At 42.7% G+C, this 72,089-nt stretch overlaps 2 protein-coding genes and 1 long non-coding RNA gene across 5 annotated transcripts; 2 read left to right on the forward strand and 1 right to left on the reverse strand.

Annotated features, from left to right (window-relative positions):
• The first annotated feature begins 28,288 nt into the window (after window positions 1–28,288).
• olig4 (oligodendrocyte transcription factor 4) lies at window positions 28,289–29,823 on the forward strand. The gene is given in 2 exon segments (XM_010879280.3): window positions 28,289–29,212; window positions 29,215–29,823. Coding segments are annotated over 2 exon segments (762 nt in total). The 5' UTR covers window positions 28,289–28,692; the 3' UTR covers window positions 29,457–29,823.
• A 4,368-nt stretch (window positions 29,824–34,191) lies between these two features.
• LOC109616666 lies at window positions 34,192–35,036 on the reverse strand. The gene is made up of 3 exons (XR_002197904.1): window positions 34,956–35,036; window positions 34,311–34,417; window positions 34,192–34,223 (listed from the first exon to the last, which is right to left on the reverse strand). It is a non-coding gene; the product is annotated as an uncharacterized LOC109616666 (long non-coding RNA).
• A 3,589-nt stretch (window positions 35,037–38,625) lies between these two features.
• bsdc1 (BSD domain containing 1) lies at window positions 38,626–47,100 on the forward strand. 3 transcript variants are annotated; one of them, XM_010879265.4, is made up of 11 exons: window positions 38,626–38,710; window positions 39,354–39,408; window positions 39,574–39,690; window positions 39,768–39,935; window positions 42,410–42,464; window positions 43,428–43,543; window positions 43,668–43,736; window positions 44,476–44,560; window positions 44,658–45,119; window positions 45,266–45,369; window positions 45,457–47,100. In XM_010879265.4, exons 1-11 carry the CDS (start codon window positions 38,700–38,702, stop codon window positions 45,484–45,486), a joined length of 1,272 nt encoding a protein of 423 aa, XP_010877567.1. In that variant the 5' UTR covers window positions 38,626–38,699; the 3' UTR covers window positions 45,487–47,100. The 3 variants fall into 3 exon arrangements, with proteins under 3 accessions (XP_010877567.1, XP_010877566.1, XP_010877568.1); XM_010879264.4 differs by lacking the exon at window positions 38,626–38,710 and adding an exon at window positions 38,864–38,898; XM_010879266.4 differs by lacking the exon at window positions 38,626–38,710 and adding an exon at window positions 39,000–39,022.
• The last annotated feature ends 24,989 nt before the right edge of the window (window positions 47,101–72,089 follow it).

Here is a 72,089-nt window from a genome sequence, read left to right on the forward strand (position 1 = left end):
TGTTCCACTTTGAACATGTTCCGCATTACAATTCCATGAGGAGCTGGCAAGAGATCAGAAATAGGGTGTCACCCACGCTAAGGAATTACTGTATGGTAAGGAAAATGGTGTCTAGCCATACGGGTGGATGAATGTGTTGGCTTAATGTTTGATAGGGATGTGAGGGCACACACAGGCCCACTACAGATGGCTCATTAGGCCGGTGTCTGATAGACCCCCTCTCTGCGCTCCCTCATCACACCTCACATCTTCAGTCTCTCCATCACACTGTCATCCCCCTTTCATCAGTATAAACCTATACCAGCTGCTCAAGACCACACCAGTCCGCCAGAAGAGTTCACAAGACGTCACGCTGCCTGTCTCTGTGTGTGTGTGTGCATGCATGAGTGTGTGTGTGTGTGGGAGAGTGAGAGAAAAGAGCATGAGAGATAGAAAATGTGTGCATTACATTTGCTTGCCTCAACCCGGGACAAACTTCCTACTCTAAATGACAACTGTTTATGCCAAACAATAAAAGTCTACATGGTGTGTTGTCCTCTGCTGATTCTACGAATCATTGTAAATCATTGTATATGTAATTAGTTCTGTGTGCAGAGTGGTATAATTACCAAATTGATCGCTTCACAGCACATTGTTCATCCCAGAGAAGTGCTGCTCTGTAAACTAGTGATTTACTGAGTTTACGTGAGTCATTACATACAATCCTATTATGTTGGCATATGCCTGATTTCCCTGTATATGCTATGAGTAAAAGGTGTGGATGGGGAATGAAATTCTATTTGTGTCCTATGGATTACCTCATAATTTCAGTAGGTTCTTAAGTTCTACAGTGACTATATGTTTCATACAGGGTAGGTTGCATAAGATTTAACTCACCAAAGTAACCACACAGTTTTGCCAAAGATATAGTAACTTGTAGTCATGATTTGGCCATAGAAAAATGTATTAACATATTTTGGACCTATCCAAAGTGTGCTATTGGTTTGGATCTACTTCTGGATTATTGGAACAGATCTGCTTCTGGATTATTGGAATGGATCTACTTCTGGATTATTGGAATGGATCTACTTCCTCTCCTGCACCTGGAAACTGGAAAGGGGAACTCACCTTTAAGAGTTTTAAAAGTTAGTCTGTTTTACAGTAACACAAAGAGTGTACATTTATTTTGGGATGTTTGGGTATACTGGTGTGTAACTATACTGGTGTCTAAATGCTAGTCACTGACTATACTAACGTCTTAATGTGCTGGCTTGATGTTTGATAGTGATGTGAGGCTACATTCCTCATAAAACAATTCCCACATCCCTGTAAATGTCTCCGGATGTTCGCCGGACCCAGAGCCAACACAATGGTGCGGTCGTCAAGCTGCCACCAGTCACCCTGGTACCTCGATTAACGTGCCTAGCATGCGTTAATAAGCTCGTCAGCCCTTTCGCAAGATATTCCTTACATCGGTGTCTTACACAGTGGTCCAACCACCGTACTGTTAACAGTTTTCTCTTAAGGCCCGACCGTATTGTGCACTTACCTCCTGAGTTCAAAATGTAAGCCCCGGGTACCTGTACTGATAAATCCCAAAAATAATTTAAGCCAGGCGCCCCGACTCTCACCCTTTACGTAGCTAGCCCACGAGCGGGGTAGGATTTAGGCTCCGGGACTCAGTCTCCGGCTGTGCACGGTTAACCCACTAGGAAATGATTTTGAGACACCAGGTTAAGTAACCAAGGACGAGCCCCCAAAGTGTGATGGCAATTTCATCGATCAGAACTTTTAAAGGTGTAAGGACAGAGACAAAGTTCTCTTGGCACAATCTAATAGTTTATTTCCAAATAGAGATACGCGTCAAGTGCTTACATAATAATCATCTGAGGAGTCTCTCACTTAATACATGACAATCATCAGTACTTATAGGGGAAAAAGGGGGTGTGGTAAGATGCACACATAGGTTTTACTCAAAGGGTGGGCTGTCCACCCACCTTAGTTCAAAATTTCCACAACAGTACTTTAGATGTGTGTACTTCATTGATATGCATACATGTGCAGTGTGAATTGTCATGTCTGAGGCCAAAAACGGGCCACGGCACATCATCAGCTCATTAATAACTGTCCCCTATCTGACTATACTGTACCAAACACACATGCACACTTGTGCACAGACACACACCCACACCCACATCCTCTCTCATGGCCAAATGGAGCTCTTGAATGATCTCACGGAAGGTCTACTAAATATGAGTAGAATGGAGAATTGGCCTGATTCACACATCGCATGTTGCTGCTTTTTGTCCGAGTACAACAACACCCAAATGGATCTAATGTGAGCAGGGTTAGGACACAATAAACCTCGTTAAAACGACTTGATGCATTTTCTTTGTATTTTATGTTCCTATTTTCAGCACTGAACATGGGTGTTGGTTCCTGCTACAACTGTCTGACATAGTCTCTGTGATTGTCTCCGTTGATGGATGATCTAGACTGGAACAGAGGCGGGAAGAGAATAAGCCTTTTATTAAAAAATGCTTCCGCTGAGCCTCATCTCCCCAACACCTTCACTCCACAGCACATTACATGTTGGATGTTTCTGGAAGATGGCTAGAGACTCTGCTTTCATTACACTGTTTGACATTAAATAACACCGTTTGACTGGTCAGAAACGACTACTGACCGATCCACACTTAAATATGACTTGATGTCACTTAAAACACTACATGTGTAAAACATTTTTTTTTTTACTTAGTGGTTACACACCAAGTGGTTATCATCTCGTAATGCGTAGGTCACAGTGATTAATTGGTACTTGTGCTATGATGCGGATGCAATTATCTGTCGCTTAGGCTACATGCTGGTTCAGCACTAAAGCAGCCCGACAGTATACTTAGGTAGTTGCAAGAAGGATGGGATAAAGCTCCCAACCCCTTCATCAAGCTATCTGGGACAGCTGACCAGAAAAAAACTAAATAGCTGCAAACGACGGTCCCCCCTAAAAAAAACACATCAAAGTGACATTGTCTGTTTCCATCAGAGAGCTAGCAAATTGTCATGTCACCATTTCAATACGCATGGTTTTTAAGACCGTTTTCGTTGTTGGTCATGTATGAACCCAGTGCATTCAAGCAACGCACATGTATGAGACTACTAAGCTGCTATATTGGCGATAGCTTTCGTTTGGAACAACAGGACTAGTTGGCTAGCTTGTTTAGTTTGTTATAGTATTATCTAACTGTAAAGATATTTTATCAAAATCATTGCCAAGAAAACCGAAAATGACTGCAGTTGCTGGTCATTGTTTTCATGATACCTCTATAATCTGTCATTTTAAGTGTAAAATGATATTATTTAATTTGTTCTATTTGACACAAAGACCCAAACAGGGTTCCATAAGTCAGTATTTTGATGTTGCCCAGAACAATTCTGTCCAAGGCCAAATCCTAGCTCTTTGGACTCTGGGAGGGTCTCAATGTGTAGCTGTCAACTGGCCCTGGTGTGGGCAGGCCTTCTCCAGGAGAAAGAGCAGCTCCAATTTGTCGAGTGTGAGATTGAGGTGGTTAGCTGACATCTGAGCTGAGATGTCTGCCAAGCAGAAGATTGACTGAGCTTTATTGACTGCAGATCGGCAGTTCCAGAAGGACACTGTGAATTTCATATGGATTGTGCTGAAGGGTTCATAAACAACTGCTGAAGGGTTACAGACGGTGGTTGGGGAGCACCTGTAAATCTCACAAAGAGAGAAGCAAACAGATAGAAAGCCGTTGTAAATTGACATGCATGTGTGATTATGTGACTGTAAATGGCGTTATCCAGTGGATTTAGCTCAGATATGTTTACTATTCCCCAACCAATTTGCATGCGGAAATATTGGGAACATGTTAAGGGGCACTCATTTGTACATTTCAGCAGTCCTCAGTATTTTTCCACTCCGTGTCAGATATGCACAGCTCCTTTCCCCCCTCTTCCGAGTTCAGTTTCAGTCTTGAGTGATTACAATACCATACTTCCCTCAGAATACTTGAGTGTTTGGTGTGACTTCATAGATTTGTCCAATAAATGGCTCGGAAAACAATGACGTTTTGGCTCTTAGAAATCTGTGAAAGCAGAGAAGAGAAGACAACAGAGGACTGGAGAACAAAGGTGATACGAAGAAAGGGGTAGGAGTGAACAGGAAAGAAGAATGTGAGGAATTGGTAGTGGAGATAAAAGGGGGAGGAAGGGGGAGATGGGACGTTAGGGAGAGTTATTAAATACTGTTGAGCATTGCAACGATCAGAAAATCCCTGGTTGAGGACTCCTTACCGTATTACGCAAAGAATGGAAGTTCATCGCAGTTTTACCTGTTTTTACAGTGACGGTGCTTAACTTACCTTTAGATTGATAGCTGTCGGTTTTAAATCATAAACACCCTTGTGTTCCAGCGACCCTGCTAAGTCTGAAGGATGTATTCATGAGTTTTCATAGCTGTAAGGTCCTACTGTTAATTATACAGGGGGGAAAAATACAAAAGTGATTTGTATATAGCTCTGGGTAAGAATCTCAACGTGTTCCCTAGACCCACACATTAGTAGCTGAAACATATGGACTGCAAATAACATTTTCTTTTCCAGAACATTCTATAATAATGTTTATTTTACTGTGAATTAACGGAGGAGCAGTTTAGCCTCATCTTCGGCGGCTCTTTACAGGGAGCAAAACACATGCAGTATCTTATGTCTATCCTTCTCCGTGTAGACCTAGAGAGCCATCTGCTCTTTTAGCAGGCTGCTGTTACTCATCACAATTCAGCCAATCACAGATTATCATCAGGTCTCACAGCCAGGGCCATAAGTTGTCACTGACTGTGGTCTGTCCATAAAAAAAAACTAGTGCAGGAGTATTTCTCCTCAGAACAACTGAATAAAGCCTAATGATGAATGTTGAGTTGCTTTTTGACTTGGGGTCACTTAAGCGTCATCTACCTGCTTTTCAACAACAAAGCAACAATAGACCGCTGACTGACACCCAGTTTAATATGCCTTTATTTCGTCTTGTTCGTCACTCTGTTAAATAGTGTTAACATCCCATATAGAAATCTAATATATGGCCATGTATAGCAATATACATTAATGGACATAAAATATAATTTAAAATACATGATCATATATAGCTCCGTGAAAAATTAAGGGACAAACTTTTTCTTTCCTTTCCAAAAAAGTCGAAAAGGAAGGTTTTGAGTGACTTTTCATACATATATTGCCATATATTACATTTCCGTATGGGATATGCCACACGACTTGTTACACAAATTCTTCACGACTTGTTACACAAATTCTTCTTCAGGTTTCAGCAGAGCAGATTGCTCCCCAGTAGTTAAGCTGGCAGGTCTTCGAAGCACCTGCTGATGTGTTTTCTTCACTAATACATGTCTCCAGAGAGATCTTTTAAGTTCCAGATCCACTTTGAGGAATGGGCTTGGGTCTAGACTTCAGCTGGGCCTCCAATTCATCCTCCTGTTCCTTCTCTGACCTCTAAGTTCCAGGATCTCTGCAGGGATAACACAGCTACACCAGTGTAGGCCAGCAGGCTCACATCATCCACACGTGTGTTTCCTCACATTCAGGTTTATAGGCTGTTCTTATCCACATGTCTGCGCAGATCCTTCGTCTTTGCAAACTCAGGTCAGATCACAATGCACTGGGATACTCCGTGACTGGTGACATCTTACGAATGACCCGTGACCTTTCAGCATTAACAGAGTATAGACTAAGGTGACATAATAGAGACTGAACAAGAGTGTCAATTCTTATAAGCCGTGGTGATATTAAATAACCCTCTAATTTCTGCCAGCTTGGGGTTTCAATAACAGATGTGAAACGTCAGAAGGACAATGCAGTGTCTGTCTGCCTGCCTGTCTGCCTGCCTGTCTGCCTGCCTGTCTGCCTGCCTGTCTGCCTGTCTGGTGCAGGCCAAGGGAAGTTGCACAAAGCAATCTTAATTCGACCTGACACCTAACATCACGGATGGCTCGGCTCCACTCAGCAAGCCTTGGCTGAGAAAGGACCAGGCCTGAGCTGAGCAGTACTTGAAAATAGCATCTCTCTTGTTGGCCATTGATGTGCAGAAGGTGGGGCCCTTGCGAATGCAGGAGAATAAAACCTTGGATTTTAACAAGGTCATGCGTAAAACGGCGTGACTCTGTATGTTTAGTGTGTGGGTGTTTTATGGAGGGGGAGGAGCAGGATATTTTTCTACAGAGCACGGGTCACGGGGCTCGTAAGTCTATCGACCAAGAGAGCCAAACACATAACCCTTTCAGCTCCCCATTGCCTGATGCCTGAGCAAAGGCCACTGAGGTGGAATATGTTTCTTAGCTCTGTGTTGCATGTGTGACGGACTTATTTGAGAGTACATCTGAATGTCATTTGTTTCAGAGTGAATTCAAAGAACACATTTCTTCAGCAGCGTGTATGAGGGTGGGTTTGTCTGATGTTACGACGGATCTACCAGGACCCCAACCGCCATCCTCAGAGTTCGATCGTCGTCCTTGCCGGTCCTGAAGACACACGCAAGAAAGTACTGTGTACATATCTACCTCAGACTACCTAGCCACTTTAACCCTCCACCTGTTCATATCTACCTCAGACTACCTGGTCACTTTAACCCTCCACCTGTTCATATCTACCTCAGACTACCTGGTCACTTTAACCCTCCACCTGATCATATCTACCTCAGACTATTGCATTCATAGGCACATACTGTCGGTATCGGGACTCATGTAAATAGCCCATTAACATTATCTGTTTTTATTACTCTCTTATTTATCGACTTTCATGTTTATCTCTTTCCTTCTTTTATTATTGCATTGTTGGGAACCGGCTCACAAGCACATTTGTCACTGGCAGTGTTTACGCCGGTCGCCTTCAGAGCATAATACAATTGTATTTGACTTCCCCCATCTCTCTCCCCACACACAGGCTTACAATTAATAGCCCAGTGAACCGTCAGTGTTAACATCGGAAACATTGTTGCCATTGGTAAGGCCAGGCAGTATACTGAACATGCCCGGCTGAGCACGTTATTGTCTTACCGAACCCTCGGCTGAGAGAATCGGTCCACTTCGTAGGACTTTGTTTTAAGCTCGTTGGTGCCTTTGGTTCAATTATTAAGCAGTTTTGACATTTCTAAACAACGTCTACATCAATCCCCTCATGAATTATGATACCAGTCTGGCCAGGAGAATAATGGACTGTGGACATTCCTTAACCTCCCCACCATAGAAGAGGTTGACCATCGAAGCCCTACAAGGACGCCTTTAAAGTCATGTAATACCTGGCCTTTGGCTTTCTACAGGCAGCTGTTCCCTTCCCTTCACAACAGCGTTCTTAAAATCTGCGTGAAGAAGGTTTTGTGACGCTCTTGCTGTCAGGGTGGCTGTGTGGGCTGAGCTCCACAGCGCCCTCTGTCAGCCACAGTAAGCGATGTTCCCAGTGGAAAAGTTAGTAGTGCTCTGATATCTCTGCATTCAGCTCTGTCCTCTTTGCTCTGATGTCTCCCCATACAGAGTCACTCTGACAGTTGGCACAGTGGAGTGTTACAGAGCTGTCAGCAGGGCCACCAAGGAGCACAGGAAATATCACTGATAAGCAGACAAACAGAACCATAAAACGCACAAATGCCCCCTCACTCACACACACACACACACACACACACACATCCGCACACACACCAAAACACACCAACACAAACACACACACGCACGCAGACACATGCATGGCACAGGAGACCTGTTAATCTCCGGCTGTGCTGTTTGCTGTTTTTATATGAAGGGCTGACTCATCTTGCCTGGACTCTGCCTCCCTGGATGGGATCAGTCTGGTGATGTTTACAGTAATACTTTGGATATACACAGACAAACTCATGAACATCCCTAAACATGTTGGTTTCTTAACAGTAAAATATACAACATTAATGAAACACTGCTTTGCATATATAGCTTTGTAAGAATATATAGGACCAACTACTTAGTTCTTTAATAGAAGTTTTATTTACCTGCTTTTGAATGGAGATGGCTTGTACTATACTTACTAGACACTTTTAAAAATTGTCAACCAAGTCCACCTGATAGTGAGCCTATTTAGACTACAACAATAGTTTTGACAACACTTTCATTTAAATTACAATAAAATAATAATAAGAGTCCACAAGCGAGGACCAAAAGGATCTGTTGAGTTTCTGTATGGAGGAATGGTCTTAAACCCCTCCCTATGGGTTCTCCCACCTCATCAAACATTATTGAAGTTGACTCAAAGCAGTCGTATTGGCAAAAGGAGGTTGCACTAAGAATTCAATGCAGGGTGCTTATAATTGTGCTGTGCATGCTTCTGAATAAAAGTATTTCTTGATGACGTCTTTGAACTTTTTCCCCTCAATTAAGGATTATATTCCTATGATTCTTTAAGTGTAAGATCAAGCTGACAAACAACAATGACATTTGCGTTCATATTTACCTAATTGTTACGACGCCAATAATTATAGAGGACCCTATATCTCTAGCTCACACTCAACTAACTTTAGGTCAAAGGTCAGTTAAAATGCCCTGAAATGGTTATTATGATCTCAGGGACTCAGTGGTCTGAGTTGACCAGGTACAAAGATGCCTATTTATTTGCCTTTTAATACCCAACTGAAAACCAAAGTATCCAGGTCTAGGGTCTGGGCTTACAATGTCCTTACCAGCTCACGTTCAATGACAGGTGGATAAACGGAGGACGGATAGGAATTGAGCCAGGAACCCCTCCAGCTCTTCTTCTCTCCTCTCCTTTCCTTTCTCACACCGAGAAACGGGATGTGGAATTCAATTACTTTTCAGTGACAGGTGAAGGAAAATAGGAGGTGAAGAGAACTGAGTTCCAGTGCCTCGGGGTATGTCTGCCGCTCTCAAAGTCGAGGAGCTTTTGAGCTGCAGATTTGGAAAGAAATTAGAGGTGATGATGTGACAATTTATCAGCTGTGTAGGAGTGGGATTCTGTAATCCGCTTTTACTCCACACCAGTAGACAGAAAGATAATAGCACATTTTCTAGTCTGGGGCGTGCTACTCATAATGGATTTATTAGGGAGGGTTTATATGGAAAAATCTATTTGGAGGTGAAAATCGGAGGACAAAATGGAATCTGAAGGACTTAGTCAGAGTTGAGTCAAAGGGCTTTGTGTGCTTAGAAGAACATGTGAAATGTGGTCTTCCGCGTGTAACGTCCTATGCTAGCTCACACACACACACACACACACACACACACACACACACACACACGCCACCAATCTGGCAAACGCAACTCACCCCTCAGATCACAATCACCGAAATTCTAGTCACCTGTTCAATCACCTGGTTGTCATCATCTCCACTATTTATTTCTGTTCTGTACACAGTTTCCTTTGTGAGGTATTGCTTTGTAGCTGTGCGTTTTTGATCTCCGATTCCTAGTTGAGATCACTTTCCATAGGTGTGTCTTTCTGTGTATCAAATTGTCTTTCTGTGTATCCTCACTGACTACGCCTTTAGCCTGTTCCTTGCCTGTACTTTTGCCCATCGGATTTCCTGTTATCGACCTTTTGCCTGATCTCATTCTGCGTCCATTGTTTACTCCTCTTATACCCAGGGCCAGCCCTAGCCCTAAGCAACATTTTATTTGGGGGGCCCCCCTCTCCTAGCTGTCTGGGGTCCCCTAGCAGTCGGGGGCCCTAAGCGACCGCCTATGTCGCTTGTGCCTAGGGCCGGCCCTGCTTGTACCTTAGCTCTCTCTTGTTGGATTAACCCGGTTTTCCAGTCCTGCCTGGTTCCGCCCCATGATTATTCTCCTGGATTTGTCTACCTGTGCCTTTGCCTTCAAAAAATATTACTGCACAGCATCCTTAGATTCCTTTCAAAACCCACCAATCCAGTGTCCAGGAGTCCCACACAGGGCCTTGCAAATGGGCACGGCGCCAGATGTGTTGGACGGGTGGTTGATGAACAGAATGGCCAGGGAATTGGCTCTCCTTTAGCGCATATATGTGGGGCAACACTTAATACATAGGCAAGACGTGCATCAGAGGATACCCTCTCCATCTTGTTGTTGCAAATCAGCAATACCATAATCACAAAGAGGACATTACGGAATTGGTGTAGAAGAAAAATGTGGCAATAAAAGAAAACCTTTTAGAGCAATGATATAAAACCAAGATATGTGAGGGCCAATATCTAGCACCTGTCTACTGTTCTGCTGGCAGCTTTGAGCTGTTTCTTATTGGTAGCCTTCTTAGCTCTCCTGGGGGAGGAGGTTTTCTCCTCTGCCTCGCTTCGTGCATTTACACACATAAATGTTTGAACACGCACCCATCCCCCTCCTCCTGCCACACAGGGCCATTAAATATGGAGAGCACACCTGCACCTCACAGACAGGGAAGAGAGAAGATATACAGAGGTAAGGAAGATGAGATAGGAAATATTTCTGAAGTTTACCTACTGAGTCATGTAAACCAGTATATAACTTCTCCCAGGGATACTTACATTTCTTAAAGTAAAAGGCATCCATGGGATTATAGAAGAGAGATGATAGAAAACCATATAAATAACAAATTAAGCATTTATTATATGGATGTAGTAAAGTGTACTCATCATTCATGAAAAAAATAGTATTCATTTCATTATTTAGTATATGGGCAGATTTCACATCCCTCAGATTGTGTTCCCTTTGGTACAACTCATTATGGGGTACTCATTCTCACTGCATGGACAGCCGAAAGCCTATTCAGTCAGGCCTTTCCTGGCCAATCACAGCCAGTCTGATACTGAAACCTCCACGGACCCCTGGACTTCGACTCCATCTAAGTCAGCTGTTACAGGCAATGGATGAAACACATGGTCTGGCATTTTGGAGCGGTCTCAGACAGATTAGGATGATACCCGGGACCGAATATTCCATGTCAGTTCCATAGAAGTTAGAAAATCCCTATATCAAGTATGTGGTACTAGTGATGTGATGTTAGAATTGGAACTGTTTCCTAGGTTCATTTTATAATTTCCTCGGTATAAAACTGCTCCAAGTCTGAAACAGAATAGAGTAGGTGCGGTTAATTGGCCCCATTCATTGCAGTTGCTTCGTAGGGTAGGCAACGCTAACGAGAAACAGCTGTTGGCTAAACAGCTCCTCTAATGTCGGTCAAAATAATAATGTAGTCCCGCATTTGGTTGTTTTAAAAGTGGTCACCCTACTCTGTGACCAAGAACTCCTCTAAATGAGTAGTACCTGTGAGAAAAGGACATTGCATTATGCCTTCGAGCCAGAAAGGGCAGAACAGAAATGCTTGTGAGCAACTGCAATGTTACAGATAAATTGTATGTGCCAATCGGTTGGAGATATATATATTTTTAAGTATATAGGGATATATATTAGATGTATACTGTTTGATTAAATCATTCACAATTATTTAGACCTACAAACATGACTCAAGACGCAACCCAAAGGCAATTAATTTGGATTGAATTTCTTGCGCTGTGTTAAATAAATGAATACTCTAGTCACAGTGATGAGTAATCATTATTTAGACCCAGAAACATGACTCAAGAGGGAAGGCAATTAATTTGGATCCAACTTGTTGAGCTGTGTTAAATAAAAAATGACAGCAATCTGAGTGCCTGTGTGACTGGTGCATGGTGCCTTGTCTCTTCCTGGGGTGAACTAGTAGGTAATTACTAGTTCCTCTTACAGAAAATCCTTCATTTATTTAGGAAAAAACTTTCTTTTATATAATTTCTATGTGTTTTGTGACAAACAGGCGCTGTTTAATAGGCTACTGTTCATTTTGGAATGTTTTGAAACAGCTTGTCCAATCTCACTGTGAAGTTATGGCTGGGGGGCTTTGTTTGAGGGTTTGGGTTTGATCACTGGTGTGATGGATGTGACCAGTTCAGCACAGGACAATTTCCATGCGCTTGAACACATCTTGCCACAGGACTCTGTCCTCTTTGCTCTGATGTCTCCCCATACAGACTCTCCCATCATGATCCAAGGCACTGGTCACGTGCGGGACACACACCCATTGCTGCAGACTCACGTCATCACAACAGACTCCTCCCCCCGCGGTGCGGGGGGGGGGCACTGTGCGGCAGATTCTCAATAAGGGGAAAGCGGTTTGTGGCGCAGAGCACACACAGCACGTCAATTACATCACGGGCTCCTAGCCGTCTTCCTAGTGCCAAAACATTTCTGGCCAATAGTTTGGAAACGGAATGTGCTGGTAAGAACCAACAAAGGGACGCCGTTGGTGAATGTCAGTGTTTCTCAAATCTCTCCTGGGGGCCCACGGCCGCTCCATGGTCAATGCGTTCCTGGCACCCCTAAATCAACTTGTCGACTGATTATCAAGGCCGTGACTGCTCCATTCAGGTGAGCTAGTGCAGTGCTAGAACCACATTGTGAGATGTGTGGGAGGTCCCCAGCAAAGGTTTCCCTGCCATTGGCCATGGTGGATGAGGGCACACCTTTGGTCACTTTGAGTGACATACCTTCCCTGCTGGAAGCTGGGCTTGAATATATCGTGGATCCATTGTGTTTTCCAGAACGGACCCAATCCGGCCCAAGCTGTTGATCGTAAGTGGAAGACACATCACTATGCCTTTAGTCAAATTGAATGACACGCGCATGCAGTGCTTTATTGCAAAGATCGACAGACCAACACCACCTAACCACTGGCTACATCTTTTGGTAAATGGTTTCCTACCTTCAAATGAAGGTCTCCACCTCATCTGCTCCATACTGCGAGTCCTTGAACAAGGTAACGGACGGCAGACTGAACCAACATTTCGCTGGGTAGAAGCCCTGGGCAGACTCCGTATGGATCTCAAAGGGGACATAGTGGTGAGGTGGTGTTGGTGGTTGGCGCAAGGTTGCTGCAACTTCAAACATTGAGCCTCCTAGATTTAGCCTCACCAGTCCAACCCCAGCTCTCTTTCTGTCCCTCACTCCCCGTTTCTCTAAAGCCTCTCCCCTTCAACCTGCCACAGAGATGTGCCTCATCAGCTGTCTCCACTGCATTATTCATCCTTCTAGCAGAAATGAGGATTTTCTCAGAAAACACATCCGAGATTGAATGTTTTACTGGGATGGAGCACAGAGGTGGTTTTTAAAAGCCTTAAGACTTTAGAGAGGGTCATCGCTGGCAGAGCCTACTATGACGTACAGGGTCAGGGTGGGCTTGTTATGCTAGCGATAATGCATCTTCTCTCAAAATCAACCAAGACTAGCACAAATTCAGTAGGCAACGGATGTTTCTAGAATGAAGGTCACATTTTAACAAGACGTATTCATTTGAAATACTATAACAAACATAATAATAAAAATTATAATTATATTTAGTGAATAAAGTGTTTCAATGCAGAATATTTTGTACTGGGACTCTACAATGCCATAACTGTCTCTAACAGTTGGAATGAAAACACTACAATTTTTTGGACAAAATTGAGTGCCAGCTGGTGGAGGAGATTATATATAGTTCTTTTGAATGACATCAAACCACTGGAAGACATTTGTGATTGACACCACCAGGGGGCACACCAGCTCCTCTAAAGTTAGTATTTTCAATGTCATCTAATGGCAAGCAGAAGTAAAGGGTTACTCAACCCTATTCAGGAGTGCTCTATATTTGGCACTATATTACTCCTCCTAGATAACACACCTGACAGAGGAAAGAGCTAATTAAACAGGTGAGTACACATTTAACACAACTGGTCTTCAAGGTCAGCAAAATCATAAACATGACATGGCGGTGTCACTCCAGAACCCATACGTCCCCTGTAGGTACAAAATACATCACTTTCACAGACAACAGTGGAGAGTGGCTAAATAACTACCAATGGGAAAAATTATAATGAATTCATCTAGTATTAGCAATACTATCTGGATAAAAGATGATACAAGAATATTTCTAATAAAGTATGAAGATTCAGACATTTTCATGAATTGTTCACAGATACTAACACACTTTACCACACTGCCCAGAAAGCTGTGAAGTAAATATGATCTTTCCTACCCACCTCATTACGTTTCACTGTGTGTATGACACTAGGTGAGGGGGGGAGCCTAAATTAGCTAAATTCCCTTCAACTTACAGGGAATTCTTATCTAAACCCAACCCACACAACCGTGTAGAATTAAGTTGTATATTACTGCTATCACAATATTGGTCTTTATCCGACACAATTACAAGGACTGGTTAATGTGATCATCGTCTATATTTGTTTTGATCTCACTGAGTCCTCTCTGTCCTCCCGGGATAAAGTCCCATCGCGGGCACCGCCCAAAGCCATGTTCATTTACTCAGCCCAACAAAAGAGTGTCCCGTGGTCCTGTGGAGGTCCCAGGCCGGAGGCACGCTGAAACCCCTCAGGGGACCACGTCCCGAAGCCCGCGGCATCAAAGAGGCCCCCAGGTCAGGGGGCCGAGCAGGACCTGGGTTAATCCCCCCGTGGCCCTCGCATCACAAAGACAGGGTACGTTCCCCACTCTTTCACACTCACTTTCCCCAAATATGTGTATATCAATGATTCCCCTTCATTAAGACCTGACGTGGCCCCTCCCACTACAGAATGCAGAGTAAAACAGCAGGGACCTTCTAGCGAAACCAGGGTCATTCTGGTCCTTTGGTCTCAACCTACAGCTCACATATCTGGGAGGAATGTTGACCTGGAGTTGAAGAATGGCCTCAAGGATTTCATTCCATCTACCTTCATAGATTACTCTTTGGGTATTGCATTTACGGTATTAGTCAGTCTCACTGTTGAGTATGCCTGACCTAGAAAACAGAAGAGAAAAATGCTTAGGGGATAAACTGTGGGAAAAAAAACTTTATGTCAATATTTGTATTTGGTTTAACCCGCTGTGCACTTCAGTCCGTCCATCGATCCCACCGGAAACAACAACCGCCCTTTAGCTATTCTTCTTAAGTAACTTTAAGAAGTATACTTTTTAGATTGACAGGTCTCTGAGTGAAAAATGCACAGCAACTTCTCCCTCCTACGGTTCGAGCAGAATCTACTTCAGCCCTAAAGCGCCAGTCGAGATTACCTGGGGGGCACCGGAAAACTGTCTTCATTTGAGAACTAGACTGTATATTTGATGTTGGCGATGACAGTTTAATATGTTGTAATGTGAGCCCTCCTTAGAGATGAGCCAAATGATTATTACATTGTGCATTGTTAGACATCTGGCAGGCTATTCAAATGTATTCATCAGTTGATGAATATCAGCTATAATATTACAGTAATAAAGATGTCATGGCGTCTTCAATCCCTTTATCTCCTCCATTTCCATTGGGAATGTGATTTTCAATTGTACACGAGACATTGTGTAGCAGACTTATGATTCAAAGTTAATGGAATTATACTGCAGTTTCTCCTTTCACATGTTTATATACAGCATTATATAGATTATTGTAACAGATTATTGTAGATGGATGTTGTTTCTTTAGTAGAAATGAGACCAAGTCAACATTATTCATATTCTACTCAAGAGTCATGTCTTAAGTCCTGAGTAATTATAAGCAAGGACACTCTCAGCTCAAGTTAGGTTTGGGCGACATGTAGATAGATTGATAATACCACTTGCACAGCACTGATTGGCTAATAAGTTGGTCTAGAAATCGAAAACTAAATCAAAAGTATTTAGAAATTATAATGAACCTATACAATTTTTAATAGCTACCTGGTCTGTGCATGGATTTTGACAAACATATTGGCCCTGCTTTGAATTTCAAAATCTGATGTGACCACTTAACCAAAATGTTAGGATTCCCTGGTCTAATCAGTACCCCTTACTGAGACCTATTCACATATTGCATAGGGCCTTCAAAGGGAGTAGGGTGTATCTGCTCACTGCAGGTTGGGGGTGAACAGTGTGGTCATAGTCAGCTATAGGCCACACCAACAAACCCTGAAGCTCCCTCTAGTGGTGGTGTTAGAGACAATGATTGTTGACATCAGTAGCATGGTAGCAAATCACATCCCTGGACCTTTTCCAAACTGTACGCTCAGTCTTTTAACCAGCCATGTAAACGCAACTCTCCGAGCGCATAAATTATCCTTAGTTGTCCTAACCTGCTACGAAAACAAACCATCTGTGACAGCAGATTGTCCGTATCAACATACTCTCCCTAGTGTAAATGGCAATATGCAGTGGGGCAAAATCTGGTAACTGCAGTCTGTTGCTAGATGTTGCCGTACAGAGGTGCTGTGGGAGGAGAGGAGGTCATTAGGTTCAAGGCCAAGGTAGGATGGGATGAGTTTTTTCTTTTTGCAAAGTCAAAGTTAGACAGTTTAACTCCAGTTCATGTTACCCGAGCGTAACTCACAGCTGATTAGTGGATGTAGGAATGTAAACTGACCCATAACTGGGATTAGCTGGGATGCATTTGATGTTGGTATGGTAGCTAAAGTATATTGTTTTGTAATTCTTATATAAATGTTTTGCATTTCCGTCTGTTCAGTATGTATTTGAATATGCAAAAACTTTGTTTTTTCTTATAGATTTTTGACAAGGTTATACGCTTTTTACTTCATTGCTCTCTATACAGATACACTATGACTAGTGATTCCATTCCTTCTGCTCAGTTTAACCAAATTATTTGTAAACTCTTTATTATTGTCAGTCTTCTCAACACCTTTCAGTGGCCAGCAGAAGGCGATTGTTTGAGAGATCATAGACCTGGTCAACTAAAATGGAGGGAGGAGATGAGGAGAGAGGGAATGGAGCAATCTTACAAGAGTTTCCTCTTTCTCTGATGCCCAATAAAACTTAGATAAAGACTGAAAATGAAAGGCTGGAATGGGCTCACCCATGGAAACAATAGCAGAAGCTGAGAGAGGAAATCTAATCTGCTTGCAAATGCTAATTTTATTGAGCACCAATTAAGGAAAGTTTTTTTTTATTACACTTTTTTGAGAAAACAAAACAGCAGAGCTCTCCAGTCCTACGGCCTTGTGGCCCCTGTTCAGCGCCGAGGCCCCCCCCCCAGCCTAAACTGCATGGAGCCCGGGCCCTAATGGGCTGGCACCTCCTTTGTGCCTGCCCTCGCCCACATTGTGGAAATGAGGCCATGTCTGTTTGTTGTTCTGGAAGGCCTCATGTCCCGTCCATCACTGTCACACACATCAGACACGCAGGGGGGTGGGGTGGGGGGGGGTCTCGCCCTGTCCAATCTGTCCTGCTTTGGGTTATACGACCGGGGGTCCCACGTGTTGCCTACCCCACCGTGGACCCATACGTCTCCATCCGAGTCTTTCGGGGCTGACAGCTTTTGTGTGGGCTCACTCCGGCTGCCAGGACCTGTCTCTGCGCTGCTAACGGGGGCCTGGGCGGAGCGGCTAACTAGACAGTAATACACAGGCCCTCCCGGACTGGCCCCGCAATGGTTAACCAGCACCCAGCCCACTCAACCCTGGCCCGGCCCCATAGTCCCAAGGGCCTTTGTGGGTGCAGGGTTAATGTTTTAAAGGGGCCAGAGTTGAACCCGTCCCCCTGCCCTCCAAATACAGTGCAGTGCAGTCAGTATAGCTGTACTTTTATTGAACCTTTTGTTCGGGCCCTCAGGCTAAAAACCTCCACCGCCTTTTTGCTGGGTAGATCCCTCTGTGCCATGTAGCGCAATGTTCTTACTCCGCTCTTATTAGCGTTTCATATTTTGCAGAGTATAAGGACTCAAAGTCAGTCAAACCTCCTCAATACGAGGGTCATATCTGTGAAAGCCCAGATTGCCAGAACGGACTGGAAATGAATTTCATGTCAACAACTCCAGTCTCACGTGCACGTTTCCTTCCCTCTTTCAATCTCTCTCTCCCTTTACGTAAAACTGTCTCTTCAACTCCACCCTCCCGTCCTCCTGATTACAGATGGAAGGTGAGGTCCTAACGGCTCCCTTTTCATTCCTCCCTCCCTCTGCACCCAGTCTTTATGACCCTCATAAATGTGTATTGATATTTAATGCCACACTCAGCAGGGCATGGTTCTGTTAGACCGAACTCAGGGCTCCTGTGGCCTCTACAACAGGAAAAGGGAAGACAAAGGATTTTATGAATGACAAAAGTGCTTTAAATCTGCAGCCAACCTGAATGCTACTACAGGTCCACACATCCATATGACACAGGCCTGTTGGATCACGTGCTGGTTCGGCCTGATGAGGCCATGCAGCACAACATCTATTTCAGATCTGCCACCTTCGAGCTTCCAAATCCTCAGGCATTGGGAGTCCTTCCAAAGAAATGAAATCCAGTAGCTGGGAGTTTCGATCTGGAATAAAATGTGACGACGAAACTGAGAAGAAGGATGCGCAAGGAAATATCTGATGCTGACTGTAGTGTTAAATAATTCATTGGGGCGGTAATTATAATGTTGACTTTGTCACAGAGGGTCATCAAAATGATGTTATTGGCGCTTTGGTGTTAGTGGACCGGTGACAGGCTGAATGAGTCTTCTTTGGTCCATAGATAGAGAGGGGAGGTCCGCTACGCCGTCCCCTCAGTACTCTTCAGTAACTCCTGCCCTGTTCCACTTGTTAAACAACAGGAGGCCCATGGATCCCAGGGTCGTGACCTTTCCATTGTGAGATCATCAGAGTGGAACAAGACCTATTTAGGTGGAGAGGGCAGTGAGAGTTTGGGTGTGTGTGTGTGTGTGTGTGAAAAGCCCACTATCACCTTTAAAACCAGTTATCAACCAGTTATGGTTTGGTGGAAGACAGATACAGAGTCCTGTGGGTTACAGGCGTGAAACACTGGCACCACATGTCACTATTTTAAGGGTCTCCGTCTGAAACCGCCTGGTGGATACATTTTGGATAACTGGGCGCCTCACTTATAAATGTTTTCAAATGGGAGTGGTCGGGAGGCCACACCAAGCGATGGGGTGGCCTGTCAGCATGCACTCAATGGTGTAGATGTAGAACATTTTGTGTTGCGACTGACGCCAAACTTTTCAGCCTCCCAACAGGGACGACAGCCTAATGGGATTCCTCCGTCTGTCTGGATGCGTGTGGACCATTTCTGTTTACTGGCGATGTGGACACCTGCATTAGAGTGGGTTCACAATGTCTGGGATGGTACTGGCTTCTGGATGATAGTGTGTGTGTGCTTGCCTGGAGATATTCTGACTGTATGTAAATCCTTAACTGTAGAATATGTGTGTATTCACCTTGACTGTGGCAAGCACACGGAGCTGATGTCATGATTCAAATTCTGACATGCATATACGAAAATTAACATTTAATGGATGTTCTTAATGTCGCACCTGAGCCCCATCTGTGTTAGATTCCCCCCACAAAAATAATTCAGTTGTCAGTTGTTTTTTTTTGCCAGTCCACACAAGGAAAAAGGTTATATCTGGTTAGGTTAAGGATAAAACAAACTCTTTGTGTTAGTTTTAGAAGGGTGTAGGAGTTCAGGTTAGGCATTATGTTAAGACATAAAGGTTAAGTTATTGTCCTTAACCAGCCACATGTCCCAAGAAAACAAATGCCCACTGAGGGAAACTGTGATCATTAAAGGTAATCAAATAATCAGCCCAAAAAACGACTGTGTCAATAACCAGTCTGACGCCGTCAAAGAGCAAATAGTGGCACTCTTAATCTGAATGGACCTGTGCATCCCTTCAAAGGACGCACAAACCCACACATAAACCCACAGACACACACACACACACACTCCACGTCCTGTCAATCATCGGGGAAAGAGGAGGCACAGTGGCCACCACCACTTGTGTTTTGTGCGCTGTGACCTCGGGGTCAGTGGTAAGTAGCTCTGTGTTGACCACAGACAATAGAACCACATCATGTACTCCACATACAGTGGCGTTGCCGCCGGAGCCCTCTCAATGGACACATGGCAGCTCCTATCCACAGATGGGACAGTGACGGGGGTGCGAGGGGGGGTTGGGGGGGGGGGGGGGCGGGTGGGGGGATGTGGGGCTCGTTGCCGTGGTGAGGGAGCACAAGCGGCGCTAACAGGCTGAAACAATGGTGCTGATGAAAGCCAGGAGTCGTGCCTGGCCGTTTGGGGGGGAGATTATTGGATGGCAGGTCCCCTTGTTATCAGGAGGAGGACACAGAGGAGGAGGACACAGAGGAGGAGGACGGGGACAGAGCGGCTGCACTCTGGCAGAAGTGTGCAGATTGGGGACACAAAGCCGTCTCCACGCACCAGCGAGCAGCCAACTGCTCAAAAGTGTGACCGGCACAATGGTACTCTGATACACTGGGCTCCTTCGAGTTGAAAGAAAGTGTGTGTGTGTGTGTGTGTGTGTGTGTGGGGTGTGACTCTGTTTCTGTGTGCGTTCTGTAAAGAAAGACTGTGGTAGGGTGTGTTAGAGAGACTATTAGATGAAAACTATTTCCACAATAGAAAGATGAAGAGATATTTTCATTAGTCTATTAAATTCTTAGTCTATTAAATCTGACTGAAGAAATATGCACCAGGTCTTGTCTGCTGAAGAACCTGGATCAATATTGCCACTGGCTTAATCTTTCTCCTGATCTACTGCCCAGGAAATAAAATGTGCGAGGGTATTGTAAACATACTCACTCCAATGAAGAGCAAGTGACAGTCAAACCTTTCAGAAGATTGCATTGTGTCACAGGAAGGATCACAAGATCTCATCACTGCTGACCGTCTTGCAGCTTTTCATTGCAGATTGCCAACCAGAGCTATGTATATGCATACAATTTAAGTGTTCATACAACCCAGGCATTGTGTGCCACATTCTCTACCAACTGAGCCACTCCAGACTGGGTAGGTCGAAGAAAGTAGGACTGTAGTTGGACACTGATATATAGTCACCCTTCACTTCATGTGTTATTTTGAGCCAGCCCACCAGACTGTGTGAGAGGCCCAGGGAGGAGGCTATGATGGTCTCTGACACCTGATGGAAAGATGCTGGACTGTGTCTTGTGGTCCCTGACAACAGTCTGCTACTCTCCTGGACATGGGACATCCCTATTTCTCTCTTTTCTCTCCCTTTCTCTTTTTGCCCCCATCGATTCCCCCAGCCTCCCTGTGGTACTTGTGGTGTAATTTATGAACCACTAGCAGCATGGAGCAAAGCTATATATGGGACAGCCTGCTGACTGGGCTCCATTCAGGTCCAGAGGACAGGGCCGCAGCTCCTTTCATCCCCCCATAATCAGCCTCTTTCCCTGGACCCGGGGAGGGACAGGGACCCTCTCCCTTCAGTCCCCACAGAGTGGCCCCAGCCACTGCCGCTTAAAGATTAAGGAACCCAAATAACAGCATGCAGGGAAAGTTATTGGACTCTTTAGTGACTCATAAACATCCCAGGGGATTTTCATAACGTCCTTGTCTTGTTTTTGTTGTTCAGATAATCCCATTGTTTCAGGCTGTGTAGATGAATAAATCATGGCTCTGTTTGTCCAAACGCTCTCCGATAACAAAAGGGACTGCACTCCTTTTTCACAGAGCACTTGTCAGCATGTTCATCTAAACTCTGCGAAACAACTACTTGATACCTCTTTTGCAGAAATGCAGTTGAGGTGAGCAAATGAATCCAACCCAGAGTGTATTTTCTCGACAACACGGCCAAACGCGTTTTGGGGAATCCAGCCTCCAGCTAGCTTCTAGAACCAAGTAGGGTTTAGACATGGTGAGATGAGGAGAGTCTCTGGCCAGTCTATCACTGTGGTCCGCTGTTGTTACTGTTGTTGTCTTCTGCAGTGTCCCATCAGCCATCGGTCCAGACAATGGGCTGATGTGTACAGAGCATCTCCACTGATCCGCTTGAACAATGACAGTGAGATTAGAGGAGCCTCACGATACACAGCCCTGAGTTTGCTCCTCAGCTTAGCGCTTTATTAAGCCACGATTGGCCTAATCTGGCCTGATCCTCTGTCGCAACAAGCATATGCCTGTGATAACGGCCTCATTTTCTGGTCACCTGAGCACTTTCATGAGACGTGAACCCCAAGAGGTGGCAGAAGGGGGTCCCTAAACCCCAAAATGGACACTCACAGTGACCCTGAATAGAGGGAAAGATCTTTAAAGGCACCGACCAGAGAGGAAAGTCAAACACTTTAATTCAGGGTTAAATAGAGTGGGATTATTTAAAAACATGGAGGATGGCTACTCTTTCATCCATTAGAGCCACGGCCTCAGTCCCTTCTGTCTCTCTGTGTGGCCCATCGCTTCTATAAACACATGAATAAGAATGAAGGAGAGAGGGTTTATGCAGGCAGAGGAGGATGGGTCACTCTCTCTCACTCTCTTCTCGGCTACTGTGTTCCTCAAGTTGTTCATTACAGTAATGCTCAATTCTAAAAATTAAAGCTAGTGCAGTGCTCATTTTTTTTTTAACACAAACTTGTCATCAGAGGCGATGATGCTGTCACCTTAATGTTCTTATTGCGCTTCCAAACCGAAAAAGTCAGGGAAAGAAATGTATCTCACAAAAACAATGTCGTCTTGCTGACCAGTACGTGGTCTAGTGGCCATGACTGGATTGGAAAGTCATTAGAATGTATGTGACTAATAAAGAATGAAACAAGAGCCATTGTGTGTGGCATACTTAATTAGAACCGAACCCAATTAGGATTCTCCAGCAGCCATTTTGGCTAGCAGCCTAACGATGGGAAAATCCATATGTTTCAAATAAATGGTCCAAGTTGGCTCTCAAGCTTTCCCTAATTATAAAATCCATGGACCAGGAACCCTGCAGAGACGACTGTTGAAACGGTGGTTGGGGGTCCTGTAGACCCACTCGATTGTCTAAACGAAATGTGTGCATGTGCATTCGAGGAACACACCCGCACATTAATGAATGGATTACCAATTGAGTAAAAACACACCTTCAATCACCACATTCGATCAAACACTGTGAATACAGTAGCCTACCTACTCAACGACGAGAAGGATATTCTCATTATGGTTCATATTTACCCACCCTATTTTCGTGTCCACAAATACCACCACCATCTGCTCCGATATGGCCACTTGGCTTCAGCAAATGGAGACAGACAGACTTGTGCAGCTCTTGGAGACTGAACAGCAGAGTCATAGTTGATTTTGCATTAGACAACAGGAAGCACAAGTTACAAAAGTCTGCTGTACTATTGTCTATACTTAAAGTGAATTATTATTCTGCAGGAATTAAACGGTGAAAAGCACAAAGCACACAGGTATTCACCCTTACTCCTCCACTCAGTATTTCCCTCAGAGACAGACAGTCTTAAACATTATTACAGGAAATTCCAGAGCTAAAGACAAATGTGCTGCTGGAAATTGCAGAGAAGTGGTGTGTGGAAAATATGGAGCTGGCCTTCACATCAGCCACGGAGTTACAAAAACTAACATCTGGACAGCAGCGTGGCTCCATCCATTTACGGTCATATCCAGCCACATTCTCAGTGAATAAAGTAGTTCAGCCTGTTATAGTTATTCACATATAGTGTCTGTGACCTACACTATGCTGTGATTTATTTTTTTAGGAATTAGGTGTCACTGCAAGAATGTGTTATAACCTGTGTTGTGTGAGTAATGCGAGTTTGTGTGAACCAGCACATACACAGAGTGTGTCATAGTGATGTTAATTAAGCTCTATGGCCACTGCAGTGCCATGGAGGAATAGCCACCCTACGCAGGATCTGAGAAAGTTAACCAGACCAACCTAAAGGGCTTTATACGACTGAATGAGGGCAAGACAATGCATCTCCCACTCTTTAGTATCTTTTTAACTACCTCCTCCCCTCTGCAGGACCCCCTTCCAGAGATAGTGATGTGATTTCGCAGGCTGTTTAAGGGCTTACTCGTATTGAATGTGATCCTTTGTCTCAATTCACGCTTGAATTAAACCTAGTCTGCCATTAACACCTATCTGGTCTAGGTTAAAGCATCACAGCATGCCGAGTGGATTTAATGAAGGGTATTTTATTTGACAACATGATAATATTAACCTATAAGTACCAAACGTTTTAACATTTTAAGATGTTAAGGTCAGAATCAGCAAAGTACATTTACACATATTCCCGAATTGTAATTGGTGCAATGGGGCTGCTAGTTGGAGATGACATATAGAGACAGAATATTATCTAAACGAGGTTCAAGTCTAAATCTGAAATATTATGTCACAATCAGGCTTGGAATTTTATAATTTTAGGGGCAAGGGCATTTGACCTTCGGTGTCACAAAAACATTTAAAGCACAAAGGCCACATGCAGGGGCAAAAAAAGCCATTGAGTGAAAAAAGAGGATTTGGAGCTTACAAATAAACAACTCGAATGGTTGTTAAGAAAAAAAACATGCATGACATAAAAACATACATTAACCTTTTTAATATAATATTTTGAATTATAACTTATTACTGATGTGTTTTTTCCACATATAATTTTTAATTATCGTGTTTTAATCATTGAAATTACATCTAATCCTGCCTTAAAAATGTTTTATCGATTCTGGAATTTGTTTCATTTCAGAAGTTTCAGTTGGGAGCGTTCAAAAGGCGACGGTATTGACAGTTAAGTAACGTTAAGGCTTGCTAGCCAGAAGGATAACATTCCCTTATTTACCCAAAAGTAAACCGTGAAGTATTCTTTAACATCACAATCACCTGCGCTAATGAGTACAACCTAGATAAACAAATATCGTGACTTACTTGTGCGCGGAGCAAACGCTGCCATGTCGAGTGACGTCAAACTGAAGTCGAACATTACTTTTCCCAGCTTTCAAAAAGCGTTCAGCAGGGGCACAAAGGCCATGGTGGCTATAGTGCGTTCAATGATTTTAGGCCAGAGCGAAGGGCAACCACGACCATGGCTTTCGTGGCTGTCGTGAAATTCCTACACTGGTCACAATACCATCCAAATGAATTGCAGCATATCAAACGTTACAAACGTAAAAAGTATTTCAATAAATATACATATTTTTTCAAATACATGAGCCACAATTATTGGTACTCCTAGAAAATGTAATGAACATAATCAAATGTATGTATATTCCTATCATGTTTTTCCTTGCTGTATTAAGTGGTCAGTCATGACATTCTGTTTCACTGGGGTAAAAATATGAGGTAATATATTAACATGGGAAAGAAATTAAATGAGACAAAAGGTTGTTGACTTTAACAGATCATGCAGTGGTAATAAAAAGAAAGATACAGTGGGGAGAACAAGTATTTGATACACTGATGATTTTGCAGGTTTTCCTACTTACAAAGCATGTAGAGGTCTGTAATTTTTATCATAGGTACACTTCAACTGTGAGAGACAAATCCAGAAAATCACATTGTATGATAATAATTCATTTGCATTTTATTGCATGACATAAGTATTTGATCACCTACCAACCAGTAAGTACCAACCAGTCTCACAGACCTGTTAGTTTTTCTTTAAGAAGCCCTTCTGTTCTCCACTCACAGTATTAACTGCACCTGTTTGAACTTGTTACCTGTATAAAAGACACCTGTCCACACAATCAAACAGACTCCAACCTCTCCACAATAGCCAAGACCAGAGAGCTGTGCAAGGACTACATCAGGGATACAATTGTAGACCTGCACAAGGCTGGGATGGGCTTCAGGACAATAGGCAAGCAGCTTGGTGAGAAGGCAACAACTGTGGGTGCAATTATTAAAAAATGGAAGAAGATTACAAGATTACAGTCAATCTCCCTCGGTCTGGGGCTCCATGCAAGATCTCACCTCGTGGGGCATCAATGATCATGAGGAAGGTGAGGGATCAGCTCAGAACTACACGGCAGAACCTGGTCAATGACCTGAAGAGAGCTGGGACCACAGTCTCAAAGAAAACCATTAGTAACACACTACGCCGTCATGGATTAAAATCCTGCAACACACGCAAGGTCCCCCTGCTCAAGCCAGCGCATGTCCAGGCCCATCTGAAGTTTGCCAATGACCATCTGGATGATCCAGAGGAGGAATGGGAGAAGGTTGTGTGGTCTGATGAGACAAAAATAGCTTTTTGGTCTAAACTCCACTTGCTGTGTTTGGAGGAAGAAGAAGGATGAGTACAACCCCAAGAACACCATCCCAACTGTGAAGCATGGAGGTGGAAACATCATTCTTTGGGGATGCTTTTCTGTAAAGGGGACAGGACAACTGCACCGTATTGAGGGGAGGATGGATGGGGCCATGTATCGTGAAATCTTGGCCAACAACCTCCTTCCGTCAGTAAGAGCATTGAAGATGGGTCGTGGCTGGGTCTTCCAGCATGACAACGACCCGAAACACACAGCCAGAGCAACTAAGGAGTGGTTCCGTAAGAAGCATCTCAAGGTCCTGAAGTGGCCTAGCCCGTCTCCAGACCTGAACCCAATAGAAAATCTTTGGAGGGAGCTGAAAGTCCATATTGCCCAGTGACACCCCCGAAACCTGAAGGATCTGGAGAAGGTCTGTATGGAGGAGTGGGCCAGAATCCCTGCTGCAGTGTGTGCAAGCCTGGTCAAGAACTACAGGAAACATATGATCTCTGTAATTGCAAACAAAGGTTTCTGTACCAAATATTAGGTTCTGCTTTTCTGATGTATCAAATAATCATGTCATGCAATAAAATGCAAATTATTTACTTAAAAATCATACAATGTGATTTTATGGATACCTATGATAAAAAATTACAGACTTCTACATGCTTTGTGAGTGGGAAAACCTGCAAAATCGGCAGTGTATTAAATACTTGTTCTCCCCATTGTACATATCTGAAAAGGGTCACCAATGTTGGGGTCACCAAGTCTCCAAAACTGATTAGATGTCACCTCAATTAGTTGTTTGGAAAGGTTGCCAGGAGAAAGTCAGTCACCAAACCACTAACATAAGCAACTGGAATTTGCTTTGATTTGGACCAGGTATTATGGTCTGATGAGATTAAATTGAGCTTTTTGGCAACAAATTCCAGAGGTGGGTTTTGTGGAAAAAGAGCAATGGTCATGCAGAAAATAATCTCATTCCCACAGTGAAATATGCACTGCAAATAATTTAGCCAATGGAACAAGACAATTTAACTATTTTTGAGGTGATATTTGCTTGAAATAATAAGTGAAATAATCTGCCAATGGAACTAGACATATTTTCAAAAAACTTATTGTAGTATATTCTAGCTTGTTAAGAAAATATACCTTATTTTAAGGATGGTAGGGTTTCTAACATGAAAATAAGACAAATATACTTGATAAGCCATATATTTTTTGTGATGTGGTGCTGTGATGTTGCGGGGCTGTTTCACTTCCAAAGGCACTGGGAACCTTGTTAGGGTACATAGCAACATGGAGATTTTAGGCAAAACCTTTCAGCCAGGAAGCTAAAACTGGGTGGTAATTAAGAACTTCAGCAGGACAACAATCCAAAGCATACCTACTTACCAATCCAGACAGAAACAGTTCACTGACCATAGAGTCAAGCTTTTGCTATGGCCATCACAGTCCCATGACCTAAACCCATTGAAAACCTGTGGGGCGAGCTGACAAAGAGAGTCAGTAAGCGAGGACCGAAGACTGAAAGATCTGGAGAGTTTTTATATAGAGGAATTAACTCAAATCCCCTTCCTATGAGTTCTACCAACTGATAAAACATAGGAGTCGACTTAGAGCTGTTATCTAGGCCAAGGGTGATTGCATAAATTACTAAATGCAGGTCTGCATTATAGTGGCACACATGTTTATGACTAATTAACTCAATTTAAGGTTGGGGTTAAAATACTTTTTTAAGTGTAAGATCAAGATGGCCTTTTTTGTTAATATTTATCGAGGATGCCAATAATTCTGGAGGGCACTTACAGCACCGGGAAAAATTAAGAGACCACTGCAACTTTTTTCTTTCCTTTCCAAAAAAGTTGAAAAATTAAGAGACCACTGCAAACTGAACGCTTCTGTTCCTCACACAAAACGTTCCTTTTCCATATTTTTGGAAAGGAAAGAAAAAGGTGCAGTGTTCTCTTAATTTTTTCCAGAGCTGTATATTAGAATGAATATTACATTATGCATTACTTGAATGTCAGCATTAAGCACTGTCTCGATGACACTGGCTCTAACAGGAGAATAATATTTAGTCATTATAAACATTATTTATCATACCACAACCATTAGGGCTAACGTCTTCACATGCATGTACATTCAAACCACTGGTGATGAACTCTGTGTTTTATATATTCACAAGTACATAGGAAGACAATTATGCGTGCTGGCCTGCGAGGTCACTTGTGCTAACGTAGTGCTGAGTATGTCTTAACACAAACGCGTGAACCCAGGCCTGCTCTAGTTAATGATGATCAGGGACAGGGGATGGTGGGGAGTTAGGAGTGGGTGTGGTTGTTGGGATGTGGGGTCTGTAGAGGGAGGGCTGCGAGGGGTGAAAGTGTGTCCCTTCTGCAATTGGCTGCGAGTCTAAATGTCTCATTATGCGCCTCATTGTTCCTTTGTTGGGATGGGGATATAAATGCACCCCTAAAGGGCTTCAGGGGACAGACCCCTGACAAGGACCAGACACAGCACATCTCCTGCTGCACCTGCTGAACTAGCTGAGCTCTGACAGAACTGAGAGAGAGAGAGAGAGAGAGAGAGAGATCACAAGAGCATTCAGACTTCAGTGAACTGGGTGCTGAAAATACAGTCATTTTTAATTTCGCTCAAACCTCTGCTACTTTTTCTGTTTCTTTTTTTATGGTCATTTTTTGAACTTTTTCATCTGCCAAGATGGATTCTGATGCTGGCTCCAACTCCAGCCGCTCCTCGTCTCCAGACCTGGTGGTGGATGACTCCATGGGCAGCTTCTTCTCCAACAAGATGTTCCAGGCCTACTGCAGGGAGGAGGGGGCAGCCAGGGCTGCCGGCCAGGGCAGGTCTGACCGCTGTGCTGGAGGAGGCAAGAGCAAGAACCACAATGACCTCAAGGAAGGCGAAGGGCAGGACCTGAGGCTAAAGGTGAACAGCAGGGAAAGGAAGAGAATGCACGACCTGAACCAGGCCATGGATGGCCTGAGAGAGGTCATGCCCTATGCCCAGGGGCCTTCTGTCCGCAAGCTCTCCAAGATCTCCACCCTACTGCTGGCCCGTAACTACATCCTCATGCTATCCAGCTCCCTGGAAGAGATGAAGAAGCTGGTGGGAGATGTCTATGGGGCCGGTGGTGCCCAGAGTCGCAACAGCCACCCCCGGATCCCCCCTCCAGCTCCCACAACACACCTCCCACTGCACCCTCTAGCCCAGTCCCTTCACTCACTGTGGGCAGCACAGCTTCAGGTCTCCACCACCCGTCACCTCCCCCAGCTCCAGCCCCACACTCACCTCCCTCTGCAAGCTACCTGGGCTTCCCCCATGCATCTGTACAGAGTCTGCTAAAGGACCCTCTCCATCTTGCCTGCTCCTACAGGCACTTCCCTGGAATGCCCTGTCCCTGCTCACTCTGCCAGCCTCTAACAACCACATCCGGCCTGCACACCTTGGCAATGGGCAAGTGAGTAGGAAACACCCAGGACTGAACTCTAGTTGAGGCCCGCCAGGTCAAAGCAGCTCATCGCCAGTTGGTTGAACTGTGAAAAGCACTGGTTGCTCCAGGGAGCTGTACATATTTTGTATATATCTTTTATTAAGTATGATGCTGCTATTTTCATAAAAGACATGCTTTGTTTATATTGAAAAGATTTTAATGCATGCACAGGGACAGTTTCAGAAACACTTTCAGATTACTTGATTATTCTTTGTACTTCATAATGTTGTTCTACAAAAACATTTTTGTATCTACCGACCATGATAGGTTGATATTACTATTCAACGATAGCTGATATTACTATTCACTGAAAATAAATGGAAAGTGTATGTCCTTCTGTGCAGGTTTCCTATTTTCCTAAATTAAACATTTGATGTAAAAAAAAAAAAAAGAAATTCTGCTGTTTTACTTGAGCCAGTGTGTATATCTCTAAAAATATATTTTAATCTGTTTGCATCTATTTACATTGTATTTGCATCAGAAATTTTATTCAGCACCACAGTAGTAAAACACAAAGTACGCTCACCCTAACCGTTTAGCAGTATTTTAGGGCCACTCTAGTTAGCTCCAGGGGGTTGTATCGGTAAGAGGTGCTGAGCAGGGGAAGGAGTGGGTGTGGAGCAGAGAGGGTTTTGGTTGCTAACCAGCCCGGAGAGGAGAGACCCACCCCTGAGCTAAACAGAGACAGAAGGGCCAGACAATGCAACGTTGCAGAGGGAGGCAATGCTCCGGGATCATCCATCTTCACCTCAACAGGGTGTGGGAGATGAAAGGGCAGCACGGGCGCCAGGACGGCGTGTCACTTTTGTCTGGCGCGGGCAGGGGGGGGGGGGGGCGGAGACAGTGCTATGGCCCTCTCATCTGTGGGCAAGAGAATCTGTCAGTGTCCATTAAGGACAAGGATGTATTCATACCTAGGGCACGTCTAAAATATACATAGGCCGATGTTTACACAGGGTGTGCTTTAACATACTATCTTTCTGGGAAGAGAATATATAGCGGCAGTGCTTGCATTAGTCACGATGACCAACAGACATCAAAACAGATTTCATCAAAAGTATTTGTTTTATTTTATCTAAATGAAACCAAATTTTTATCCTAGACTTTAATACCCATAATCAGTGATTGATAAAGTTCACCAAACACTCTGAAACAATGGGATGGATGGCCCAGACATGTATTTACTCAAAACCCCAACAATAGCTCACCCTCACTTAGCAACAAATCAAGCGTGTAAAATACATGCTTATCCTCCCACGGCTGATGGATAAGGTGGAGATCAGGGGAGAAATTAAGAGATATAACTCCTTGGTCCCCCTTCAAACCCCTCCTCCATGAAAACCCTGAATGGCGCTGGACAATAGCCGTGCACGGGACACAAAGGCCGGGGCAGGCCGAGCTCTCGTGTCTGGGACACAGGCCCCCTCCATTCAATCTACATTTCATCATGGTAACAAGCGCCGTTGGGCCAAAAGGCCTGACACCTCGTCCGCCACAAAGGCGGTTAGCTGTAATTTATGGGGCTATTGACACTGTAAAGAGCTCCTGTCACTACTCTGGGACTGTCAGCTGTGGGACGTCCCAGTGGGGGAAGGCAGCTGCCAGCCCAGCCCTAGGAGGGGCCTTCTGTGGTGGGGACAAGCGCTCCAGCGTCACCTGGTCCCTGGTCCCCTGACATTGGGACCCTGTGTCCTCCCACTAGGCCCCTCTTTATTTGGGCACAGGTGGGAATGGGAAGCAGAACACATTGTGGGGATTAGTGTGATCAGCCTCCTTTCGCTGTCCTCCTTCCTTTAGGTGGATAATTAGGGACATTGACTTGGGCAAAGCTGGTGTTTCCTGATCGCTAGCAGATGGTGCTAACCCACGGAGCAGCAGCAGGATAAAGAGGGTGTGTGTATGTGTGTGGCGTGTAATGGTTATGCATATTAAATCATACAATATGGACAGTGGCTTTCCACGCCATCATGGCCAGCCAGTATTGTCATCATAATGCTTTACCATATGCTGATTATGTAGTGCTGTCTAAAGTACAGTATGTACTGTGTGTCGGGAACATATGGTGTGAATATAGGCTACCTTGTTCAGTGCAATCCGCATCAAACACACATACTGAGATTATTTACCACAGCGGTTCAGTAGTCAGACCCATTTCTGCATTACCATGAACTGTTGTGGGCTTCACAATGTTTTTGCCCTGATCCACAAACTACGAACATGAGCTCCAAAAACATGTTCAATTCAACATCTTTCTCAGCAGCAAAAAAAAAAACCTAAAAGATATTAGCAACATAACACAATTCAGATGCCTGTAAAACTTACAAACTCAAAGAAATCAAAGATTTAAAGAGTGCAGATTATAGTCTGCACTGGCCGAATTAGCACTCGTGTAGGCAGCGGCCATGATCTGCTTGATTGCAGCACTGCTCCATTGAGACAGACGGTTGAGTTAAATGGAGGTAATGGAATCAATAGAAGAGTGCGTGTTACCCTGGGATCAGCAGTAGACGGAATCGACAGAGTTAATCAAGGAACTGAAGGACCCAATTAGGGGGCTTGAGGGGCAGGACCGAGGAGACATATTGCAAAACATACGCACACACTGTGCCAGATCTGGTTACAGGGGATCTTCAATTAGGAGAGAATGCTCCAGAAGCTTGCAATCTGACCTTTTTTTTCTTTTCTTTTTTTACACTATCAGCTCAGTAAGGCCTGGCTCCCCCTTCACCCTGCATACTGATCAGGGGGAAATACAGCTGGGATAGGGTAAACACACACACACACACACACACACACAACTTCATCACTAGACTCTTTAAGGGTTAACTCACATACACAGATTTGATATCAAATCATGTGGCCAGGTGAATTGGATTATTTGATAATGTACTGCTTCAGTACCTACAACAAAAACTTATCAAATGTCCTGAATCTAGGAGACACTTCTATATACTAGCGGGCCAGACATCACCTAAAAGTTGCAAATGAACAGTAAAGGTACATGAATACAAACCCCTTGCAAATTCCCCACATTTTGTTCCCATTACATTTAATCTAAAATGTGGTTACAATGGATTTATTGCATTAGATTTTTAATACCAAAAAAAAAGTCTAAAACAGTTTCAGAAAATTTCCCAAATTTATTTTAAAAAGAGCAAATATTGAACACTTTTGGCAGCAGCAAAACTTTTTAAATCAGTCATCACTTTGCCATTCTGCTGTGTTTCGGGCATATAAATGTATTTCATTGTCATTGCGGACAAATTAAGGATATATGCAAGGATATGATAACAGATGTTTTTTTTTTTTGTTGTCCCTGCTTTGCTACTTTCACATTTACTTTCAACCTAAAAAAAAAAGTGTTCCTTACCGATGACAAGCATACCCATAACATGAAACTACCCCTCCAATATGCAGAAATATAGTAAGTATTGTAATGCAAAATGATCATCAATAACACATGCATTCCATATTACTGTTAGATCTTTGAGTATTTAAATACTTATTTGTAAAAAAACAACTATACTTTGGCAAATTGTATATTAAAATGCATTTTTTTCAAATACTTAACTGGAACACTTCCAATCCGCTATACCAATATCTTGGTATACCACTGAAAGATGGAGTTGGGGAAATGTCTGTCTCTTTCATGAGTCACCAATGTAATGTAAAGGCTGCATATTGTAAATATTCAAAGTATTTCCAAATTTTGAATATCTATTCGAAACTGTTGTCTTTGAAATACTTTCACAAATTTTTTAATCATCATATACATGCCATACTTTCCAAATAATATTCCAATATTCAACTGCTTGTTCTTACTTTTATATATGAAGTTGTGCTCAAACATTTGCATACCCTTGAAGAATTGTTAATATAGAGCTCCAAAGAAAATTAAGAGACCACTGCACCTTTTTCTTTCCTTTCCAAAAAAGTTGAAAAGGAAGGTTTTGAGTGAAGAACAGAAGCATTCAATTTGCAGTGGTCTCTTAATTTTAACCCTTAGGTTCCTCACTCAAAACCTTCCTTTTCAACATTTTTGGAAAGGAAAGAAAAAGGTGCAGTGGTCTCAATTTTTTCCGGAGCTGTATGTACCATTTCTAAAGAAAACTTGAGTGATCAGGCAAAACACATCTTATGGGATTCACATTCAACTGCAGGTCATAACAGAATGTCACAATCATAAAACAAAACATGGCAACAAAGAAAATAATTAACTAACCCCTGTTCTGCATACCCTTAGTTCTTAATACTGTGTATCAAGGCCGTAGCCATTGAGTCAACAATGGGGGGGACGAAATCTGCCAGGGGATCTACGGGTTCCCCCCCCCCCCCCCTTCTGAAAAAGGACTCTTAACCATCAATATTTGTACAATCTGATAACGGCGTGTTGATGCTCCTAAGACACTATAATGAATGTCGCTCCAGGACCATCATTGTAACTGACCTGTAGTTAGTTGGTTACCCCAGTCCAAAGACAGAACATTCCCCTGCCCCCCACCCTTTGACCTAACCCTAACCTCAGGGACACCTTTGCCTAAACCTAACCTCAGAGACACCTGTGCCTTAGCCAAACCTCAGTTGTGCCAACATGAATTATGATGTTGTAGGAACAATACCAACACAGCAATATCAGATGAGTCATCAATAATTGCTCCTTTTCTCACGCACCTCCATGTCACCTGCTCTCCCTGCCCTGTTGGCATCCTCATGCTGTCTCTCCCTCTCTCTCTTTACTCTGAAAGAACCAGAGTGAACATTAAATAAATATTATCAGTAAACAAGTGGTGTTTCTTGCCATTAAGGTCAGAAATGGATTACTTACCAATGGCAATGATTATTACATCAAGAAACATAGACATCTCTTGTACTTCTGTCATCTGACTGGTACTCATTTTCTCACTGCTCTCAACTTTTCTGAGGTTGCCCAATCTGTGAATGAAAGCTGACTTTAATCAAACTGCTTGCACTAATCAAACAAACATTAATAATGCTATGTATCATAAGCAAGTATAGCTATACAATGCTACACGATTATATAATAAATGAAAGCTACTACTGTCTACATAAATTACACATGCAGCGCAACATGAATGATTATACATTAACGTTAGTTTAATACAACCGTGAGCACCATTGTTGGTTGTTGGGTGAATGTGTGGCTAATTAACTTTCCAGGTAACCTAGCTATGATAGCTAACGTTAGTGATGGTTGATTGATTAGCACTTGCAAATCATCCCGTTTTCACCAAAAACATGTGTTACCACATACAATTACTGACAGTATCATTTATTTCCACAATTAGGCTACAGTTCCAGCACAAAATGACGTATTGACGTTAAAACTACCACAATCGACAGTGATATAGCCTACGTAACACATTACATTTTAGTTTTCAACTTTTGAATACAACTGAAAATAATGAAATAGAGAGACAGTACAGTGTTTGATATTAATGATTGTACCTACTCACGGCACTCGAGCAATGCTTCTGCTGGGGTACGGCAACCACCTGGACAAACCACATGCAGAACTGAAGTACAACATAATACTAATTGTAGAGTAACGGAAATTTGTTGAGTTGAGTTATAATTATGATTACATTTGCTAATTATTATTTTGGACCACGGCGGTGCGTGGTTCCCTGTCGTAGCATAGCACATTTTTATTTTATAAATATTTTATATATCAATATATTGGGGGGGACATTTTGATCATATTTTAATATGGGGTGGATGTGTCCCGCCCAATGTTTATTATAATTTTGGCCTTGCTGTGTATTGCCCCCTTTAGCATTAATGACAGAGTGCAGTCTTTTGTAATAGTTGTCTATGATGCCCCAAATTCTTGCAGGTGGTATAGCTGCCCATTCATCTTGGCAAAATGCCTCCAAGTCATGCAAAATCTTTGGTCATCTTGATCTCCCCAGAGTGGCTTGATGATACTGAGGTCAGGAAACTGTGATGGCCACGTCAGAACCACTTTTTTCTGCTGTAACCACTGGAGGGTCAACTTGGCCTTGTGTTTAGGGTAATTGTCATGCTGATAAGTCCAAGTGCATCCCATGCGCAGCTTTCGTGCAGAAGAATGAAAATTGTCTGCCAGTATTTTCTGATAACATGCAGCATTAATCTTGACATCAATTTTCACAAGATTCCCGTGCCTTTAGAGATAGCCCCAAAACATCAGTGAGCCACCAACATTCTTCACAGTGGGGATGGTATTCTGTTCACTATAGGCCTTGCTGACCCCTCTCCAAACATAATGCTAATGGTTGTGACCATGAAGCTCTGTTTTGGTCTTGTCACTCCAAATTACAGTGTGCCAGAAGCTGTGAGGTGTGTCAAGGTGTTTTTGGGCATATTGTAACCAGGCTTTTTTGTGGCATTGGCACAGTAAAGGCTTCTTTCCGGCAACTCGACCATGCAGTTCATTTTTGTTCAAGTATCGTCGTATTGTGCTCCTTGAACCTGTAGGTTTTTTTTTGGATCCTGAACAATTCTTCTGCCAGTTTTGGGTGAAATCTTTTTTGGTCTACCTGACCTTGGCTTGGTATCATGAAATCCACCAATTTTCCACTTATTAATAAGTGATTGAACAGTACTGACCGGCATTTGAAAAGCTTTGAATATCGTTTTATATCCTTTTCCATCTTTATAAATTACCTTGTTACGCAGGTCTTTTGACAGTTTTTTTTTGCTCCCCATGACTCAGTATCTAACCTGCTCAGTGCATCCACGTGTGAGCTAACAAACTCATTGACTATTTATACACAGACACTAATTGCAATTTAAAAAGCCACAGATGTGCGAAATGTACCTTTAATTGCCATTTTCACCTGTGTGTGTCACCTTGTGTGTCTGTATGTTTGGCCTCTGTAAGGCCAAACATTCAAGGGTATGTAAACTTTTGATCAGGGCCATTTGGGTGATTTCTTTTATCATTATGATTTAAAAAGGAGCCAAACAACCAAGTGATAATAAATGGCTTCATATGATCATTATCCTTAAATAAAATATAATCTTTTGCAAGATTAGTCATATTTTCAAAATCAATGCCAACATTTCATAATTTCTGCCAGAGTATGCAAACTTATGAGCACACCTGTATTTACTTAGATCCCTGGAACACCCCACACAAATGCTGCTTATTCTTTCTAAAATGCAGTAGGTTATTTAAATAATTGTTTTCAAATGTCTAGAGAAGCCAGGCTGTATAAAAAAATCCAATAGCTATGGCAACTAGTAAATAACAGACAGTGCGATCTTAGATTTTGACAATGACATTACTGCATTTGCAACATCATTGTAATTGTGGTCAGTGGCTTTTAGCTGAAGTTTCTGTCCTTGCCATAATAGATGGGAATGCATTGCTTCTACTTTATTCATGAAGTGAATGGATTTAAACCTTATAAACCCACTGGACCTGGATGATGGCTTTCCAACAAGTAAGTCTAGCTAGCAGGCTATTTTATAGAGACATCGTAAATTTCATATTGTTATCAATCTTCTACAGATGAGGTAGAACAGGGTCTGAAATGTATCAAATGTAGTTTAATGTAATATTCTAAATGGCACTTTTGAGGCTGAGAAATACAGTAAAAGTCTTAAGTACCTTCAGAAAGTATTCAGAACCCTTTACTTTATCCATACTTGTTGTGTTATTGACTTAATTTATAATTGATTACACATTTTAGACAAATGTGCCAATGTATATAATACAACAAATTATGGAGAAATTGAATGAGTCCTGGTATATTTAATAGCAAACCAACTCTGCCATCCTCCTCTTGTTGACTGTTGTACATTGCACGGCAATGCTGCCATTAGCTAATGTAAGAAACGTTTGTCAAAAATAGTTATTTGCACTGCTTGCGAATATTAGCTGTAAAGGTGGGAGGGAAAGGTGGGGTTAGGTGGCACATGTTGGTTTTGGGAATCACTTGCATAGAAGAGCAAGCTCAAAGTGCAAAATCTGGTGATGTAATTTAATGCAGCTTTGTAAATTTTTTGCTGATTGGGGGAATTGATAGATTTAGTACACTAAAATATGTAATTGTGAGAATGAGACTAACTAGGAAATTTGGAGTGAAATGCTCCTTTATCATACACTTGTTTAACCTGCCACTAACACAAAACATATACAGATTTTGTGAATAACAAACAATTTAACATTTTTGGTTAGATGTGTAATGTTTTGTTTATATCTCTATAATCTATAAGTGAAACAACTGTGATATCTCAATTATCAATTAAAATTCCAGCTTTGAAAGTGAATGTTGTTTTCATCTACTGACACTTTTCAGGGATCTGTTTTTGCTTAACGGTGCATTTTCTTTTTTACAACCAGTGGCCAAATATCGTTAAATACATCTCTAAACCCAATTTCTGCCTCTGCCCTTCCCTATAATATTAAAACATTAATCGAGGTGAAAAGTTGGGGTTTGGGGGAATTGTTTATAAATGATCATTTTGAGTGTAGATGAAAGTGCTTAGACCTAAAGGCATGACTAACATTAATGTATGCCATGGGAACAAGGGAAGAGAATGGAGGATAATCCTGACAACAGTGATATTCAGGTAGTAAAGTCAGTTTTATTATGTTTTTGCCAAATAGACTTTTTGAAAGTGATTGGAATTTGACATTCTTCATTCGATTGCTTTCCTTCAATAGCTATACAATGTATTAACCTTTCAGATTAATGTTTTTATGTCTTGGTCTTGATGTTTGTAATACATAGAACCTATAACAACATGCAGTTGGTATATAAAGATGTATAAGCAATCGAGAATACATTTTATGTTAATATACACAGTAGGCTATTTGAGAAACATGTTGTAGCTATTGTAACTCCTGTTCTCACAGATGATACAATGCAAATTATAACCACTTAGCTTCTGATATGACAAAGGCTAATTTTGCCTTTTCCAACTAGAAAACCTTCCATGTTAATGTAACAAAAATGATGTACTTGATCCTCATCAGTAGAAAACAGATCTAATTAAACACTTCAACCAATCCACATTTTTTGCAGTTACCTCACATAGCAAAATCATAATATGTGAAATCGGAATGTGTTTGAATCGTATTTGAAACATCCACACGAAAATCACTCCTACAAGGACAACCCGGGACAACCCTAAGGGGAGGGTGCTTCCTCGTTTAGCGGGGTCAGAGTTCAGTACATGTTGGTGATGATGTCATGTTCTGAAGATGGCTGAAGGGTGAGTGAGAAGTCGCAAAATAGTTTTTGTTTTATAAATTAAGTAGCTTATCGTATTTCACTCATTTCGTGTTTTATGTAAGATATCGTTTTTTTTTACACATTTAGCTGTTGCTACATTCTCCTGTTTTAAGACGATGCACCCCGTTTCCCTTATTTTCTCGAATCTATGCGAGGCGGTCCATTGGGGTTTGTTTACAAAAACATTGCACTACTGTAGCTAGCTGGTTAGCTTGATTGCTACCATGTAGCACTGGTAGCACACTGGTTTCTGAATAATCGCTGAGACATACGTTTAAATATTAACACAAATGTAATGTACCCTCTTTTCTTTTTCCGTTTACAGTGGTTAGTCAAATGTTTGTTTTGAATGTTCAGTTCTAGCTAGCTAATGTTATTAGCTTGCTTGCTAGGTGGGCCAATTGCTGTTACGTTACATTAATGTTACACATTTTACTGCAGATTCACTCATATTGTTAATCAAGTCAAATAAACAGTCTACAATGCATACAGCCGAGTTTATACGCACTGTCACGCTCGGTAAATAAAGAAGTTATGTAGTTAGCTCAAATGCTAACTATGCATTACATCATCACCTTGTTGAACCCGTTTTAAAGTCTTTAAGCATGTCTCTTTGACTGTAGGGAAGGCTGGTGGGGTGGCTGGCTTCAACAAAGTTTCCAGGCCGTCAAAGAAAAAGTAGGCATCCATGCTAGACTTAACGTAACTTGTTTATTTCTTCTCAACTCTTACAAAATAAGCTAAAAACCTGTTAAATGTGCAGAAAAAGCTGTTTACAATGTTTTCAACAATAGCCTTTTGACGTCCAATGTCCACTGAGATTGCCATGTATTCTTTTCACAGTCATCCGAAGCTTATGAGTTTATAAAGCGCGACCTGACAGAGTTTTCCAATGTGGTGCAACATGACACTGCTTGCTCCATTGTCGCCACAGCAAGTGCTGTTAGAAGCAAACTAGCGGTACGTAATTTGGTTTCTTTCCAGACGGTCACAGTGAACAATATGGGAAAAGTTCATATGCATTCCTGCTGTTTCAGGTGGAGGGATCCTCTGACACCACAGAGAAGGTGAAGAAGAGCCTGTCTAGTTTCTTAGGAGTGATAACAGACACCCTTGCCCCCCCTCCAGACATGACCATCGACTGTGATGTCATTACGCTAGTTGCAACCCCGGCAGGTACCACGGAGGTGTATGACAGCACCAAGGTGAGCCCGGTTATTTAGTTAAGACTGAATCTTCGAACAATTGCTGTTGTAAGAGCCTGTATTTGTGCCACACCTGACGTGTTCCAACAGCATGTTTTTGTTTTTACCTACAGTACACTCCTCTTCAAAGTGACAGTGCACTATGCTATAATACAACCAACAAAACAACACTGTTCTCTTTAATCACGCTGCCCTGGACTTTAACAAAGGAGTCTGGTCTCCTGCCGGTTAACTAAATCAGTTTTTGTTTTTTTTGTGTTTATGTTTACGTAAGAATTTAGAGAGAAAAAACTGTGCAAAACCTTTTATTTGTCCACTAGGGATATACTTACATTGTAGACTTACTGCATTATGTTTAAGAGAACACCATTTTAAAAGATATACCAAACAATCAAATGTATTTTATGAAACCCTTTTTACATCAGTAGTTGTCAACAAGTGCTTTTACAGACACCCAGCCTGAAACCCCAAAGAGCAAGCAACAACTGTGTTAATGCACATTGCCTGGGAAAGAACTCCCTAGTATTTGTAAAGTAGATTGGATGACATGAGAAATAGATGGATAGCCGCGGATCCAGAATAATCGAATGGAAAATTGTACACCTATCAAAAAAACTCTTCTGTCTGTGCTTGTGTGGTCACTTTAAGGTGTTGTGGCAGGGACTCGCTGCTGGAGCTCTGTGTTCCAACTGGACTGACAAAAGAGACCTGATGTACTGTCATGTGTTTCGTGTGCACAGAAGTTAAAACAAACCCTGAGTGGTTATTCACAGAAGGTTATTGAGCTCCAGAGCTGAGGAGATTGTTTATCCAAAAAAAATTGCTCTAGGCCTAATGAGATACAGTATCTCACAAAAGTGACTACACCCCTCACATTTTTGTAAATATTTGAGTATATCTTTTCATGTGACAACACTGAAGTATTGACACTTTTCTACAACGTAAAGTAGTGAATGTACAGCTTGTAAATTTGCTGTCCCCTCAAAATAACACCACTCACAGCCAATAATGTCTAAACCACTGGCAACAAAAGTGAGTACACCCCTAAGTGAAAATGTCCAAATTGGGGCCAAAGTGTCAATATTTTGTGTGGCCACCATCATTTTCCAGCACTGCCTTAACCCTCTTGGGCATGGAGTTCACCAGAGCTTCACAGGTTGCCACTGGAGTCCTCTTCCACTCCTCCATGATGACATCACAGAGCTGGTGGATGTTAGAGACCTTGCAATCCTTTTCAGGATGTCCCACAGATGCTCAATAGGGTTTTGGTCTGAAGACATGCTTGACCAGTCCATCACCTTTACCCTCAGCTTCTTTAGCAAGGCAGTGGTCGTCTTGGAGGTGTGTTTGGGGTCGTTATCATGTTGGAATACTGCCCTGAAGCACAGTCTCCGAAGGGAGGGGATCAACCTCTGCCGCAATGCTGGCAGCACTCATACGTTTATTTCCCAAAGACAACCTCTGGATATGACGCTGAGCACGTGCACTCAACTTCTTTGGTCGATCATGGCGAGGCTTGTTCTGAGTGGAACCTGTCCTGTTAAACCACTGTATGGTCTTCGCCACTGTGCCGCAGCTCAGCTTCAGGGTCTTGGCAATCTTCTTATAGCCTATGCCATCTTTATGTAGAGCAACAATTCTTTTTTTTAGATCTTCAGAGAGTTCTTTGCCATGAGGTGCCATGTTGAACTTCCTGTGACCAGTATGAGGGAGTGTGAGAGTGATAACACCACATCTGCTCCCCATTCACACCTGAGACCTTGTAACACTAACGAGTCACATGACACCGGGGAGGGAAAATGGCTAATTGGCCCCAATTTGGACATTTTCACTTTGGGGTGTACTCACATCGAGAGGAGTCAGCTGAGGTGGCTTGGGCATCTTTTTCGGATGCCTCCGGAACGCCTTCCTGGGAAGGTGTTCCGGTCCCGTCCCACCGGGAGGAGACCCCGGGGAAGACCTAGGACACGCTGGAGGGACAATGTCTCCCGGCTGGCCTGGGAACACCTCGGTGTCCCCCCGGAAGAGCTGGAGGAAGTGTCTGGGGAGAGGGAAGTCTGGGCATCCCTGCTTAGACTGCTGCCCCCGCGACCCGGCCCCGGATAAGCGGAAGATGATGGTATGGTATGGTATGGGTGTACTCACTTTTGTTGCCAGCGGTTTAGACATGAATGGCTGTTTGTTGAGTTATTTTGAGGGAACAGCAAATGTACACTTATACACGCTGTACACTCACTACTTTACATTGTAGTAAAGTGTCATTTCTTCAGTGTTGTCACATGAAAAGGTGCACTCAAATATTTACAAAAATGTGAGGTGTGTGTATATATATATTTTTTTCTTTATTTATTAATATATATATATATATATATTAATAAATAAAGAAAAAAAATATATATATATTAATTATAAAAATTCAAAACAAACAAACCAAAATGTTTCACATGAAAGTCACGGTGTGCTGTTTTCCTCAGGCTCGCCTCTACAGTCTCCAGGCTGACCCGGCAACATACTGTAATGAGCCTGACGGTGAGGTCACTCACATCTCTCTCTCTCTCTCTCTTCATTAAAACAAGGTCGTCATCGACCAATCACGTTTGTTTTAGAACACCTTTTTAATTTGATCAATTGTCACAAATTGCTCACAATGATAACAGCTTCAAGAAATTGGTGCACAGTGTTTAGGAAAAGCTCCGTAGTAGGGTCATGTGACATGTTAGATCACCAGACAGGCTTCTCTGCCCTGACACGCACTGTACATACCATCTGTTAGACAGGAAGAATTAGAACCGTTTACTCCTGATGCAATTAAATCAAGGTTACATAACTGCCATGAAATAAATATATAGATAAATATAGAGATATAGATAGATATCTAATCTGTATATAGATATAGAGATATCTCTTAAAACAAAACCACCATGTACGATTATGTATTAGCTCAGGATTGAAAATATAATTTTTTCAGTTTATCTTCATTTTCTGAATTCAAATTGCAAATATAGACATTTTCAAAAATATTGTTTCTGCAATTTTGAAAATCCAAAAACGTTGGCAGGCCAGACATTTAAAATATTAATTAGAAGATGTGAATATTAATTTCTTATAGAGGTGCCAGTGCCATGGGGTCCAGAGGGCTGCAGGAGTTGAAAGCACCGCATTGCAGCTCTGTGTTGTCTATTACAGCCGGGGTTTTTATCAGCACGTTGATCAGGGGGTCGCTGGATTAGGCCCAGCGCTGCAGGAGGTTGGGGGAGGCATTGTTGATAGGAAATTCAATGATTCATCATGCTAAAGCTACTCTGTCCTGTGGATTGGGTGTCTGCAAGCTTAACAGGTTGTCAACTAAATGAGCGTGCCCTTATAACAGCATTTTCTGCTGATTTCTTGGAACTAGCATCTTCCCTCTATACTCTACTGCTACTGTCGTGGCAATGTGCTCCCATTATAATGATTGCAATTCATTGTAGTTCTTTGTTTGTGTTCTGCCAGGTCCCCCAGAGCAGTTTGATGCTTGGCTCTCCAGATTCAGTCTGGAGGAGAGAAAAGGAGAGATCTCTGACCTCCTGGTCAGCACGCCCTCTATCAGGGCCCTTTACACTAAAATGGTACTGTTTCTAGCCCTTCTGTTTAGACCTTTAATCCTAGAAACACTAGAGATTAAGTTCATTTTCCAAATAAATGGTACTTCAACATTCAGCATTGTGTGACATTCTGTATTTTCATCTTTAGGTGCCAGCAGCTGTAGCGCATTCTGAATTCTGGCAACGGTATTTCTACAAAGTCTTTCAGTTGGACCAGGTAATAAACTGGCTGTGTCTCAATCTTGAATTGCCTACAACTTACTTAAAGTGCGCACTGTACCAATTGTACTGCATTCTACAGGTCAACCGATTGATCGACCTGACCGATTTATTTAGGGCCAGTTTGAAGTGTTCAAAACACTCTGTAATCTTTGTTGTTGTTGTTGTTGGCCTTGCACCTTTGGTGGCTTAAAGGATTTACATTAATTATAATAAACCTGGAATAAACAAGCAGTCTGTACTAGATGTTTTATATGCGTATGTTAAAATGTAAACTGTGCCCGCTAATGGTTTTTGCACTATAATCCCCTGGTAGATGGTAAGGTGTGTCCCCTGCTGGCCAGTTGTAGATTGGTGCGTAGTGGGGCTCTTGTGTTGGAGTTTTCTAAGTTGTTGGTACATTAGTCTCCGGGAAAACAGTGAGAATGGGAACGTTTTCCTGTCTTGAAGGCTAAATCTCCCACTGATTTTGTGTCGGACACTTAATGTGTCAATGTCCCCTGCTCATAGCCTATGTCCTCCATTTCTGATCTGTGTTTATAATAATATTCTATGTGCTGCATGCTGACATAATGGAGATATCTGGGAATATTTTTGATACAACTATTTCACAGGTAAGCTGTGTTTGTTAGAGAATTTTCTAATAAAAAAATCCCCGAATCCACCTCCATGAATTCATTAAGAGACAATTAAAAGCTTGTATTATTCTGTTAACAACTTTTTTGACTGACCACCAGGAGGAGGCAAGGAGAGTGGCTCTGAAGCAGAGAGCAGAGCAGACCACTCACACAGAGGCCCTGGGCTGGGAAGAGGAGGATGAAGGTGTGCTGAAATCTCTTAATTCTTTGACCTGTAGTCATTCAGACTCGTACAAGTGACTCTTGTGACTCGCTGTTCTCTCTCCCTTATCGTAACCCAGATGACGTCCTTGGATCTGCGTCTTCATCTCATTTGGACTTCACGCCGCCATCGGATGACCCCGCGACCAAGCTTGCCCCACTCCCGCCAGTCACCATGGCAACAACCCCGCTCAGCCCTGTCCAATCTCCAAGCGGGGAGCGCTCGTCCACCCTCTCCCTGAGCAGTGACAGTGGAAGCATGCCCACCCAGGTAGAGGTGACACCGGCTAAACCGCAGCCTGTCGTCGGAAAGCTGGCCCAGAAACTAAACGAGGCCAGCCTGGAGGACAGGGAGCCGGAGGGGCGACCTGAGGTCCAGGTAGAAGCTCCGGCCAAGCCTGACCCCACCGAGGCAACAGCTGACAGAGTTCAGGTCCCAGCACCCCCCACCAGAGCGGAGACAGAGGGGCCCCAGGACCTGAGGGTATTTGAGCTCAACTCGGACAGCGGGAAGTCTACACCTTCAAACAATGGCAAGAAAGGTAAAAATGTTCAGTTATATATTGTGGAATCTGTTCAGTTATATATTGTGTTAGTAGGGTTTGGTTGAATTGGGTGTAAGATGTTCCAAGTGCAAAAGTAAAGTGCTTTACGGTCCTATCTGACTGTATTCCTCCAATCCCTGCAGGGTCCAGCACAGATGTCAGTGAGGACTGGGAGAAGGACTTTGACCTGGACATGACTGAAGAGGAGGTCCAAATGGCTCTGTCAAGAGTGGACGCTACAGGAGAGGTGTGCTATGACGACTTTGTCGCAACTGTATCAGAAATACCATTGCCTTAGAAACTTCCACTGAATTCAATATTTGTTATTTTTCAGCTGGAAGAAGACTGGGAGAACTGGGACTGACACTTGCTATGCCGACGCAGTCGTGTTTCTGTCCCGCCATTAAAGGCAGTTCTCAGCAGACAAACCATGCTTAATGTGTTTTAACTCTTTGTCCACGCCGTCACCCATATCATGTTGTTCGTAGGAGAATGTCTGATGGCCTTGGACCTTGTTGCTGAGGGCGCTAGCCGAGCAATGGGAATCCATGGCAATATGATCAGCTAAGTCACCATCAACAGTCATTTTGTAGGTACCGGTCTCAATGCTGTCTTGTTGGTCATTTCTTGGAACAACTCCTATGAGAATATGAAACTAGTTCAGTTTCATATAACTAATGCTAAGTGACATGTGTAAGCTAATTGGAATGATAAAAGGTTGGCCTCGTAAGGGGATCTAGTGATATTTCTATCTTCTGAAATGCCATTTAGTACATTGTTAATGTTACCAGTGTACTTCCTAAAAATTATGACCGGGGTAATCATTACTTTACTTTTGGCTGCTGACTAGCCATGGACTTATGCGCTGCTTATCACCTTTCATATGATGGAATTCTTCTTGAATGGTGAATATTGTTTTCCCCTTCAAGTGATTTACTAGCTTGTCTATATTATGCAAGTGGATATTCAAAATGGATCGTACCTTACCATAGAGAACGTTTTGGATTTGCTCACAAGTTTAGATCCATTGCCTTTGACAGATACACAATCGTGTGGAAAAGATATCCAAATGTTTGGTCACACAAGACCATAATCTAACTATAAACACAACCAATACGTGGTGTACATTTTACTATTTATGTTTTTCTTTTTCTTTTTGTCCCAGCCCTGCTAATTACATGTGAACGTTGACCTCCACAGGCCACTTTACCTCTTTATTTTCTGGTACATGAATGTTAAAATCAATGATTCTGTCGGCTCACGTTGTCTATAATTATTCTCTCTGGGAAGGGAAGGTAATTATAATGCAATAAAAAAAAAAAAAAGCTGCAAAATGTTTCAGGTGTCGTGGTGCCAGAGTATACAGCTTGGATTTCTGAGAGGGGTATGGTATGTTTCAATGTTATTTTACGTCCCAGACGGCCACAGCCTGCTTTGCTTAGCAATGCTTAGTGGAGTTAAGTGTGCTGGCGAGAATCAAGAGGGCTTTGTCTGCTTGGTGTATGTACTGAAACAATATAGACTAGCTTCATTCTGCAGTGTTGCTTCATACCGTTCTGAATTTTACTGTCATAATTGTTGTCTTCTTCAGTGTAAATAGTGACCAAGAATCAATGAATATAGTCTACAGATCTCTACAATGACTGATTTTCATTTGAATATAATTAGCCTTACTCTGTATTGTTTTGCATGTTAGCACAATCACATATGCGTATTGCTTTTCAGCAGGTGTATTGTTTTGAGTTGTATGTTTCTGGTAAAAGGCCTCCCACCATTCTAGCTTATTGAAAGAGTTCTCTGTTTATAATGACTTATATGTTGCATGTCTCAAGTTCTCACTTTTCATGTATTTTACTTTAATAGCTATATATATTTGCACTTTAAACATCAATGTTTAAAGCTGTTAATTTTTTAGGCAATTATATTTTCTTCTATTTTTCAAATGAGCATTGTCATTAAAAACTATCATGCAAATTAATAGTCAGTGTCTGTTGAATTTACAAACGAGATAATGCGTTTAATGGGCACCTAAAAAGAAGAGGATATTGTTTTAAACTTTCAGGAACTTTCAATAGATGCCCTGCTTTTCCAGAAATCCTAGGAAAGATCCAGATTTCCAATTCCCACTTGATTTATTCCCTGCTTATGCCTTGAAAACCAGGCATAAACCAGCTCCCCATTTCATCAGATGGGCCAGGTCTGCATGTGGAGTTAGGAGTAAGATTCTGTTTTCATATGTGGAAGAGATTGCTTTCAATAAAAATGCTCTGCCTTAATAAAAAATACTTTTGAAAATTGAAAATATTATGGACAAACTACTTTACAATTAGTTTGAGATTTTAGGGTCTTCCCACCCAACTTCCCCCAATGATGTGATAGGCCATTTTAGATTATGATTGTTTTTTATTGCTATTATGTTAATCAGCACCTTGTGTGTGAAGAAAGTACATGACACATTTATTATTATTATTATTCCAAAATATGAACTAACTTGTGACAGTTTAAAACTTGCAATGCAACAACTTACCAAAAATGTCTAAATCTATTAGGTTTAGGCCAGAAGTTATCCATCAACATGTCAGAAAAATACATCTTCCAAGAAATACTTGTGCTTGGGGAAAATGACTGATTATGGATGAACGACCTAGTCTATAGTATATTTAGCCAGCTATAAATTTTGATTCCGGTGTAAAAGACACCACTTCAAAGAAGCTGTAAATCCGAGTCCTGTATGAAAAACAACATTTCGAAATCCATGATCCTAAAGTTTTCCAGCCTTCTAGGCTCGAAGTCAAAGCAAGTAAGTCAGCAATTAATTTTAACATTCAGCTCAAAACGTTAGCAATTTACATAACATGAATTTGGCATAGGGGAAGATCAAGTTACATGGGGAATTAAAAAAGAATTGACTGGAAAAACTCAACTGGAGTCCACCTGTGGTAATTCAATTGATTGGACATGATTAGGGAGGGTACACAAAAGGTCCTACAGTTGGTAGTGCATGTCGGCAAAAAAAACAAGCCAAGAGGTCCAAGGAATTGTCTGTAGAGCACTGAGGTAGGTATTGTGTTGAGGCACAGATCTGGGCAAGGGTCCCTAAGTTTTTCTGCAGTATGGAAGGTCCCCAAGAACACAGCAACCCCCATCATTCTAAAATGGGAGCCACCAACACTCTTCATAGAGATGGTTAACTGAGCAATTGGAGGAGAAGGGCTTTGGTTAGGAAGGCAAGCTCCTGAATGAAGTAGTTACGTAAATATGTAAGTATATATAAATATTTCTGTATTTTTAATCCATTGCAAACATGTCTAAAAACCTGATTTTTGCTTGGTCATTATGAGGTATTGTGTGTAGATGGCTGAGGGTAAAAACAAACAATTCAATTTTAGATGAAGTCTGTAATGTTTTCACAATTTCTGAAGTCACAGTGCACAAGCCAACTATTTCTATCGATGTATCAGGTCATTTGAGCATCGTTGGGTGCGTAGACCTGAAAACAATTTGAGGTAATTTATAATTTTGCACATTTTGATGCCGCTGAGGTATTGCTGCTCACGGCCTGTTCTGTCATTCACTCCCATCTATTCTGCCTTCAGTGCATACATTCATATGTGTGTTGTGTCCAGTTGCTTTAACAGTATTGTTTGAACCATTCAAGCTAGTGAAAATCAACTGTTTGTCTTCCTCTACTTCTCTGCTATTCAGCTGTAAAGTCTTCCACCACCACCCATAACTTATTTTGAAAGTGTTAAATCAAGTCGCAATACATTTTCTTGGAAAGATCAAGTTAAGTAACATTTTTATTGTCCAGCCTCCCCTTGCCAAGACAACCAATCATTATTTTCCTAGAAGGTTTGATTGGGTTGGAGAACACATAGCAAAGTGTCTAAGCCAGTTAATCCATAAGGAATCTTTTAGATCCTTAGTTCCTTGGTCCATGCTTGTGGACTCTCTATTTCAATTTAGGGCACTAGGGGACATTGCAAAAGCTGCTTTAGCTCAATTGATATTGCAAAAGCTTGATTGTCAGTGAATGTTTGTGTGGATCGGGTGGAAGAATAAGAATTGTTCCAAAAATGATCCAGTTTTAGCCTTCACACAGAGGCAGACTGATGATGCTCTACACTTGAGTCCATGCAATGCATCCTAACAAGTTTTCTAGTTTCTTTGGAATTGAAACAGTCCCACAACATGTTTTATTCAACACCACACATCTATTTGGGAAGTTTTTTTTTCTTCCTGTATTAACAATTTAATGTTGCTAAGTAAAAATGTTTTCTGTCAACAAAGGCATGTTTATAGACTCTATGGACTAAACTTACTATCCAGGATATTGAATGTGTCCTTCGATAACAAAGAATTTGTTAAAAATGTTTTCTCAAAACCATTCATATTATAATTGTCTTCTCCAGGTAGTCCCACCCAAAACTGTTCAGATTATAATTGTCTTCTCCAGGTAGTCCCACCCAAAACCGTTCAGATTACAATTGTCTTCTCCAGGTAGTCCCACCCAAAACCGTTCAGATTATAATTGTCTTCTCCAGGTAGTCCCACCCAAAACCGTTCAGATTACAATTGTCTTCTCCAGGTAGTCCCACCCAAAACCGTTCAGATTACAATTGTCTTCTCCAGGTAGTCCCACCCAAAACCGTTCAGATTATAATTGTCTTCTCCAGGTAGTCCCGCTCAAAACTGTTCAGATTATAATTGTTTTCTCCAGATAGTCCCGCCCAAAACCATTCAGATTATAAATGTTTTTCCTGACCATGGTGGCAGCACTCTGGCTGTTCTATAGGAACTATTAGTCCTTGGAGGAAAATGTATATTAAAATCGGTTATAGTCCATAAATGCATATGCATTTGTTAACGGGAAATCGTTTTTTGCCCAGCCTAGATAACATTTTTAATCTATACCAAACATTGTGTAACTAAGGATGTCAACCAGTAAAAATATGGTCACTGATATAAGGACACAATTCCTTAGTTGCGTACACAGCTAAGGACTGTCAGAAGGCAAGCTGGACGGATTACCATATAGTTAACACGTGTTAAATCTTATCAGATCTTCACAAGTGCGTATGTTTTATGGGTTAGAGGTCTAAGGTCAAGAGGCCATTATGATCACATAAACCTCTTCCCAGAGTAGGGAGACTGACCTACCTTGTCTTTTATGGGAGAAACGAGACATTACATTTCTTATCATGCGGCTGCAAATGCGAGAGTTATGATGAAGGTAATTTGATAACAAATGTTCCCCCCAAATGTGTCCAGTGCTAAATAGTAATATTTCTATGCATATAGGCTTACTGAAGTCTCGCAACAAGCCTCAGGACATTTAGTGAACCTAAATGTAAATTAACTAAACATTGAAGTCCTTAAACTGCAAGATATGACAGAAATCCATGCTTTGGTGTCTTTCAGGCACTGTATCATATGCAAAATTTTTAAGACATTCTACATGACAGCAATATGTGTTATGATACATTTTTCAGAAGACTGACAATATTTGAATGTTTATTTCAGTCTGTAACTTCTATAATAATGGATGTAACTGTTACTTCCATAAAAATCAAGTAAGTTAAAATTGTAGTTTATCCAACCTATTTCTTTGAAATGGCAACCCATGTTTTGATATAATACATCCAAAATCACAGACATTTTCTACTTTGTTCAGTCTACTCTCAGTGTACCCATTCCATGTAACGTCCATAACAAACCTAATTACTTTCCATAATGGCAGTACTTAAGTCCACTATTCGGGGTACACATTATCCCCAGTGGTGCTATGTTGACTTGTTTACTAACTTTAAGTGTCTTTTTGTTGAGCACAACTCACTTCATATATTTTCACATGATTAGAAACTACAAATGGCAGTTCCAGGACTTGGATCGGAGTCATGCCACACATGCTAAAACAGTATCAGACCATGTCCATCAACTGCTCATAGGGTAAAAACACCAGTTGAATTAAATAGTCTGAATCATAATCCCATGAAAACTTGTGACAAAACCCAGGATTTTTAAATTTGATATGGAATCTGTGTTTCACGTAGGCTTACACAATCTCAGCATTTTGATTACTGTGGAACGATGTGACTTATGTTGGGTTAATTTAAGAAAATCTGTTGACAAACGTCACCTTGTCCTGACAAGATTTACACCGTTATGAAAAAGCAGAGGGAAGCCTTCAATAAACACCTCATTTGAAGCGATTCTAAAATTCCTGATGTAATAAATTTATTGTGAAATGCAAAAAGAACCAATATCACCTTTTGATTCTTGGTTTTATGGGGATTATGATTCATTGAGTGTTTTGCAGTCTATGCTGCCTCTGTGAGCTTTCTAGTTAAGATGTTTTTCCTTTCCAAAGTTGTTCACCAGGTGGTAGTGTTGTTCCATTCACCTTACATTCAGTACATGCCACTCCTTTCCATTGTTTCATTCACTGGGTTAAGTCTAAATTGGCATTCATGATTCACTGTTTACCCCATTACAATTGGTCCCAATACTTTGGGACCAATATATTGTCCAAAGCTGCAGTGAGTATTTTTGCTGAAACCATATTTTTATGTGCTAGCCAGTATGGACCAGTCATCCTTCATTGGAGAGATGAGAGATGTCTATTACGCTTACTCAGAAATGGATTTGTACTCAAACCATGATAGTACATTTTATACCTGAATATTTAAATGTATTTTCAATTCTCTCCTTTCTTTAAAAATGGGTGACTTGATGGCTTGGCTGGGTTTTGTTATGATGGCAGTCTGATGTCTCCGTGAGACAGTGGTTAATGTAGGTCACCCATAACACCTGCAGAGTCTTTTATTTTTACCCTCTTGTTTTCTAACAGAGATGCTACCTCTGCCCCTGCCAAGAAAAGCCATTATAGAAATGAAGAATACATCCACACTCATTCTCCCGCTCCCCCCAAACACACACACACACACACGCACGCACGCACGCACGCACACATACGCACACATGTAAATCATACACAGACACACGCGCATACACCTTCTCACAATATATGTAATATGACTTATATCTGCCCCTAACACAATAGAACTGGTCTGGTAGGTGACGATCTGGGGGAGAAAAGGAGTGAGTGACTGGTTCATACTGACGGGGCTGCTGGTCCTTGGCTTGGGTTCTTTAATGTTGTTCTCGTAAAGCATTTGTGAGACTTACTGCTGCCTTTACAAGGATTGCTAAAAGGCCTGGATGCATTTCATTTCCGTCACAATGTATTTCTTCCTCTAATATGGTCTTACCTGCCTGCAACACTATTTTATACAGCAGTCTGCTCTGCGGTACGCATTAGAGAACACTGTTGCATAGCGACCACTCAAATTGTCATAAAAGGTCCAAGAGCTCTAACTGGACTTGTGCGGCTAACGTAGAGAGTGGGCATTACATTCCTACACTATTACCTCTGAAAGCCCTTTAGTCAGCAGCAGTGCGCTGTAGGTATTTCCTGTAGGGAACGACGGCTCCCTTGGCCTGGTGATATGTGCTTTACATTACTGTCGAGTCTGTAGAGATTGGTAACACAGTTGTTAATGGTAAGCAGACCGTTTTAGTGGTGTAGCTACTGACCGAATGGAATGAAATGCCTGTGGTTGAACTGTGGGTTAATGAAACATTACAATGGGCTTGCAGTTATCCTATGGCATTAATAAATACCTGTGTATGAATTATGACTTGAATGGACTGTAAAGGTGACCACGCCAGTGAAAGAGGCAAGGTGCAGTGTATTCCCCAAGTTCTCATATTCTCTTCACTCCGTTGCTCAAACTGCACTCCCTAACTGCTCTTGGCTACACCTGAAATGCACAGCTGATTTTAGGTAGACTGCATCTTTAATAAGTAAAGTGCCATTTATTTGGATGGCTTCTGTTTTTTCGCTTGCGTGAGGTTCAACAGAGAGATTTGACTTAGCGGGTTCTGTGTAACGGTAGTATCCTGATACCCCTTCAAAACGTCCCCCTCCAGCCTCCCCTTCAGCTCTTCAAAACATCCCCATCCAGTCTCCCCTTCAGCTCTTCAAAACGTCCCCATCCAGTCTCCCCTTCAGCTCTTCAAAACGTCCCCATCCAGCCTCCCCTTCAGCTCTTCAAAACGTCCCCATCCAGCCTCCCCTTCAGCTCTTTAAAACGTCCCCATCCAGACTTCCCTTCAGCTCTTCAAATGGCCACATCCAGTCTCCCCTTCAGCTCTTCAAAACGTCCCCATCCAGCCTCCCCTTCAGCTCTTCAAAACGTCCCCATCCAGACTTCCCTTCAGCTCTTCAAATGGCCACATCCAGTCTCCCCTTCAGCTCTTCAAAACGTCCCCATCCAGCCTCCCCTTCAGCTCTTCAAAACGTCCCCATCCAGCCTCCCCTTCAGCTCTTTAAAACGTCCCCATCCAGTCTCCTCTTCAGCTCTTCAAAACGGCCACATCCAGCCTCCCCTTCAGCTCTTCAAAACGTCCCCATCCAGCCTCCCCTTCAGCTCTTCAAAACGTCCCCATCCAGACTTCCCTTCAGCTCTTCAAATGGCCACATCCAGCCTCCCCTTCAGCTCTTCAAAACGTCCCCATCCAGCCTCCCCTTCAGCTCTTTAAAACGTCCCCATCCAGTCTCCTCTTCAGCTCTTCAAAACGGCCACATCCAGTCTCCCCTTCAGCTCTTCAAAACGTCCCCATCCAGCCTCCCCTTCAGCTCTTCAAAACGTCCCCATCCAGACTTCCCTTCAGCTCTTCAAATGGCCACATCCAGTCTCCCCTTCAGCTCTTCAAAACGTCCCCATCCAGCCTCCCCTTCAGCTCTTCAAAACGTCCCCATCCAGCCTCCCCTTCAGCTCTTTAAAACGTCCCCATCCAGTCTCCTCTTCAGCTCTTCAAAACGGCCACATCCAGTCTCCCCTTCAGCTCTTCAAAACGTCCCCATCCAGCCTCCCCTTCAGCTCTTCAAAACGTCCTCATCCAGTCTCCCCTTCAGCTCTTCAAATGGCCACATCCAGTCTCCCCTTCAGCTCTTCAAAACGTCCCCATCCAGCCTCCCCTTCAGCTCTTCAAAACGTCCCCATCCAGCCTCCCCTTCAGCTCTTTAAAACGTCCCCATCCAGCCTCCCCTTCAGCTCTTCAAAACGTCCCCATCCAGTCTCCCCTTCAGCTCTTCAAAACGGCTCAGCCTCTCCCTTTTCCGACTGTTTCTCTGCCCCCTTTTCTCTGTCGCATGCACATGCTAACATACACACTCACACACACACACACACACAAACTCACACGCACACACTCACATACACACACACACATACATACACACAAACACACACACATTCACACACACACACACACACACACACACACAGAGAGAGTGGGAGTCACGATGAGGTCATTGTCTTGAAAGAGAGAGTATAATACCGTGCACCCTGAAGGGAGAAACCCTGTAACCCCAGTTCTTTTCAGCAGACACAAAAGACTCCCGTTGGGGGAGGAGGTGGGCCATTATGGAATGAGTAACCTGGGCTTGGAGACGAGACCTCCACATTCTCAGAGCTGTGTGTGTGTGTGTGGGTGAGAGAGAGTGTGTGCGCGGTTGGTTTTTGTGTTTTTTTTTCGAGACCTATATGCAGAGAAACAAGACCATTAGCAGTTTCTTTAATGGGTTTTCTAGCAGACTGTCACAAACAGTGTGACACATTTCAGGTTACCTCTCAGACTAAACGGTGCAGCATCCAAAAGACTTTGTCTCTGTTGGCCTTGTTCAGGACAACTGGAGGGCTCTTGAGATGTTCTGGATGTTTTTTTTTAAACAAACTTCAAATTTCCCAAAGTTCAGTGGTGGGAAGGAGCGGGCCACTTTGTTAGTGCTAAGTGGTACTGAAGAGGAATGTGAGTTTGAGGAGTGGAAGGGATGGAGGGAAGCTATGATAACGCCCCCTCCATTCAGATTTATGGTCCGGACAGAGGGGCTCCTCTGTAACCACACCAGGATACCGCCCCTCTTCTCTGACTGCTGCCAAAACAAATGTTTGCTCGAAAGGCCTTCTATTCTTCAGGCCCTGGTCCCTCTCCTACAACTTATGGTAAAGTAGGTTTTCCACAATAAAGGATGAATGGAGGATTCTCTTCAAGGTGAAGACACAGCGGAGTTTGCATGTAGTTATTGTAAGTGAACATGTAGTCCACACCTGTACATGTCACATATGAGTAATTCAGCAGAAGCTCTAATCCAGCTCAGCCTGGAGTGCATTCATATCATGATATGTGGGACAACCACACAGGGGTGTGTAGTTTTTTTGGGAAATGGGCAGATACTCATTTTCCACTTGTTCAGGGACAGAACGACATATATTTCACCATGCTGCTTCTGCAACCTTTCTGTTACGCATCAGATGCTATGGTTAAATTTGACCATTAGACAGCAAAAACAATCCATTTGACTTTTGGTACATCTATAGACATTTGGTGTATCTATGTCTCTCAACACAGAAGTGTTGCATAAGGCCAACAGTTTTATTAATATCACAGATAATTAAACCCTTGGCTACCTTTTGCCTAATATACCCACATTCAAGCTTCAAAATAAAATACAATAAAAGCTTTTTCCCTGATTTTGAAATTGTACTAGGCATTCCGAATTACTAAAATGTATAGAATCACCTGTTCTTTTATTAGATTCAGATCTTTTCACTGGTTCCTGATGGAACATGTTATTTACTGTAATATTGTTATCTATACCTTACTTGATAAAAAAAAAAAAACTAAATAACTTATTACACACCTCTGATCCACACTCTGTTGGTTTAGGACTATATTATTCCCCTAGTCCTGACTGTAGTGTTGGTTTAGGACTATATTATTCCCCTGGTCCTGACTGTAGTGTTGGTTTAGGACTATATTATTCCCCTGGTCCTGACTGTAGTGTTGGTTTAGGACTATATTATTCCCCTGGTCCTGACTGTAGTGTTGGTTTAGGACTATATTATTCCCCTGGTCCTGACTGTAGTGTTGGTTTAGGACTATATTATTCCCCTGGTCCTGACTGTAGTGTTGGTTTAGGACTATATTATTCTCCTGGTATCTACGTATGTAACGTGATTCACACAAGGGCTACTAGTGAAGGAGTCTAAAATGGCAGATATTGAAGAGGTTTCTACAGATGAAGAAATTGCCACTAAGAGGGGACCTAGCACTTCTGTAATGTGGAACTAGTTTGGGTTTTTTAATTCTGATAAAGAGCAAGAAATAACTGTCTGCAAGATATGCCAAAAAGTAGTACGCTAAAGACAGGCAATAGCACCAACATGTTTTTCTCTTCTGAAACATTTTCATCCAGTTGAGGACACTGACAGCATGGCTTAGCATGAAACTGAACACGCTGGCCCTTCAAACAGCTACAATAACAGTTTATAAAAAAGGTTTTGCATATATTAGGAAAATAAGGATGATATTAATGTAGAAGTGAATATATTGTCATTGACATTGTATCGATGTTGAAGATATTGTGAAATAAGGTTTGGGTCATATCACCCATCCCTGATATAACTCTACATAATACATAATGTCCACTTTGGACTATGGAAACATACTTTAAACTGAAGGATGCATACAGATTTTCTTCCATTATTCTTCTTGAAATCATTATTCTAGGCATCTTTATATTTGTTTGTATTTGTGATAATAGTATTTTGACCAGTGACCTACATCTGTGGGATTTCTTGTTGCAGGTGAATGACAATCAAATCTTTCGTTTGATTCCGTACCCACAGGTAACTGAAAACATCAAAAGTTTCAAATACAGCTAAAATGTAGGACCAAGCTGCATGTTTTGTGCTGTTATAGGACACAGTAACTCTTATTGCTGACCTGACCAATACATCTGACTGTGCTAAAGAATATGGTTGAATGTGCTGCCCATGTGCCTCCGCACTCTGATCTAAGCTCTGGGTCTAGAAACCATATCCACGTGTGGGTTGCGAAGACTGCTAGAGGACTGCTTTAAATAGATTTCTACCCTGATGCTATCTGGCCCTGCATTTGTACAGAATCCAGACTCAACCTTGTGGTTGGATCAAGTATGGTTTGTTGGAATGGAAATGGCCTGATATTGAGTTGATTCGCTCACAATAGAGAAATAAATTGGATCTGTTATCCATTGTGCTAATTAGAGGTATTTAGGATGCCACTAATAGGCCGTACTCAGTGAAAAATGATGTGCTGAGTTGTACTCATTGTTGAATGTTGTGTTGATTTGTACTCATTGTTGAATGTTGTGTTGATTTGTACTCATTGTTGAATGTTGTGTTGATTTGTACTCAGTGTAGAATGTTGTGTTGAGTTGTACTCAGTGTTGAATGTTATGGATTTGCAAGCAACCATTTGTCTCTTTTCATTTGTGGGTTTATTGCCTCCTCATTACATAATTTGTATACCTCATTGAAAAAGGAAGCCATGGAAGGCCACAACACATTTTGTTAATGCAGAGTTCATATCAATATTCATGAGCTGACGGTGCTCTCCGACCGACCTGTCTGGTGACTTTCGTCCTGTTGCAATTTCTCTCTGTGTCCTGGCTGAATGTTACGTCCACACTCCCTGCTCCATTCATTCAATTCTGCAGACTCCTATCTCCTGCTCTCTCATCAGCAGACCTTTAGCAGACCCATTCATGTCTCACACACTGTTCCATTCCCTGCTCTCTCATCAGCGGACCACACACTCCCTCGTCTCATCAGCCCGACAGTAATTGAGTACGAGGGTGGTGCTGTGGAGCTGCAGCACGGAGCAGAGTGCCGGTCTCTGTCTAGCCTTGTTTCACTGGCTGCAGCCAGGCAGATTAAACTGTCAGGGCTTGGCCATCGCCACCGTTCTTCAACCATTTAAGGCTGACAAGGTATCATATACATTTGACTCATGAATTGCAGAATGTGAGGGTGAAAACAGCACACTGCACCTGACAAACGACGGGTATGTCATCAGAATCTCTTGGTGCCTGTCGGGTTACTCATCCATAATTAGCGGTGTCTCTGACTTCCTATATATGTTTAAGGGAGACCACTCTGTGCTATGTACTTGGTGGAGGAAGGCAAAATCTGGGGAGGTAGGATTTGCTCTGTCCCTTGGTTTCTGTCATGTCTCATCAATTCTGAAAGTCGGTACTCCCGGCTACCCCTTACCTGATTAAACTGGAGCGAATGAGTTCCTGATGGAGAAGACATCTGGGCAGGTCCTCCCACCCTGAGAGATCGTTACTTGGTATGGAGTGGGGCCAGGGGGTACCCACCTCACATGGACTGCTGGATCAGATGGATGCCAGGGACACTATTCTTATACCTTGAGGGGTCTAATCTGATTAAGTAGACTAGTCAATTGTTTGGTCAAAATAATTTAAATCGCCCCTGTAATAGTGGACTTATTCACTGTGGAGGCCAGGGGTCTGTCACACTCTATCAGTTAGGTCTAAAGTGACTCCAGTATCTGGGGGAATGGGAGAGACAGTTCTGAGCGCTCATTAGTGTGGTGCTAAATATCATAATTGAATACATACTGTAATGGCTATATATAAAAAAGGTTTTTCTCTGTTTCAGAACAGAGAGGTTGTTTGTCTTGGCCTCAGTGAAGAAAGTATTTGTGTGCTCCGATCCAGATTAGTGACCTGAAAGCACTTATTTCATTTTCCCTGGTTCGGCCTGACAAAAACAGATTAGACTTACTTTAATATCATACAAATAAAATACAGCTTACCAATCTACTACAGACATATTTGTCTGAACACAATACTAGGCTGTGTGATTTCTTGGAGACCTTCCGTACTTGCAATGTCTATGGAAAATCCCACTGGTTTCGATATTAAAGGGAAAGAGGTTGCATATTCTAGGGTCTAGCTTATGCTGTTTGGGAGAAAGGAGGGAAAAATGCAGAAATGGCTTTCTTTCCATGTGGTCCATAACCCCTCTAGCATTACTGGTAGGTATTTCATCATCTAGTAATCTTTTAATATTGTTGATTTTATTAAAACAATGTATGTTTACTGTATGGAGAAATTCACATTCTAAGATGACGTCCAATGGGCTGACTGGTTGAAAGAACTGTCAACTCTCGCTTGACCAAGATGTGTTTCAGTCCGATACTCTGAAAGAGATTGGTGTTAAGGTGTGATTCAGTGTGAAGCGTAACACTGTGACAGCGGGAGGAAAAGGAGCTCGGTATTAGGGTGATGACTCAACCATGAACCATTTCCCAGGCTCACCTTTACAGCGGATTAACTCATCATTTGGAAGTGAGAACCTAAACAACCCTTCCAGGTGAGTGTGTTTTGTCATTCACCTGCACCAAGAGTTTCCTACCCCTCCACCCTCCAGTGATTAGGGGGGCCTGAGTTAATCTGGCTTCCCAGAGACCTGCTGTTTGGGAAAACCCAAAGGTTAAAGGCAGACAGGGCTTTAATGTCAATGATCACTGCGTCCTGCTGATCCCAGACGCCTGTGCCGCTGCCCGCCAGCCAACATCCCCGGAGAACTGTACTGCAACACTGACTCATCCAGGTCATCTGATTGAGACAGCCAGAATGCCATCTGCCCCTCGACAAGATTACACTGGACTGGGCCAAGAACTCCTCCAGCCGACCAGATTAAAAATGAAATATAGGGCATGAATGGATGCGTGCTAGTGTCTCTCTCTCTCTTTCTCTCTCTCTCTCTCTCTCTCTATCTCACTGTCTCTCTCTGTCTTTAGCTGTAGGACAGAACTAGATGCCACCATGTGATCCACAGATTCACTGAGATTCACGGAGATCAACTGGAAGTGCTATTCCGCACGCAAAAGCGTCCTCTCTGCAGAGAGAGGTTCGCTTACGGAGTGTTCTTTTCCCACAAGAAAAGTGATATTTCCCACCCGTTACAACATTGTGGAAACCGTGCAGATGCACAGAATTAAATAGAAAATTTCAGTCTCAAAAATCCTAAAACAAAATGTGAAAACATCTAAATTCACCCTGCACTCATTGAGTAGTTCATAAGTGTAAAATGTGATTGACGTTATTGTTGATGCAGCTGCTTGAAATAATTTTACTGGCATTTCCTTTTACTGAGGAAGGCTAAGTCAGTCCTTGCTCCCCAGAACAATGTCATACATTTTATAGAATAAATGCTTCTAGCTGTCATCTACATCTAGTTGAAAAGGTAGATCAAAGCATTTTTGGGACCTGGGGGGAATGCAATAACTCTGAAGAAAAATTTAATAATTTCCTTGCAAAATGTCTGTTTGGAAATTAAAAGTTGTGGAAAAAACAAAAGCATGTTCATGATGTGACTTCAGTTCGACTTGGATGCGTATTTTAGGTATTTTAAATACTGTGTAACATTTTATTGTGGGGAGGCTTAAATCTGCAGGAGTTTCTACGATATTTGCCATATTTCTAACTCCATTTAAGGGATTGTGTTGGGGTGTTCAGATTTCAGATACGATTCCACTGAACTCATCTGAGCTTCAAAATCTGCAAAACAGGTGTGCCCCCTCCGCTGTCTATTGCTGCAATGTAGCCGTTGAGGACGATGAAATGTTAACAGGTAATCCCGGAGACAATCTCTGCTGTTGCTTCACTAACGCTGGTCGCCACTCAACTGGTCATGCTCCAGGTGCTGCAGCCTGACATCCACGTTGACAAATATGACTGTATGAGAGTGGTTGTTGTGACCTTAGATGTCTGCCTCCCTGTTGCTCAATTTCTGCTTTTGGACTACGTCAGACCGTCTGGAATTTTCTTGGGCTGCCTTTTGTGTCTGTTTGTCAGAGGATTTTATGTTATACAATTGAAGCGTGTGTGTGTGTGTGTGTATTTGTCTGTCTTTTATCTATGTGCTTTAGATAAAATGGAGTCAGACAGCTCTTCTCCTATCCTACATTTTTTATATTTTAATGAATGCCTTCTTGTTCTGGGCCTCCTCTGCTTATTTACGAAGCATGTTGGTGGCTGATTTGCACAGGCTACAGGAAAACAAAGAGGAAAGAAAAAAACAAACTGAAAGGCACTGGAGAGACCAGCACTTTGGAGGAGAATGGTAACCATGGAAACTGTGTCTTTTTTTCTCTCACCGGGTCTGTTTGTCGTCACTCCTTCTTCTATAGTGAATTGTTCCACTCCCCTGTTCCACTCCGCTATTCTACTCCACTGTCCTACTTTCCTATTCCACTCTCCTGTTCAACTCCGATTCCACTCCGCTGTTCTACTCCACTGTCCTACTTTCCTATTCCACTCCCCTGTTCCACTCCGCTTTTCTACTCCACTGTCCTACTTTCCTATTCCACTCTCCTGTTCAACTCCGATTCCACTCCGCTGTTCTACTCCACTGTCCTACTTTCCTATTCCACTCCCCTGTTCCATTTCGCTATTCTACTCCACTGTCCTACTTTCCTATTCCACTCCCCTGTTCAACTCCGATTCCAATCCGCCGTTCTACTCCACTGTTCTGCTTTCCTATTCCACTCCCATGTTCTACTCCGGTTTCATGGATAACTTACTGGATGGGGAGTGATGGCTTTAGGATGACACTCATTCTGGAATCTTGTCATTGGTGCTGTGGGGCCAGTGCTTCTCATTTGGATTCACTGTGGTTAAAATACTCTCGGTCTCTACTGAATATTAGGCCTCCTTTGGGCTGGATGAGAAAGTCCAGATATGCATTATAACCCTCTCTGAGCGATGGCACACATGGTTTGCATTTTAACAAATTTGTTAAACTTGTACAATGTTTTTGTTTCTGCGTGTGTCTCTGTAATCAGCTAATCATATTTATGTCATGCCTGCGGGATCCTTTGTCTCATCGGGTAGATTTTCCCTTCCCTTTGCATCACAAACAATGTGTTACAATAGAAGCTTCCTAACCAGTTGTGAACATGCATGTTTATGTTGAGTGAACTGGCGGACAGTCCTTCAATGCCCTTCCATTCTGTGTACATTGTGACCACACTCGCTGTCTGTCCTTCTGACCGCCTTCTCTCTCCCCTCCCTCCCCTCCCTCCCCTCCCTCCCCTCCCTCCCCTCCCTCCCCCTTGCCACCTGGCCCTCTGCGATCCAGACTCTCATTAGCCTGGGGTGCCAGACCTCCCTGTGCCCCATTTGTGGATTACTCACCAAGAAATCATGTGTCACAATTGAATTACCAGTGGCAACAGAGGCCTCGCTTACTGTCCAAGCATTTGGAGAATGCTCCTTTTAACCAGCCAGAAGCGTCACACAAAGAGCTCCTTTTCCATTCCTTATCATCCCAAAGGCACTGTTGTGAACGGGCTCTTCTTACCCTCCTCATGTAATGTTCATCCTAGAGCTATGTGACTACTTCCTTATATGGCTTCCAGAGCTTTCTCCTGCATTAACCCCGCAGGGTTCCCTCTTTCAGCCGCACAAGTGCAACGTTAATGGGGCTGTGGTACTTGGCAGTGAATTGCGCTGAGTGGGGCGATGGATGCTACATGCATCCCCATGTAATCCTTAGGATATTGGCTACTTGCAACACCTTTACCCAGCAGGATGCAGCTGTTAGTCTGTTTTATTGCTAGCCAGCCAGAGGTCCGTGGAGGAGAAAATGTCTTTTCAATACAGTGTGTTTCCATTAGATGGTGAAAGTATCTTTGATCAGAGGATGCCTTGGAACATTCTGTACACTTCCAGAGTGCTATGCATTACCCCAGCAACCTAAGACATGAACCTGAATGGTCAGTATGTGTGTGTGTGTGTTATGTCTTTGTGAAATGAGTTTATTCAACAGTTACCTGCCGTTATTCATTGCAGCAGTCCGACATTAGAGGACAAGGATGGGGAGGTGTGGGGGGAGGCAGGGGGGGGGGAGGGAGGAAGGGAACAAGGTCCTTAGTCGTTTTATTACTTGACCATTTCCCTTTTTCAAAATGACACATTTATATTCATAGTGCTGCCACTGAAATAAATACCAAGTCCTTTAAAGGTTAATGAAATAGCTGTGGTGTGCTCCCACTGTGATTGGCCAGCGCAGAGCCTGCCTCTGGCTGCCATGGCAACGCACCCACCGATGATTTATATCACTGATAATTAGGAGCAGAGATGACGGAGCCTGCAGGTGTGGATACGGATATATATATACACACATACACACACACACACACACACACACACACACACACACACATATACACACACACATACACACACGTACACACACATACAACCCACTGAGAGACACAAAAATTCATTATAAATGGTTTTGCATCCTAGATTTAATATCCCCTAAATTTGGCAAGTCCCTCTGCTGTCCTTCATTCCCATTCAGCCTGTCAGCTCCCTGGCCTTCATTCCGACCAACCAACCAGAGTGCCAAAACTGTAGTCAGTGGACCAAGAAGAGCCTCTTTCACTAGTCTACAGAAACGTTTATCAGAACAACAGCATTAGTTTGGTCAAACCAAATCCAACACAATATAAGTCTACTGACATTCTAGGGGTATCTTCAGTGGATCCAAAAACAGACTTTTTCCCTGTAGTTGGTCAGGATAGGAGGAGTCTTTCAGAGGTGGGGTAGAAGTGTCTGCAAGATAGAGGTTCCTGTCCATACTGCAGCTGTAGCCGACTAATCCTGAGAACCTCAGGGGGTGATTTGGAGTGTGGAACTAATCCAGCCAAATGGGTTTCATCAAGTGAAATTGAAAGCAAATTCTACCTCTGGGCCTCACTGTCTCTTCTAACCTTTCACCCCTTTTCTCCTCATCTCATCTCATCTTAACTCTTCCCAACTCTTCACTGCTCTCCTCTCGTTGGTCCTGGTTTTTGCATCTGTCTGGTTGTGGGTTTCCTTTGAACATGGGCCTGGAATGTCCTACTCACATTGTGCTGCTTTTTCATAAATGTCCACTTAAACACAATACCCACACACATATATGGCTTATAAGCAACCACACCTTAGGGATGTCATGATACCAGAATTCTGAACTTCAATACGTCAAGTTAAAAAATTACACCGTTTGTGATATCCAGCGCAAACAAAGTCAATAGTGTATGTTTTAAAAAATATATTACCATTAATAATGATGGTGACTTCTGTCCTTTTAACTATGGTTTGCCATAATTTTGCGAAGTGTACAATTATGCTTCTGTACAATCGATACCACCAAACTTTTGGTACCGAATTGGAATCGAAGTATTGATTCTCATCCTTATCATACACACACACACACACACACACACACACACACACACACACACACATACACATACAGACACACATACAGACACACACAGTGTCAGTATTGAAATGCCATACTGACAGCCATCACCATTTCATCTGACACCACTTCTGCTTTTCTCTCCATCCTACAGGTGTTACTACACGGCCCAGATCCAACGCTGCTCTTCCTGACTGACACACACACACACACACCAATCACACACACACACTGAGACAGGTGACATCACTAGATGGATGATGGGGGCCACCACAAGGCAGAGGGCTCCTCTTTCAGCAGACCAGTTTAAGTGTGCACACTCAACCCCTGCTCCCCCACATGCACTCCCCACTTTCACACCCACCCCCATCCTTGCCCCCTCCTCCCACTAAAAAGGTGCCACGCCCATCGTCGGGAACCGTAACTGTACAAAGAATGAATGATGGGGTAAAATAAGACCTTTCTTTTTTGCATTTTTCAATTGTTCCGTCTTTCCTCTCCAGCCATCGCTGCATGTCTGATCTGATTTGGCCTAGTGGAAATGTTTTGTAAGGAGGGGAGAATGAGAGTGAGGAGGGGGTCCGGGTGTGTACGTGGAGGATGTGGAAGGAATTGGGGTACATTTGGGAGAGTAGATTAAGTGAAACCATATTACATGACATCCCAGATGGCCGTAGTGATCCTATGGGGAGGAGTTAGGTGCTTTCTCTCCGAGACGCCGTGTCTGGAGTAGGAGGGGGTGTGAGGGTTTGGAACTTAATACTATCTCCAACCTTTTTTCTTCTGAAATGAGAGAAATATTGAGACTATTTTTGGTTTGAGTTCTGTCCCCTTCTCGCTGGACTCCCTAAAATGTTGCAGAGATAAACTAAGATATGGGGTAAGCAAGGAGAAATGGCCAAACAGTTACACACCACATTCACACACTTATGTGTTTCTATAGTTAAATATTCTAACCCTAAAGACACTGTACTGTAGGTCTAACTGTAATTCCAAATCCCAACCCTAATTCACATTTTTGTCATCCATTAAAGGGGGGACTTACGATTCTTATCTGATCACACACTGTCTATAACTGTTAATCTGATATGTCTTTAGCATCACCCCCTTAAACGTCTTGAGAGAGATGCAGTTGCCATAACAAACAGTGATGCAGCCTGTCAAGAAGCCCTTGGTGGTGCAGCTGTAGAACGGTCTGAGGATTTCGGGGGCCCGTGCCTAATCTTTTCAGGCTGCTGTGGTGGAAGAGGTTCCTGTGTTCTCAGCACCACTGGCTGGGTGTGTGTGGATCATTATTGTTTGTGATTAACTGATGTGATTACCTTCTAGTTCCTTGCAGCCCCACGGGAACTCAAAGCTCTCTGCCGTCTCCTCTTCAGCCCCGCCAATGTCTATTTTTGTAGTCCACTGTCACCTGTTTAATTGTACTGTATTTTGTAAATGTATTTTCCTGGCACCACACCACCATGTCCGTGAACCCACTTATAAACAAGATCCAGAAACACCACCGCCTTCTCTGGGCCCAAGCTCAATTAAGATGGACTGAGGCGAAGAGGAAAACTGTCCTGGCATCTGACAATCAATAAAAAATTTTTTTGGGGGGATTCACGGAGGCTGCGTCCTCCGGACTAAAGAGAACAGGGGCTTCTTATCAGCACACAGTTAAAAACCAGCATCCATGATGGTATGGGGGTGCATTAGTGAAAATGGCATGGGTGACATCTGGGAAGGCACCATAAATTCTGAGCAATATTTACAGGTTTTGGAGCAGCATATGCTGCCATCCAGATGAAGTCTTTTTCATGGAAGGCCTTGCTTATTTCAGCAAGACAATGCCAAACCACATTCTGCACGTATTACAACAGCATGGCTTTGTAGTAAAAGAATCTGGGTGTTTAAACTGGCCTTCCTGCAGTCCAGAACTGTCATCCATTGAAATCACTTAGCGTATTATGAAACGAGAAATACGACAAAGTAGACCCTGAACAGTTGAGCAGCTGAAATCCTATATCAAGCAAGAATGGGATTTCATTTCACTTTCAAAACTATAGCAACTGGTCTCCTCAGTTCCCAAACGCTTACAGAGTATTGTTAAAAGAAGAGATGCAACACAGTAATAAACTTTTTTGAAACATTTTGCTGGCACTAAATTTTACTTTTTTCATTTAAATATAGAGTTAAATTATTTGCACATCATTGCATTCTGTTTTTATTTGCATTTTTTGCAGCGTCCCAACTTTTTTGGAAACAGGGTTGTACTACAACTACTACTACCACTACTACTGCTACTACTACCACTACCACTACTACTACTACTGCTACTACTACTACTACCACCACCAATACTACTACTACTACCTCTACTACTACCACTACTAATGCTACTACTGCTACTACTACTGCTACTACTACTGCTACTACTACCACAACTACTACTACTACTACTACTACTAACACTACTACTGCTCCTACTACTACTACCCCCAATACTACTACTACTACTACTACTACTACTACCACCAATACTACTACTACTACTACCACCAATACTACTACTACTACTACTACTACTACTACTACTACTACTACTACTACTACTACTACTGCTACTACTACTGCTACTACTACCACTACCACTACTACTACCACCAATATTACTACTACTACTACTACTACTACTACTACCACCACCAATAAAACTACTACTGCTACTACTACCACTACTACTGCTACTACTACCACTACTACTGCTACTACTACCACTACTACTGCTACCACTACTACTGCTACTACTACTACTACCACCACCAATACTACTACTACTACTACTACTACTACCACCACCAATACTACTACTACTACTACCACCACCAATACTACTACTACTACACCCAATACTACTACTACTACCACCAATACTACTACTACCACCAATACTACTACTACTACTCCTACTACTACTACTGCTACTACTACTGCTACTACAACCACTACCACTACTACTACCACCAATATTACTACTACTGCTACTACTACCACCACCAATAAAACTACTACAACTACTGCTACTACTACCACTACTACTACTACGACTACTACTGCTACTACTACCACTACTACTGCTACTACTACCACTACTACTGCTACTACTACTACTACTACTACTACTACTACTACTACTACTACTACCACTACTACTGCTACTACTGCTACTACTGCTGCTACTACTACTGCTACTACTACAACTACTACCACTACTACTGCTACTACTGCCACTACTACTACTGCTACTACTGCTGCTACTAGTACTACTACTGCTGCTACTACTGCCACTAGTACTACCACTACTACTACTGCTACTACTGCTGCTACTACTACTACTACTACTATTACTAAAACTACTACTGCTGCTACTACTAGTAGTAGTACTACTACTACTAATACTACTACTATTACTACTGCCAATACTACCACTACCACTACTACCAATACTACTATTACTACTGATTTCTGTGGTTGTTCAACGTATCTATCTTCAGATGAATGCATCTAACTGTAAATCACTCTGGATAACTGTCTCTGCTAAATGACTAAAATATATAATAGCAGGATTAACATTGGCAGTCACTGCTCAGCTTACGAGCTGCACGCGGCTCTCAGGAACATCATTTGCAGCTCATCATAGCCAAAGACTCATCATATTTGGGGTTTTTTTTACATTAAAAAGTTAAAAACCTCTGACCTAAAATCACTGGCAGGCTCAGCCTTCACATACCAGCCTCCATTCATACCAAACCACACTAACCCCCTGTCTTAACTCACAGCAACCATACCTCCATACCCACTATCCCTGTCCCATAGTTTTGAAACCAACAGGGCCTGAAGCCCAGACCCTGGACCCACTATCTGGAGCTGAGATTGACATTTGTATACTGTCTGCCTACTAGTGCAACCCACCAGACAACAACACCACAACAACACAACAACAACACATCTTCCTCTCAACCTCAGCCTCTTGGCCCTCTATATTGTTTCATGGCATCTGACCAAGCCTCACATATTTCACTTTGTTGACAAGACACTTTCCATTCCAGCCCTTCCCAGCACCTCTCACTCTTTCCATCACAGACACTGACAGTGTATCCATCCCATGTGGATATCTACATAATAAAGTCTTGGGAAGGAGACTTAACAGATGGTTTGCTGGATGTCCATGCTCACCAGAGAGCTGGGTTTCCTGCATGGAGCATGTATGTAAAATATCTTACACATGGAAGTGTTTACATCCAACCAAAATCTTTTGAGGTCCAGAGCGACTCAAGGCCGCTCACACGATGAGTGGTGAAGAAAATAAAAATATTTTATTTTCACAAACAAAATGATGGAATGATCTGCTCACAAAGTTGAATTTCCCTTCAACCATTTTGGGTTCTGGGTTAAACAATACACATCTCTTCTCTCATAAACCCTATCCAACCATCTATCAACTCCTCTCCTGACTCCTTTTTTTAAACAAACATAAAGTTGATCTACTAACTTGCTTTCTCCTGAATTCAGCTTTTATAGAATTCATCCTGTCTCCGGTCTAATTCATTCAAGTGAAATATTTTGTTGGCAAACAGGAAGAAAAGGAATTTTACGCTTATGTTTATCTCCGTCTTGTCCTCCATCATGGCAAGGAAGTTTATCTTATCTGATTCCCCAGTAGGTTGAAATAGCTGGGGAAGCCCAGTCTTGTAGAAGTGCCCAGGCACTTGGTTCTAGTTTTCCCTGCTCTGTTGAATCAGTAACTACATCACTGTTATGTACAATCATCGTTATAATCTCAGCCCTAAATTACAGTGTATGGCAATCATCACTGAGCATCTCACTGAGCTCCTAAATGACTTAGAATGCACATTCCATAATTCGCTGCTTGGAACTTTGCCAAGTGTTTTATATTCAGTTTTATCTGACGTAGTGTAACTTAACTTTATATATTGTGTATTTAGAAAATTGACTCTTAATTTAATGTATTTGTTGTAGTGTAGGCTTGCACAGTGGAACAATCCTCCGTGTGGACAGATGAAAGACTTGACCAGAGACAGCTCCTCTAGCCATTGATATAATGGCTATCAGGTTTGCTATAACATCATTTGGTTCTTCAGTTTGGGTGCAGCAAATCAGATAACTGCTCTGTTAAACAAAAAACATGTCTGGAAGAAAGGCCTGCTTATCAGTGAAGGAATGACTACACTCTCCACACCCTGCTCTTGTTTGGCAGGCCTAACACACTGAGGCCTGAGTCTGGGGTGAGTGCAGAAGGTGACTTGGATGGCTTTATTAGCTCAGAATAATGTTCCAATCTGCACATTCCCTCCCTTCCCTCCCTCCCCCCGCCCGGGCCCAGTCCCTGAAGTCCAAACAATGGTTGTGTGGACTCCCTCTGACTGTTGCCAAAAACCTCCTCAATTGGAATATATCCCCATCGAGGTTGGAGGCAAGGATTCAGAATCTACAATCCTAACTTTTCTGCACTCATCGCTGTTGACCTTGTCTTCCTTACCTTCCCTACATTCATGTACTGTCTTTCTTTGTCAATTTCTCTGTCCATTCCTGTTCCCTCTCCGTTCCTTTCCTCTCTTCCTGGCCCAGGTGGCCCAGGTATCCTGGCTCTGGACAGGCAGTCGAGGAGTAATTACATGAGCAGTGAAAAACAAATTACACTTGGTTACAGCTTGACGCTATATTGGATTATACTGATTGGGTGCTCTGCATACAGGTTTAACACGATGGCTGGGCCCTTTCACTGGTTGTTATTACATTTCTGGTCCATTCTTTTGCCAGAGGATAAGAAATACCATCTGCACATTCTCTAGCACTCCTCCTCCAGCGCTGGCCTAATGTGGGGCGCAAGCTGCAAATCACCGTTTAGGGCCAAAGACTCACATGGGTCACGTTATGTGATGTTTCTAAGCTCCAAAAACAGCTGCAAATGCTCCTACGCTGGGAAAACAATGTCATTTGTTGACCTTCCCACTAAGATGTCATCTGAGCCAAGAAAATTACTGAAGCCTTTAGTGTGTTACTCCGTTGACCAAGCTCTTTAGTGAAGTCAAACAGAGGCTGAGACACAGAGAACATAACGAAGCGAACCGACAGCGCAAGCCGGTATCATATGCACACACGGCTGATGTTACCAATACATCCTCAGAGGGTGGAATGTCGGGTAACAACAGCCGGCAGCACATTCAAGTCCTACCCACTGTTATCCTACCCGGATCTGACCCCACAGCGCCCATGGTTTCGCTGTCAGTATGCCTGAGGACAGGAACGTTCGGCCCCGGTCCCTCCATACAGAACCTCTGATGTGGCCCCACACGTCCCCTTTCGCCCCAGGCCTCACAACAGGAGCTGCTCACGGACGAGTTCACAGTTTGGCCTTTCTGCACCCCCTCGAAAGGTAAAGGATTAAAGATCCCTCAGTTAGGTTGCCATCTGTTACAGAGGTGCGGTCCAAATCTGTTCACGTCGTCGTTTGTTGGACTTCCATCCTTAAGGCTATGGGGAAATTCACCTATGGGTTTGCCTGAATCTACCGGACCTGTCTGTTGGCAATGTGCTTCCAGGTATGCTGTTTGTTGGTAAATTGCAGCTTTGCGCGGATTCTTGTCTATGTGTGTACATGCATGTGTGTGCAGAGATGGCAGTATGTGTGCCCTGGGAAGCAGTAAGCAAGCGTTGTCTGCTGGCTTTAATGCCGAAGAGGCTCTTGGATTTAATCTGTCGCTGTGTAGAATTAATTTGGTGTTCTTTGACTCCCTGGCTCAGTTCTGGTTGCCATATGGCCCTGCTGACCACAGACTGGCCTGGAAGACGCTGCATTGGCGCTGTGGACCCTGGCCAGAAACATTCATCAACAAAGTTTGAGTTTGAGAATGTATGTGGTTAGTTTGAGCTGTGATACTTTTCATGATTTCCATTGAGACTTTGGATCCGAAAAGTGTTGATAGAGAAATACTATCTTCCCCTCATCCTCAAGTAATTCCTAAATGTCGGGTCACTAGCAGTCGACATGGTTGTAATGTAATTAGATCACTGTTGCTGCATATCTCTGCTTCGTTTGGCCAATCACTAACACTCTGCTGGTCTGTCTGGGCCCCCAGGTCACTGTGACCTAAACCCAGACTGGTTAGGATCTAACTCACAGTGACTCACCCTGTCTGAATGGCCCTTTGACCCTTGACCCTGAAACTGGATGGAGATGTCACTGACATGCCTCATGTCTGGTCTGGCGTGTGGTCAGGGCATTCTTCACATTGGCACCAGCCAACCCTGGTCTACATTGTGAGCGGATGGGACTGTAGCCTGTTGTCCAGGAATAGGGCTGGGATTTGCCACAGAACTTTCGTTTGTTTTGCAGGTCCTCCTTCTTAGCGGCAACTCCCACTGGGCTCAGGACAGTCAATGTCAAGATATGTGTCCACATGCCATTTTTTTTCTGTTTCTTTCCAACCTGCTCGCTCAACCAGGATTCAAACTGAAAATGACTTTCATTCAATCATGGAAATAAAAGTGAGGAAAATGTATTGACGATGATGAACAGTCATAGGAATGAAAAATACTGGAATTTTGGTACAGGTGCAAAAATAATAATGTGATACTATCCATTGCAAAAATGAATATGAAATTAAATGTTCTCCACCCCCATTAATAATTAAAGCACTTGTTCTTGCTTGATCAGATCTACACTGGGACGGTCAACCGCCAGATAGACAGGACAGTTGTGTTCTGTCGGTCACAGTTGTGT

Source organism: Esox lucius, chromosome 15 (genome assembly GCF_011004845.1).
Source record: "Esox lucius isolate fEsoLuc1 chromosome 15, fEsoLuc1.pri, whole genome shotgun sequence".
Lineage (NCBI taxonomy): Eukaryota > Metazoa > Chordata > Actinopteri > Esociformes > Esocidae > Esox > Esox lucius.

What these genes read in the sequence shown, in the direction of transcription:
- bsdc1 (XM_010879264.4), top strand. Translation starts at nt 38,879, where the DNA reads ATGCGAGGCGGTCCATTGGG. An exon ending in GGGCCCTTTACACTAAAATG is followed by an intron (nt 43,544 to 43,667) that starts GTACTGTTTCTA and finishes TTTCATCTTTAG; the next exon opens with GTGCCAGCAGCTGTAGCGCA. An exon ending in AAGTCTTTCAGTTGGACCAG is followed by an intron (nt 43,737 to 44,475) that starts GTAATAAACTGG and finishes ACTGACCACCAG; the next exon opens with GAGGAGGCAAGGAGAGTGGC.